Genomic DNA, 72,089 nt, shown 5'->3' with positions numbered 1-72,089 from the left:
TTGATAATAAGACTGGATACAAAATGTGTTGTTTGAATATTTAATTGGATACAATATCGAAAGATCGAATGCATCTATTCACCTCTTGGGTATGCCTTTATAACTAGTTGAAGGGTAAGTGAGCTTTCTTTAATAGTTTGAAGTTTTTAAATGATATAATTGGATACAATATCGGAAGGTGGAAGCATCTATCTCTATTAGAGGAATCACTTTCTTCTTTTCATCTCTTGGTCTTGGGTATGCCTTTATAACTAGTTGAAGAGTAAGTGAACTTTCTTTAATAGTTTGAAGTTTATTGATGAAATCACACACTTCAATATGATTTCACAGAAAGTAACCATTCATTATCAAAAAAAAATTCACGTACTTCATTTTTAAAAAAAAATCAACCCCGCATATAAGAGAACATGTTAAAAATATGTTCTCTATTTGGTTTAAATGTTTTTATCAAATGACCGCACCCTTTAACATATACTCCCTCCGTTTATTTTACTTTACTTGACACATTTTGACTTTTCACGCCCTTCAAGAAATAATAAATGAAGTACATAATTTACCATGATACTCATATTAATTGATGCATATTTTATTGGATTTGAGAAAATGATTTGAAATGAGTAATAAATATTTTGGGTATAACAGGAAAAAAAAAATTGTCTTCTCTTGATATGCGTAAAGAGACAAGTAAAAATAAAAATATATTTTTAGTATACATGACAGGTAAAAATGAACGGAGTTAGTATATAACAAGTGAGAAGTGATTTGGATATTGTATACTCCAGTATTATATACTCCTAACAAACTCGAACTCTGACAGTTAACTAACTAATAATATTAATTGTTGACTCTCAACTCTCTGTTCCACCATGATAATTAACAAGCTATAAAGAGTGGAGTAATAATTTCGTAATAAATGAATTGAGTGGACTACTTTAACTCGGACGGTTTAGTCGAATCTCTTCTTCTTCTTTTTTTTTTGGGGGGGGGGAGGGGGGGACTTTGTAAGCATCAGATGCCACGTCATGGATGATGAGCTCTGAACACCCAAAACCTACCTGAAAAGGAAGTCTACCAATTAGAAATAACGAGCTCGTCACGGTTGGTAGCAACCAATTGCGTACATTTACATTCCATTGAGAAGATAATATGATAAATTTTTCTAAATGCAAGTCATAGGTAGATAATTATGAGCAATAATTCTCTTTCAGAAAACATATGCCAGTCACTTTTCAGCAGCTAATATGAGTACAATTATTTTAACCATCTCATCACTTCTTGGTTAGGATTTAGAAGTTGCAATCCAGATCAAGGACTATAATATGAACTTCAAAAAGAAATAAAGCAATTAATTGTTGATCGAAAGGTAGTCGGAGAATTGAGAGTTGATTGGGGGTGGGGGTTGAGTCCATTGCTTATTTAAATTATTCTTATGGGGATATTAACTTGCTAGTTAATTATATTCCCCGGTGCATAATAAGTGATCATTTTACTTTTTTATTTTGATCCAAAATAAGTGTCCATTTACATAATCAAGAAGGAATTAATTTTATTTTTTCAAAATTTGTCCTTATTTACATATTCCAATGTGGCAAGGTAATAATTAATTAAGGTTAATTTAGTGAATATATTTTTTTTCTCTAACATTCGTATTTCCTTAATGGGTGTGCCAAAGTTAAAATTGTCACTTATTGTGGGCCGGATGGAGTATTATTTTAGAATCAATCAATTATCAATGGAGTTGAGATTCTAAAACCAGAATATTTCAAATTTGACTCTCTATTGGTGTACAAGAAGAGATTTTACTTTTTTTAAAAATACCTAAGTTGAGTTTGACATTTCTCTTTAGTTTTTTCTTTTTAATAAAATCTTGGAGTGATTAATATCAACTTTCAAAACGTTGAAATTTAAACATACACATGTTAAGAGCTAAAATGGCTCACAACTTCAAATACTTATAAAAGAATTAATTAATATTTTTAAGCTTTTATATGATGAGCTAATGTTTCTTGCGGTTTTTGACTTCGGACCTATTCTGAATAATATTAAATACTAGGGAAATGCAATTTTATTTTATTGCAACTTTCAACATCTATCATTGCAATTCTCAACTACTCTACTGGTCGATTTCTAGCTTAACCGTATTCTAATCATAATTGCGCAGCTAAGTTTTATTCTATGAAACTGAAATGCTTAAAACCCTAATGACTTTGTGAGAGGCTAGACCAAGTGTGTGAGAGATTTGGGAGGGGTGCTGAAGTTTTAGTTTATTATCACTTATACTTTTTTCTTTGTTTTGATATTTTGTGCATTACTTTTTTGCTTCTTTTTTTCCTCTTCGTTGAGACTTGTCCAGTTTCAATCCTATCAATAGTGTCACGGGGGCGTTTTCCGTCGGCCGAAAACCCACCCACTCATGTACGGCAGTCAAATCCCTACTTGACTCAGCCTTCACCCGTTTTCTTTTCAATTTCGAAGTTTAACACTTATAATAATTTCAAAGCAACAAAAAACATGTAAAACATACGCAGGATTACGGGAACCCCTCCCACCTTTTATAATAATGAGTTAGAAAGGAAAATCTCGAATTTGGCAAGGTACTGCCACCCTTAGCAGTCACCAACTCACAAAATCGCCAACACTTGCACAATCTGCCTTCTAAAAGGCCCCTGCCTAAGACATTTGAATGGGTAAAACCATTCAATATCCTTTAAATTTTACTGGATTCAGAGGCGTCCCTAAGCATCCCTGTGAATATAAACACCCTTTTTGGACCGTTGGGGTTATATTAGAACCAACCAATGCACGTTGTAACCTTTCATTACAAAGAAACACTACATAAGTTTTTCTTTAACGTATTTTCTTCTTTTTAAGGTAAAATGACAAGGGCAACATTTAAAATCATTAATATGTTGAACACTCACACCTTTATCTAATATTTTAAACAACTACTTTCTTGGACATGTGCGTTGCCCGTGTATTCCATACTAATCAATATAAATATTTTATAATGGTAGTAGAAACAATATTAGAATAGTTTAGCAATTTCGTTTTGGATAAGAAAACAAAAGAATTAATTAAATATGCTGAAATCTTCTAACAACACTAAGTAATGAGTGTGAACGATCCATGAAATGGCCTCTTATAATTAAAAGTAAAGAAAAAGGTAAAGGAGGATGACTGTATAATACTTCAAATTAATATTGTGCCACGATTTGTTCTCTCGAATAAGATCACTGCATAAGATAATATGAAGAATAATTTCACATTCCTACTCCATATTACATAGAATTGGCTAAAGATAAAAGGATGCTAACTTTGACGCTTACAAGAAATGAAAAGAAGATAAAGTTACTATTTCTTTTTAACTTTTCCTATAGAAGAAACAAGACTACAAAATTTTTGAAATAGTTCTGTTATTGTATCCCACCACTTTATCTCTTAGTGATTTGGTGAGTCTAAGAAGCTCAAAGGTTTTGCAAAAAATTCACCTAGCTCCTAGTGATTCCATTAAGTTTACAGATCGAGAAGGCTTTGATAAAGTTAAACCGGAAGATCAAAAACAACTTTTTTAATGGTAAGAGCATTACAAAATACTTATAGATGTTAGGTGATCATTGATCACAAGTAAATTACTCTTTAATGATTTTCTGCAACAGATGAAATAATTTTTCGCTATGTGCGTTTTCATTCTTTGGGATACAAAATACAGACTTTATGATGTAATAATAAATTTTGTGATCAAACCATTACTTTTATTTGATAAAGCAATTGAACTTACACGCGTGACTCTTTTACCTTTACTAATGAAATGTTTCATGTTTGATTTTTGACAAGAAAACTAAAATTCAAAATGACTGTAAGAGCTGGTCATGTAAATATATTTCTCATTTGTGGCCATCAACGGCTTCCCATGTTCTAATTTTCAGATTTTACTTTTACTTTTAGTTATTTATTTTTTAAAAAATTGTTATCTTTATAGAATATATATTAAGAATTCATTTAGAATGCATACAAAACTTAAAGGTCAGATAAGAGAAAATAAATAAGATAGAATATGGGGACGGTTAAAATTAGCTCTAACATATATATGTATTGCAGGTAATTGAAGAGACTCAACACCGTTATCATAGTGATTAATTATTACTACTATTTACTATTGAAAATCTTTACCTTTTTGTTATTTTATTAGAATGTAAGTTTATATTTTTGTACAAAGTTTTATATAGAGTTGTGATTGATTGAAGGACAAAACTGTCACCCAGTTTTTAATGGCCATTTTCGCAATCTAATTTTAATTTTAGAAGTTTCCACTCATAAGGGCCAACTTACTTAACCACTTGCTTTCATTTTTTAATTCAAGTATACGTTGTCTTTTATTTACAACAAAATACACATTGCTTTAATCTTGTTTGCTTGAATTAGCAAATTTTCAATTCTCTATTTTATATCATCAACTCCTCCTTAAAACCCCATAAGCCACAGGCAGAGAAGAGTCAAATTTTATCACAGACCAGAGTACTTTTGCATCCTCTGTATCTAAAAACCAAGAACATCAAAAAGTCTTCTGTCTACTTTGTCCTTTTCAACTACACACAAATTCGAACGAAGTACAGCATCTTTGTTTCTTTTTATCTGGGGTTTCGATTTGTTTACTTTGTATATTCATCGATTTCCTCAACAGGGTCAACCTCATATTCATCGAGATGCTGACCATTAGAAAGAAAATGTGGATGTTTTCTTACTAGTTTTTGTCTTCCCCATAATTTGTTTAAAACTGCACATTTTTATCTTTTTCCTTTACCTCTTCTATGGCAGTTATGTTCACAAGTATCACAAAAACCACCACTTTGTCTGCCGCCAAGATTTGCTCATATTTCAAGATTGCCCCTCGAATGATCTCTTTCTGGTTTGCTCCTACAACTCGACCTCCTGGAGCTGACCCTTAGATTTTTCTGCATTTTTATTTTGTGTCATTCAGTTGTCAAATTTGTTATTGAATCCTAGTGGTTAAAAATCTTTGCTTTAATAACTTATGGTTTGTTGAGTCTTGTTGTTTGATATGTGAAATATAGCGAAATAGTCAATAATAAACTACAAGAAAAGATATAAAGGGATTGTATTGGTGTGCATTAATTTGTTAGAATGAACTGTCAGATTTCTGGGAATTTAGGTGGATTTTATGAGAATGAGGCAAATGGGGTTCCACAAAATTTGGTGTTGGATAGTGAGAAAGGTGAGTTGGTGAAGGCTAGTGGAAGAGTTGGGAAGAAAACTGGAAAATCAGAGGGAAAAAGTATTGCTGCATTGAAGAGCCATAGCGAGGCAGAGAGACGGAGAAGGGAGAGGATCAATGCTCATTTGGCCACACTTCGCAATCTTGTGCCATCCTCTGACAAAGTAAGTTCTCCCTTTCTGTTGATAATGGAGAGTATAAGAATGATAGTAGTAACTGAGGTTTTAGATTACTTGTCTGGTGCATGAAATTTGGTTCTTATGTTGTTCCTTTTCTGATCATGGTATTGCACAGAAAATGTCTGTAGTATTTTAACATGTTGTATCAGTTAAGCTGTCATATTTTTCTGGTTATTAATCTCATGTTTTATGAACGTTAAATGCAGTTATCACTTAGGTGCTTGATAGTGTAAAAATTCCTTAAATTGTTCTTTAGTCGTGAATTGTTGAAAGATTAGTGTTGTATCACTTACTAAATCAAGTAAATTAAATGGTTAACCTTGTTTGAATTGTAACATAACAAGCTGTATTCCCAAGCGAGAAGAATTAGAAGCGAACTTCATTTTGGGTGCTTAAATAATCTTGAAGGCTTAAACCACATTACTCTGTTTTCTATTGACAAAAAGTTCCTAGTAACCAAAAGATAAATCGGCTTTTTTCCTACTTGTTTCATTTATGTGCCTGTGACTACCCTTTCAAGATTTATATAGATGTGTAGTTATTATTCATTTGTTTCTTTCTGTTTCCTTACCCCTTTGTTCGGCTATGTGAAGTTCAACATGTTTTGGTTGGATATGGTCCTTTCATCAATGTAAATGTTTCTGGAATAAAGGTCAAAGTTCTTTCGAAACTTGTATTGATATTATATATCTTAATTTGTATTAGAATTTTGAATTTTGAATTAAGGTTAACCAGTAGAGTGCAATGTCGGCTGCTGACCTCTATGTGTTGATCTATTATGCCAACACGTTTTGATTTGTTCAATTAGTTAGTTATATTATTGTAGTTAGGACTGTGTCTCTTGATCATCTTTTGACTTGGTTCGCCAATTAATTAGTTATACTATATTGCAGTTAGGACATTGGAGCAAAACTGACAAGATGACCTTAACAACCGTGAGCTAACCTTTTGACTTAAATACTTATTTTCTATTAATTAAGAAGATCATTTTCATGTCGTATTGTTCCAGAATAACTATTTCTGAACTGCAGTCCCATAACAATAAGCCAAAGTTCTAAGCAAATTTTATCCTAGCACTTTAATAAGCCAAGTGAAAATGATAAAGCTGTTGGAAAATTGAGGTAAACTGAAAAGCTAAAAAATTGTTAGGATTTGGAACTTACTTGTGCAGTAAATTGTGGATGATTTACTTCTTTTGAACTTCAACTGAAGATTGGAACTTTTACTTTAGATGGACAAAGCAGCACTGCTAGCTGAAGTAATATGCCAAGTGAAACAATTGAAAGAAACTGCAAGCCATGTTAGTGAAAGTTTCTTCATTCCATTGGACTCTGATGAAATAAGAGTTGAAACAATTGCTGAAAATGCAGGAGATGGAACATGTCTTTTCAAGGCATCCATTTGTTGTGAATACAGGCCTGAGCTTTTGTCAGATTTAAGACAAGTTATCAATTCCCTTAACGTAAATTTGGTGAAGTCAGAAATATCAACCTTAGGAAGTCGAGTAAAGAACATATTTGTCTTCACGAATGTGATCGATGGAGGACATGCCAATATCGAGGCTCGGGAAATTCTCTTAACCTCTGCTCGACAGGCTTTTAGTTCTGTCCTGGACAAAGTTTCTGCATTTCCAGAATATTCAACCTATTCGAACAAGAGACAGCGTATTTCTTGCTTTGATACTTCAAGCTTATTATGATCACGATTATACAGCTTGTATATTGTCTATGATGTTTCATAGTATGTTGTATCAAATAATGGTTGATTTGGATTGGAAGTTCATGTTATGTGTTACCTCAGTGGCCCGATGACTATGTCTATAGTTTGTTATTACTATGTCTTTGTACATGCATGAAAGGTGGATTTCTTAAACGGAGGATAATTGTGAATGATGAATAAAGTTTTATGCATAAAGATCATTTTATGAAATGTTGAATGAAGCACCTAATTTAGGAATTTTGTTATGGGTGACAAGAGTGTGTTGTTCTAGTGGTAAGCACCTTCCACTTCCAACCAAAATGTTGTGAGTTCGAGTCACCCCAAGAGCAAGATGGGGAGTTCTTGGAGGGAGGGAGCCGAGTTTCTATTGGAAACAGCCTCCTTACCTCAGGGTAGGGGTAAGGTCTGCGTACACACTACCTTCTCCAGACCCCACTAATGAGATTATACTAGTTTTTTGTTGTTGTTGTTGTTATGGGTCCTCAGGTTTCTTCGGCTTGGAGTTTACAAATAATGAAATAAGTACATGGGCCCTTGTCCAAAGAGAATTAAAGTTGGATCGTTCCAAATACTGTCCACAGTCCAGTCCAGAAAAATAAAGAATTCATACTTTTCAGCGATCTTATTCCTTTTTATCTTTTTGTCCCCCATCTTTTCTTTCTATTTTAGTGGACTCTCCATTTTTTGTTTAAAGTCGCCATCTTGATTAGCTCAGCTTGCCGTTTTGTTGGTTCTAAAATTAACAAGGACTGAAACTCGGACATCTGTCCAACTTTACGTAAATGTTTTGGATACCAACGTTAACTAAAGTTGTAGGAAAAGGAAAAGAATAACGAAACTTTTCGCCAAGATAAACAGCATAATACAACATAAAGTTTAAACGTCAAACGCAAATGTTTTTATGAGATTTTCTTAAAAGAAAAAGAAGAATTTTAACTTTAGCTAAGTCTCCTATATTTCTCTTTTATTAATAGTTCCCAGGATTTCTAACTCACCTTTGCCAAAAAACTACCCATAGATAAGCTTTTGTTCTAACGTGCATGTGATTTTAACCACCAAATTAACACCAAAAAATGACAGCTTCAAAGATGTTATGAATCTCGCAAACTGTCGCAAATGAGCCGACATATCCATTTATTGTTTACTTTTTTCTATTTTAGTTGAAATGTTAAAGTACATGTATATGCATGTTTATTGGCCCAAGTGAAGTTTGTTTTGATTATTGACAAAGGAACTTAAGCATGAACCAGGTACATACACAGTGTACACAGACATAGGCAGATTCAAGCACAAGGCATACACGTGAAAGAGATAAGCTTAAGTGGTTATATCCAGGGGCGTATACACCTTGTCCTATGCGGTGTCACGGGACACCGCTTCGCCGAAATTTTTTACTAGTTATGTATAAGAAAAATAAAAATATTAGGGATAAATATAGAAAATGACACCGCTTACATCTACAATAAGTTATTTATTTGCTCATTTCTTCAAATTGTGACACTGCTTATGAAAAATCTTACATACACCACTGGTTATATCCAATATCTCCTGAACGAAAAGGCTGCATAAGTGATAAGGAGAAGGACTCCTTACTCGAATAGAACTTTATCCTAGATAAGGGAGGAGCTAGAAGTTGAAGATTACTAGAACTCTTCCACCATGGAAGAGTATAGCACTAGAACTCTAGTTATTTCCTATTCTACTAACTCTATATATTTCAGGATGTTCTCATTTCACATGGACGTACAAACATTAAAGTTAAACGTGAGTTGAGAGCAAAATAGCAAGGCATTTTGCAAGCAATTTTTGTGTGATTCAAGTGTGCGAACCTGAAGCTACATGAACCAGATAGAAGAACAAGTTCCAAGTGTCTGTCTTTTACTCTAGTTTCATTGTAGTAGGTGTTTCAAATTGTACCTTTCAGCTTTATCTAGAAGTAATTGTACTAGGTACTCTGAATATTGTATTCAAGTTAGAGTTAACTTGAAGTTGTCGCAACAGTTAGAGGCTGGTTGCTACAAAGAGTTAGAGGTAATCCTTAGGTCTACAAAGAGTTTTGTAAATGTTATTTTTAGCTCAGTGATTTAGTGAAGTGTTGGAAAAACTCCTACTGGGTAGTAGGTCGTAATTTTTTTACCTTTTGAGCCAGGTGTTTTTCACATAAAAATACTTGTATTCTTTACTTTCCACATTTATTATTCCACTACAGTAGTATAAGGAACACATAGAAGAATCAGGTCCTTCTATAATCTGTGCACGCGAAAAATTGGACACCACACAAATCACCCCCCTCTTGTGTGGTATTGAAGTACAAAATATCAATTGATATCAGAACAGGTTATCCTTGAAGAGGCTTACACCTTAAGAGAAGATCAACATGAGTGCACTACCTGAAAACTGGGAAGGGCAATTTATTCCTAGGCCACCACTCTTTAATGGCCAGTACTATTCTTGGTGAAAAAACAGGATGAGAGATCACATTATAGGAAAGGACTATGAGCTATGGGACATTGTCACCGATGGTCCACTAACTACCTTGAAGAAAAATGCTGAAGGAGTAGATATGCCAAAGACAAGAGCGGATTGCACTAGGGGTGCTTATCGGGCAGATCGGGCGGATAATTACACTTAACGATTTGGCTTAACGGTTATGGGATTATAAATATAGTAATCCGCTAGCCACCCAATAAGACAACGGGTGGATTGATATCGGATTAACAATTATCGGGCGGCTTATCAGTTAAACCATATAAAAAAAATTTAACAATCATTCAATCAATACCAGGACTATACATACTGTCATTACACATATTAACCAAATTTGTAAAACAAGAAAAGCATATTCGTTCGGTAATCAGTCAAACTTTCAAAAGGACAGTCGTTCATAATCAATCAAAAGGCAAAAGCTTCAGCCTTCGCCCTCAAAGTTCTGACGCTTAACCTAGCTAGAAGTTGTAATTCGATTATGTAATATGCAAATAGATAAAGGTACAACATATGAGAAAAATCAATATTCATATAAAACTAGGCAGCCACTTGTAATTGAATCAACAAGTTGGAAAAAGAATAGTAATATACAAATAACAATGAAAATGAAAGACAGATAAACACTGGTACTTTATATACATAGGGGTAAAAGTATAAATATAAAAAATTTCAACGGGCTAACAGTTTACCCGATGAGAAAATTGAGTAATCCGCCCCCAAACCGTTAAGCCGTTAATTATAAAATCTCAATCTGTTCCCCATCCATTAGCCCGATAATCCGATACCAATAAGCCAATAAGCCATCGGTTCGGCTAACGATTTCGGTTCGATTTTGAACAGCCCAAGATTGCACTGTTGAGGACTTAAAGAAGTGGGAGAAGAATGCTAAAGCCAAGAAATGACTTGTTTGTGGACTTGGTCTAGATGAGTACAACAGAATCCAAAGATGTGTCACTGCTAAGAAAATTTGGGACACACTGCAAGTGGCTCACGAAGGAACACCTCAGGTGAAGAGATTCAGAGGAACTCTACTGTACTCTCAGTATGAGAACTTTGCTATGAAGGAAGGAGAAATTATTCAAGAAATGTACACAAGGTTCACTACACTGACAAATGAGCTAAAATCTCTTGGAAGGATTATTCCTGAAGAAGATAGAGTCGAGAAGATACTGATTAGGGTTTTGCCTATCACTTGGGAGAGCAAAATCACTGCCATCCTGGAATCAAAGAATATTACCACTCTCTCACTGAATGAATTAATTGGAAATCTCACTACCTATGAACATAGGAGAAAAACCATAAAGATGGATGTACCTAAAATGGAAAGGAGCTTGGCACTCAGAATCACTGAAGGTTCTGATTTGGAAGATGATGAAATGGCTATGATCATCAAGGACTTCAAGAAGTACCTTAGGAGAGGAAATGGTTCTTCAAAATGTGGAAGCTATAGCAAGTTAAAACCTCCTGAGAAGCAAACCAATGATGGATGCTACAAGTGTGGAAAGACTGACCACCACATCAAGAACTGTTCTTTGTGGGAAATTGAATGGAAGAAGAAAAGAGTCAAACGAAGGAACAGGAAGAAGGAATAGGTTCAACCCAAGAAAAGCAACAACAAAGGATCAACCAAGGCTATGGTCGCTGCTACGGGAGAAAGCTAAGATGGTGAGGATGAGGATGAACGAGCACTTATGGCCATTGGAGAATCTGATGAAGAAACTGAGGTAAATGTCCTTCATCTCAAAGATAAGATTAAATTTTTGTCTAAAGAAAGGTTATCTGAGTTACTACTGGAGCTAATTGATGAATTTTGAGGATGTAAATAACGAAAAGGAACAACTGTCTAAAGAATGTGTGATTTTGAAGTCCAAGTGCAAAAACCTGGAACTTAGGGTTAGTGATACTGTAAGTGAAAATATTGTGTTGAAGAATCAGGTTCATGCACTTGACTCAACTATCCTAAAGCTTAGATCTGAAAATCTAAAATTGAAACTAGGAACATGCAAAAATATAGTTGATCACACACAACTTACTTTGGAAGAAAATATAGGAAAAATAAAGGATGGTTGTACAAGAGAGATGAACAGGTAAGAATTCTAAAGGAGGATCTAAGCAAGGTCAAGCATGAGCTAGACAGAACCTGTAAATGGAACAGATCCTCCGATGCACTTTCATGGCTACAAGAAGACCATAGTAGCAACAGAAGAGGACTTGGCTTTGGGAACCGGTACCTAAGTGGGATCCCAAAAGCAAGTATCTTACACTTCCTGAGAACAAGATTTGCATACACTGTGGTAAAAAAAAGTCATTATAAAAGTGAATGGACTGCAAAAGAAATGGCAAGTCAAAAAAATAAAGAATTTGTTCAAGGGAAGAATAGGATACCAAGTTAGGCTAAAAAGAATATGATTCATCCTTTTGCCTATAGAAAGGGACCCAAAATAGTTTGGGTTCCTAAGACTAACCCCTGATTTCCTTTTACAGGTCCAAGTGAAGGGGAGTAGCAAAATATAGTATATGGATAATGGCTGCTCAAAGTACATGACAGGAAGCAAGAACCAGTTCCTTTCACTTGAATACCTTAATGGAGGTAATGTCTCCTTTGGAAATGGGAAGAAAGTTGAGATCATTGGGGGTTGGAAAGGTAGGTAAGATTGATTCTCACTCTATTAAGAATGTCTACTTGATAGATGGATTGAAGTACAGTTTAATAAGTGTATCATAATTATGTTATAGAGGTAACATGGTAGAATTCACCTATACAAAATGCTTTGTGATTAATCTTACCACTGACAAGATAGTTTTGCAAGAAAAAAAAGTGAACAACATATATGTTGTAGATCTGTACATACTTTCAGATAATGAACTCACTTGCTTAAGTGTGTTGGATAATAATCCCCTCTATTGGCACAAGAGACTTGGACATGCCAATCTAAGTCAACTCAACAAACTAGTCTCAAAGGACTTGGTAACAGTGCTGCCTAACATTAAGTTCAAAGAAGATAAAGTTTGTGAGGCTTATGTAAGGGGAAAGCAGGTAAGATCCTCTTTCAAAAGCAAGAAAGTGGTAAGCACCAACAGGACGATGGAACTGGGCCATATGAATCTTTGTAGACCAATGAGAACATTGAGCAGAGGTGGTAAGACATATATTATGGTGCTTGTTGATGATTACTCTAGGTTTACTTTGACATTGTTTTTAACATCTAAAGATGAAGCATTTGACATGTTCATTTCTTTTGTTAGAAAAACTCAGAAACAACTAGGTAATCAACTTGTATCAATTAGATCTGATCATGGTACTAAATTTGAGAATACTACATTTGCTGAATTTTGTGATGAGCATGGCATAAATCATAATGTTTCTGCTCCTAGGACTCCACAACAAAATGGAGTAGTTGAAAAAAAGAATAGGACATTGGAAGAACTGGCTAGGACTATGCTTCTTTCTAGTAAACTGCCCCATAGTTTTTGGACAGAAGCTGTGAACATTGCATGCTACATCATAAATAGGTGTATGGAGAGATCTCTTGTTGAGAAGACTCCCTATGAGTTACTTAAAGGGAGAGCCAAATATATCCCATCTTAGGGCATTTGGATGCAAGTTCTTTGTGCACAATAATGGTAAAGACTCCCTAGGTAAGTTTAATCCCAGAAGTGATGAGGGAGTATTCTTTCTCCTAAGATAACAAAAAAAAGGACATAGTCTGATGAATTTTCTACTAGGATCGAAATCTTAGTCTGATGAATCTTTCTCCTAGGATCAAAATCTTAGTCTGATGAATCTTTCTCCTAGGATCAAAATCTTAGTATGATGAATCTTTCTCCTAAGATATAAGACCTAGTCTGATAAACTCTCTCCTAGGATCAAAATCTTAGTCTGATAAACTCTCTCCTAGGATCAAAATCTTAGTCTGATGAATCTTTCTCCTAAGATACCAAAAAGAAAAAGAAAAGAAAAGAGACATAGTCTGATGAATTTTCTCCTAGGATCGAAATATTAGTCTGATGAATCTTTCTCCTAAGATAACAAAAAAAAAGGGACCTAGTATGATGAATTTTTTGCTAGGATCGAAATCTTAGTCTGATGAATCTTTCTCCTAAGATAGAAGACCTAGTCTGATGAACTTTCTCCTAGGATCAAAATCTTAGTCTGATAAATCTTTCTCCTAAGATACCAAAAAAAAACCTAGTCTGATGAACTTTCTCCTAGGATAAATAATCTTAGTCCGATGAATCTTTCTCCTAAGATAGCATACCTAGTCTGATGAATTTTTTCCTAGGATTCGATGTCTTAGTCTGATGAATTTTTCTCCTTAAGATTAAAAATCTAGTCCGATGAACTTTCTCCTAGGATTGAAGTCTTAGTCTGATGAATTTTTTTCTAGGAAAATAATTTTAAAAAAAAAGGGAAGTCTGGATTTTTTTTATTTTAAAAAGGTCAATTTTTAGTTTTCTTAAGTTATCAATCTTTAGTTTTCTTGAAATCAGGGGTCCCGCCTGGAGAATAGGGTCAGTTTTTAGTTTAGTCAAGCTTATTTTATAGTTTTTCGCAAGCTCAATCTCAAATCTAGGAGATGCACTTCCTAGTCTGGGTCTTTCAGAATATACTTTTAGGAGACGCACTTCCTAAATTGGGATTTCACCCCTAGGAGACGCACTTCCTAATTTGGTTCATTCAAGTTTCACCCCTAAGAGATACACTTCCTAGTTTGGGTCATTTAAGTTTTTTAGCAGACGTATTTGCTAGTCTAAATTTTCTTGGTTTTACTCACAGGAGACGCACATCCTAGTCGAGTCTTCAATTTTACTCTCATCATTACATCCTTCATCAATAGCCTAGGTGATTTATAGTTCTGCTAATAACTCACAAATCTTCATAGTGTAAACTGGGACAGAAAAAGTTTCTTTTATTGTTTCCGTTTTGCTGTAGTGGCAGGCGCCCACCTGGAGAACAAGGAAATTCATTTTAGTATTAAGTCAACATCAGGCACCCACCTGGAAAACGAGAGAATTCATTTCAAGTTTTAAATCAGCATGAGGCGCCCACCTGGAGAATGAGAGAATTCATTTCAAGTGTAAGTCATCAGGCGCCCACTTGGAGAACGAGAGAATTTATTTCATGTGTTAAGTCAGCATCAGGTGCTCACCTGGAGAATGAGGGAATTCGTTTCAAGTATAAAGTCAACAGCAGGAACCCACCTGGAAAACGAGGGAATTTATTTCAAGTTTTAAGTCAGCAGGCGCCCACCTGGAGAATGAGGGAATTTATTTTAAGTTTTAAGTCAACATCAGGCGCCCACCTGGAGAATGAGGGAATTCATTTCAGGTTTTAAGTCAGCATCAAATGCCCACCTGGAGAACGGGGGAATTCATTTCAGGTTTTAAGTCAGCATCAGGCGCCCACCTGGAGAACGAGGGAATTCATTTCAAGTTTCAAGTCAGTTGCAGGCGCCCACCTGAAGAACGAGGGAAGTCATTTCAGAATTCAATTCAAGTTAGAAGTAGCAGAAGCTCGCCTCAAGAATACGAGTCGACAGTCCGAGATGACAAAAGGAAGAAGTCTCAATCTAGAATAAAAGAAAGAAAAAAGAAGTGAATCCAAAATGCAGAAGCCGATGAAAGATGTGAACTGCTCAAGACATGGCTGAGGTCACAAGCTTTGCATATATCGTCTTGATCCGAAAAGCTGAAGAAGAATGAACTAGCACCTGCAAGTAGCAAGCATGAAGGTTCAAATCAAAAGTCTGCATGAAGAACCATTCAAGACTCAAGATCAAGCTTCAGAAGACTCATAGAAAGGAATCTTGTGACTCGTAGTTGATAGGTTTAGTTAGTCTTTTTCATTTTGACTTTGGTGTAATAAGGAGCTCAGCAAGCAGCAATAGCAGCAACAACAGTGAAATCACAGCTTCTCGATAGTCCCAGCTATCAAAACTTCCAGTACTACAGTGACCTAATTCCTTTATAGCCAAGGATATGTAGGAAACCTCTAAAGCAAGGTTCGGTCAAACTTTTTTAAAAGGCTTCCCATAGAGTATCAAACGGGCAAAAATTATTCATAATTGCTCACTTTATCTTTGCCCGAAAAATCTTCATGTTTCCGAGCTAAGAGGGGCAGCTGTGAGCACCTAAATTTTGCCCTACATAGGAAATTACTCCTAAAATAGTCCAAAAATAATATTAATGGTTATTATGAATTTTAGGAGTTTCTTTATTTGGTTTTGCATTTAGTTTCATATTTAACATCTTAAAATCATGGAAAAACCCCCCAAAAATGTTCAATGTTGCTTTGCATAGCATTTTAGATTTTAATTGCATTTAGAACCTAATTACATGAATTGATTGCATTATTAAACAAAAATCACAAAAATACCATGGGATTTTATATTTTTAGCTTTTAGTCTTAAATTAGTAATTTCATCTCATTAGTTTTAGGTAAATTAATTATTTAAATGTTAGAAATAGATAATTAGGTTTTGCAAATTAGATTTGATTTAGGAATTAATTTAGATTTTTAATTAATTTGATTAGGATTTAAAATCAAAGAAAAAGCACAATCCCAGCAGCACAATTACCCCAAATTCTGCCCAAACCCAACCCTTCTTTTACCTTATCCAAAGCCCAAGCCCACACCCCAATTCTATATACCTAACATCCATTCCCCTCCCCTTTCTGGAACACACATAACAGACCCTCCCCATTGGAAAAAAATAAAAAGAGTCCTTCTTCTTCACTGAGCCGCCGATTCAGAACCCATTCCCCTCTCTAACGGAAAACATACCCCAACCAGTCGCAGACTCCCTTAGCTCCATCTCCTTGAAGAAGGCGAATCTGATCCCTCCCTTTTTCTTCACAACAGAGAACAGATCAGAGCATTCCCCTTTAGAAGACCTAGGAGCCGCTTTCCCCATTTTGGGGATCATCTCTGAACAAACACACAAAAATTCTGACACACTCTTCATACACACAAAACTTCATTCTCACTCACACAATTCTTCCCTTCCCTTTTGGACCCATGAATATACACCCATAGATACACATTGATGGACGTCAAAGTTTCCTACACACTAAAAGCATCCAAAAGAAGATCTGAAATCACAAAGAAAGAAGAAGCAAAAATGAAAGAAAACTGGGATTTCGAAGAAGCTTTGGAGAGTAATTGATTGCTGAATTTTTGAACTCTTCCCTGGATCTGTAAAAGCCTGTTGAGTCTCGAATTTATGGATGTTTGTTGCGGATAGTTACTGATTCTCCCTCAAAAGTCAGAGATCCGTTTCCTCCCATTTGTTTGTTGTGACCAGGTACTAATTTTTAATTGAATGATATACACCTTCGATTTATTTGAATGAGAATAATACAAATTTATTCATACTTTGTGTTGTTTCATTGGTTGATACTCACCACGCTTTGTCTTGTTTGATTAAAGTTTGCTGCATTTGTTATGTCAGCAAATGGTTTTAAATTTGTTTGTTTTCCATTTAGTAATGTGGTTTTATAGAAGATGGGAATTAGGTGAAAGCATGACGAAATCAGATCTGGGGAAAACGTGGGGAAGTAATGAAAAATCTGAGCCATAAAAGATAATGTTCTTTAATGAATCTGGTGTGATAAGAATTTGGTAAGCAGAGGCCAACGTTCATGGGTTATCCAGTGAGGCACTATTTTATCTTGCTTTAATTTCATCCCAATTTCTTTGTTAGTTTCGTGATCAATCTGATTTTATCTCTTTAGTTCATTAGTATTATAGAATCCAATTTCCATAGTAAATGTTGATTAGTAGCATTCAAAACAAAAGGTTGGATTCATGAGCTATTCTGAATGTTTGGTAGTACTGGTTTCCTAAGAACTTAAACTCCATTTCTTTAGCAGATTTTTATAATTTCGTGTTAATTAATTCACATCACCTCTCCCACAACAATCTTCCATAACTTAGTCTCGCAATAATCTCAAAGTAGTTTAAATAAATAACTTGAACATCGTCGCTTGCTTTAGGCGCTATTAATAATAAATTATCGTGGCCATGGGTACGGTTCCTGTGGCATGGTCATGATGCATAATTCCCAATTCGAGTGTGCGTTTCACGTGACTCGACCATAACTTCAATAATTTAAATAAATATGTTGTGAATCACGGGTACGTTTCACGTGGCGTGATTTGCGATGTGTACAAGAATAACAAGTGTGCGACACCGCGACTTGCTTAAACAAACTCCATAATTATTTAAAAATTATTAAAAGCGATATAGAAGCGGTAATGCACAATAGGTTCTAAAACATGTAATAAATCAGACAATTAGGCCAATTATTACAGTTGAGCGAGCGTGCTAAAATTACGGAACCCAAAAATGCCTAACACCTTCTCTCGGATTAATAAAATTCTTTATCCGGTCTTCTAGTTTTCGCAGACCTTAAACGGAGTCAAATTTCTTCGATTTGGGATTTAAAATAAATCGGTGACTTAGGATACCATAAATCATTCCAAGTGGCGACTCTGAAATAAATAAATAATAGCATTTCGATTATTGTCACTTAAATTGAAAAAACTCCCTTATCCCCTATCCCCTCGGAAAAAGGGAGGTGTGACAGCTCTGGCGACTCTGCTGGGGAAACAAACCTAGAACTTCTGGTCCAGGGTTCAGAATTCGAGCTTAGAATGACGGTTATAGTTGGCTTTTGTTTGTTATCTGATTTTTCACGTGTTTGATCCTAATGTACTAAATGCCGCTTTTTACCGCTTTGATATTGCTTGAACTGTATATAAAATCGTTACGAAACCCTTCTTCTCTCTGAGTCTTCTAAATCTTCTGGGAAGTGCACGCTGGCGTGACTTCTTTTCTGTTAGTGTCATACCCTAATTTAGAACAAGGATCGTATCAGTTACAAAGGCGGATGATCTTTTGGTTCCCGGTACGTTGCCCCCCTCGGCTCGAGTTGTCCGCTCGGGTAAGCCAGGTCTAGAAAAACACACCCAGAATTTAAACTTAGAATAACATAACCTCATGCTAGATCCTAGTAGGTACGTTTGCTTGCATCATGTGCATTTGACTTTGGGGACTCAACACAGGGGTTGGGTCCGTCTAGGACATGTGTACCTAAATTAAAAGACCATCCTGATGCATCTTTTGTGCTACTTGTGTGTTTGTTTGTTCGGCTTGCTTGTTGACTGCCTTCTAGAATAGGGAAAGAAAATCAAGAAAAATAGGAGAGAGAAATTGACCCGGTTCCTGAAAATCCCGGTATTTGAAAAAAAAAAGATCCTGAAACTCTGCTGAATTTTTAGAAGGTTGTCACAAATGAGTCCGAATTTTCAAAAAATGATATTTTCCCCCGGTGCTAAAAAACTGACCGAACTACACGGGTCTGATTCTCACCGGATGTGAAATACATAGGCAAACCTCATCGGTTCCGGCCCACAATTTTCAAAAAATCCAAAAATATTTTCCTTTACTTCCTTCTTTAGAAAGTCTTTCTTTTAGACCCCATTTTTTTAAAAAATACAAAAATATTTTCTTTTTAATTTCTTCTCAAAATACAAAAATATTTTCATTCTTCTTTCGAAAATTGAAAAGAAAATTCAAGATTCAAAAATATTTTCTTTTTATTTAGAAATATTTCTTTCATAAATTCAAAATAAAAGTCCAAAAATCCAAAAATATTTCCTTTCTTCTTTAGAAGTTTTTCTGTCGAAATTTTTAAAAAAATGAAATTTAATTTTTTTTTCTTCTTTAGAAGTCTTTCTTTTCAACAATTCTCAGGAAAAAAAAATAAGCAAATCGAAATCCAAAAATATTTTCTTTCATCTTTATAAGTCTTTTTTTCGAAAATTAAAAAAAAAAATCAAAATCCAAAAAAAAAAGACAGTGTGTATTTCCTTTATTCCTGATCTTCCCGAACTACGCAAGATTTGATTCATGTTCTCACATGATACATAGGCAACCCACATCAGATTCGATTGAATGATTTTGAAAAAGAAAAAGAAAAAAAAGAGTGAAAAAAAAAATAGTGTTCATTCTAACGTGCTTGTTGTTTTGAAATAAAACCTGGTTTAAGGTAGTCAGTTTGTTGGTTTGCAATGGCGAGTTCAGGATCGCTCAAAAATAAAAGCATTTTCTCAACCGAAGGGACAAGTACCACTATTGTGGATCCAACTAAAGTCACGGAAAGGCAATCAGACAAGTTCGTGGTAAAAAAGGAGGCAAATGTTGGTTGACTTTACCAGATTTGAGCGATAGGACATGCCCTTCTCGGGATGATTTGCTGATAGGGAGACATGAGAATTCGTCCAAGTCTTTTGGCAAATTAGTTACTGTGAAAGATTCCCATGTTGTCAATCCTGAAATCCAACAAGCAATATGGGGAACAGTTTGACCAAAAGTCAAAATTTGAGTCCTGAATCCATAGCAATAAAAATGATTGAATGCCGTAGTAATATTGATGTGCAAATTTGTGGCTAAGATGTCGCTTGGTAACTGAAAAGCCACTCCTCTTTAGCCAGGGAGGAGTCTTAGTAGCTTATTTTGTCATCTTTTCTGTTATCTGGGTTATCCAGGGTTGTAACCCAGATTTCAGTTTATTTGTCTTGTCGTCAAATCCTTCTATCCGTTATTCAATGAAATACAATGTCCTTTTGTGTCATTCTATGCTTAGTTCTTTCGCCTCTAGTTCTAGTGACATGACATGCATGCGGAATTTTTGGCCAGATCTTAGAAAATTGATTTAATCTTGAATTGGATAACTGATAAAAAGACATTTTTGACGATGAATAAAGAGTCGAAACACTTCGGAATTAAGCTCGAGTAAAATTCACCTTCAAATCATTGTGAAGATCAGGTTTGAGAAAGAACCAATTGAAGTTTGGCAGAAAGTTTGAGATTAATGAACGGAAAGTGATCTTCGACCACGACATACAAACAGGCATGCTCATCAATGCTGTGATCACAAAAGGATACTATGATTAGCATTCTCGAGGCTGGGAGGCCCTTTTTTTGCTATCCAAACACTTTATACCCTTCTCTACCCCTTTGAGCTGGTGTCATTTTCTTTAACCCTCTCTTGGAATCAAGTCTAGAGCAAAAAAAAATGAATGAAAAAATAAAAAGAAAAGCCCATTCTCCCAGAGTACTAATTGGGGTAATTCTTAGAAAGTTCAAGAAAAAAAAAAAGAACAGTCAAAGGTCCATGCCCCCAGGAAATAGAAGTTGGGCAACTTGTTTTGAAAAAAAAAACAAATAAAAAAAGGAAGAAAAGGAAAAGGAAGATAAAGAAAAAGAAAGAAAGATGAAAAAAAATAGTTAGGTCAGTGTTTGAACTACATTTGACTTGATTCCTTTAAAAAAGGATACGTAGGCAGCCTTACACGGTTCGGTCCAACCAAATAAGAATTCAAAAAAAAAATCCAAAAATCCCCAGTATCTAAAACTGGGGCATGAGTTTGTTTTAGTTTTTTTAGGGTCGATTCCAAGAGTTGTAAGTCTACAACCCATCATATTGAGTCTACTTGGAGCTTTCATGCCATCCTTTCTTTCCAACCTTATCCAAAAACCTTCCTAATAAGACCTCCCGATAAGCCTTCAAGAATGTCAAGAGAAGCATGCAATGAGCAATGGTTGTCACGCGACATAAGACACTGTCAGTTGCTCACATAAGAAAGCAAAAGAAAAAAAAAATGAAGAAGAAAAAATGAGAGTCTTACTAGTAAAAATTCTTACGGGCACTGTAAGGCGACGGTAAGCAGAGATGAATAAATGAGAGAGACTTGTTGGTGAAAACCCCTTGGGACACCACTAGTCGAAGGTGAGTTGTGAGCTGATGCAAAGAATTGGCACAAACAAGCCCGACTTCCAAGGTCATAAGAATGGTGAAAGGGAAGATTGGATTAGTTTGATTGATCAGGCCGTTAAGTCCAAAATGCATGTCATGATCATTAAGGCTAGTTATTAAAGAAAAAACTCTTCCTTTTATCCTTCACGACATGGGCATTTCTTGTTAATATTGTTTCTTTGCATCATTGTGTCCTTCACTCTGAGTTCGTCCTTGTCAAAACAAGCAAGAAAAGATTTCAAAATCTGCTACCAGCTTTTCAGCTGTACAAAGTAAATTTGGCCACCACACTCAGTTGTTACTGTTAACATGTCTTGCAAATTCATGCAAAAGATCCCCCCAAAAGACTCTTGTCAGCCTACTTGGCGCAAGCAAAGATAACTTGTGATTCTCTCTAACAGACAAATTGTTCAAAAAGCAGGAAGTCATTCAAGATATCAGAAAAGGTAACCTAAGCAAAGATCTCCAGTTGGGATAAGGCTGATTGAGTCATAAAACAACAATGGCATTGGGACCGAAACAATCAGGATAGATATAGAAAGTAAAGGTCCCTTGAAAGCAACAACAGAGTCTCTTAGCAGTGCAACCAACTACCAATGTAGTTGGCTTTCTAAAAGAGAATGGACACAAAGCCAAGCTGCCAAAGACATCAAGGCCACTAACCGACCACCACTTTCAAAACTGACAAAATTTTCTTTGTTTGAAACAGGAACAAAGCAGTGTAAGGATAGTGGTTCAAAAAAAATAAAAAATAAAAAAAATAAAAAATAAAAAGAGAAGAGAAGAGCTGACAAAGGAAAATTTCTCAAATCTTTGCCTTTATTTGTCTTTCTAATATGCATAAAATTATGTCATTTCTCTTCACATTTTCCTCCTAGGGTAATGCATCCTAGTCTGATGTATTTTTCCTCCCAATAAAAATCTTATCTGATAAATTTTTCTCCTAAGATAAGAAAACCTAGTCTGATAAATTTTTTCCTAGGATAAACGTCTTAGTCTGATGAATCTTTCTCCTAAAATAAAACAACCTAGTATGATGAATTTTCTCCTAGGATACAAAGTCTTAGTGTGATGAACTTTTCTCCTAAGATAAGAAAACCTAGTCCGATGAATCTTTCTCCTAGGATCGAAATCTTAGTTTGATGAATCTTTCTCCTAAGATTAAAAAAAGGACCTAGTCTGATGAATTTTCTCCTAGGATCGAAACCTTAGTCTGATGAATCTTTCTCCTAAGATTAAAAAAAAGGACCTAGTCTGATAAATTTTCTCCTAGGATCGAAATCTTAGTCTGATGAATCTTTCTCCTAAGATAACAAAAAAAAGGACCAAGTCTGATAAATTTTCTCCCACGGTCGAAATCTTAGTCTGATGAATCTTTCTCCTAGGATCAAAATATTAGTCTGGTGAATCTTTCTCCTAGGATCAAAATCTTAGTCTGATGAATCTTTCTCCTAAGATATAAGACCTAGTCTGATGAATCTTTCTCCAAGGATCAAAATATTAGTCTAATGAATCTTTCTCCTAGGATCAAAATCTTAGTCTGATGAATCTTTCTCCTAAGATATAAGACCTAGTCTGATAAACTCTCTTCTAGGATCAAAATCTTAGTCTGATAAACTCTCTCCTAGGATCAAAATCTTAGTCTGATGAATCTTTCTCATAAGATACCAAAAAAAGAAAAAGAAAAGAGACCTAGTCTGATGAATTTTCTCCTAGGATCGAAATATTAGTCTGATGAATCTTTCTCCTAAGATAACAAAAAAAAGGGAGCTAGTTATTCCTGGGAGTCATTCCTGTTTTGTACTGGGAGTCATTCCTGTTGCTTTGTTTGGTTAAGAGCTGAGCTCCTAATTATAGTTACTGATTCTCCCTCAAAAGTCAGAGATCCGTTTCCTCCCATTTGTTTGTTGTGACCAGGTACTAATTTTTAATTGAATGATATACACCTTCGATTTATTTGAATGAGAATAATACAAATTTGTTCATACTTTGTGTTGTTTCATTGGTTGATACTCACCACGCTTTGTCTTGTTTGATTAAAGTTTGCTGCATTTGTTATGTCAGCAAATGGTTTTAAATTTGTTTGTTTTCCATTTAGTAATGTGGTTTTATAGAAGATGGGAATTAGGTGAAAGCATGACGAAATCAGATCTGGGGAAAACGTGGGGAAGTAATGAAAAATCTGAGCCATAAAAGATAATGTTCTTTAATGAATCTGGTGTGATAAGAATTTGGTAAGCAGAGGCCAACGTTCATGGGTTATCCAGTGAGGCGCTATTTTATCTTGCTTTAATTTCATCCCAATGTCTTTGTTAGTTTCGTGATCAATCTGATTTTATCTCTTTAGTTCATTAGTATTATAGAATCCAATTTCCATAGTAAATGTTGATTAGTAGCATTCAAAACAAAAGGTTGGATTCATGAGCTATTCTGAATGTTTGGTAGTACTGGTTTCCTAAGAACTTAAACTCCATTTCTTTAGCAGATTTTTATAATTTCGTGTTAATTAATTCACATCACCTCTCCCACAACAATCTTCCATAACTTAGTCTCGCAATAATCTCAAAGTAGTTTAAATAAATAACTTGAACATCGTCGCTTGCTTTAGGCGCTATTAATAATAAATTATCGTGGCCATGAATACGGTTCCCGTGGCATGGTCATGATGCATAATCCCCAATTCGAGTGTGCGTTTCACGTGACTCAACCATAACTTCAATAATTTAAATAAACATGTTGTGAATCACAGGTACGTTTCACGTGGCGTGATTTGCGATGCGTACAAGAATAACAAGTGTGCGACACCGCGACTTGCTTAAACAAACTCCATAATTGTTTAAAAATCATTAAAAGCGATATAGAAGCGGTAATGCACAATAGGTTCTAAAACATGTAATAAATCAGATAATTAGGCCAATTATTTCAGTTTAGCGACCGTGCTAGAACCACAGAACCCGAGAATGCCTAACACCTTCTCTCGGGTTAACAGAATTCCTTATCCGGTCTTCTGGTTTTTGGAGACTTTACACGGAGTCAAATTTCCTCGATTTGGGATTTAAAATAAACCGGTGACTTGGGACACCATAAATTATTCCAAGTGGCGACTCTAAAATAAATAAATAAATAATCTCATTTCGATTATTGTCACTTAAATTGGAAAAACTCTCATATCCCCTCGGAAAAAAGGTGGTGTGACAGCCACCCCATAAAGTGTTGTTTGAATTTGTTAACAAGGTTGTGCTGCCCAGGCAGGAAAAAAGGCACATTTTCACATTCATGGACCTGGTCCTTATGGAATGCCTGAATAGTGGGAGGGAGATTAATTGGCCTGGGTTTATTATCCAGCTCCTTGATAGTGTTCTAAATGGCACCAAAACTCACGCCATACCCTATGGTTTCATTCTCACCACCATATTAGATCACTTCAAGGTCCCCTTAAAGAAATGGGATATTAGTACCAACAAGGTTACTTTGGAGCAAACACCTTGACTGCTTGTGACTATGAAATCCATGCTGCTGTTAAAGAACCTGGTTCATCCAAGAAGGTGCATGTGAACAGCAACGTGAGAGTCTTGGTACAAGAGAGTGGGGCTAAGGATGCTGAGATTGAGAGGCTGAAGAAGAGGATGACTGAAGTAGAAACTGAGAGGGATGCTCTCAGGGTTGAGCTTGCAAAGGAGAAGGAGAAGAATGATGTCATTCTTCATGATATGCTGAAGCTACTTCAGGCCAGAAACCAAGAACATAGTCCTTCCCAGCCTTGAAACCTTTCTAGCCTAGTTAGACAAACCAGTGACCCGGATGGGATTTTTTTTTGTTCTTTTTGCTCATGATCTAGTATCTTTATTTTTCTTTATGCTTTGTATATGACTAGTATCAATGTTAATCAGTTGTTTTTGTGCTTTAACTGTTTATTGATGCTTCTTAGATAGCTAATATCATTAGATTGATATATGATGCTTGACTCCATAATTGCATTTGAAGTAGCCCTAGTGGCCATGAGTAATATCTATTAAAATATGTTTATCTAACATACTTATGCAACTTTTCGATGATGCCAAAAGGGAGAAGATAGGTTGTGCTTTTTTCTTGGACCGTGATGTTTATAACCCAATGAACCTGGTCCTTAATGATTTGTGACTTTAAAATGGAAAGTGTTCTAACATTGTGTCGATGTTGAGCTGAGTTGAAATAGGGCTTATGTTTATGAAAAGCACAGAGTTTGTTATCATCAAAAATGGGGAATTTGTTGGCCTAAGTGAAGTTTGTTTTGATGATTGACAAAGGAACTCAAGCATGAACCAGGTCCATATACAATATGCATAGACACAGGCAGATTCAGCACAAGACATGCACGTGAAGGAGATAATCTTAAGTGGTTATATTTGATATCTCCTGAATGAAAAGATTGCATAAGTGATAAGGAGAAAGACTCCTTACTCGAAGAGAACTCTATCCTAGATAAGGGAGGAGTTAGAAGTTGAAGATAACTAGAACTCTTCCACCATGGAAGAGTATAGCATTAGAACTCTAGTTATTTCCTATTCTACTAACTCTATATATTTTAGGATGTTCTCATTTCACAGGAACGCAAACACGCTGAAGTTAAACGTGAGTTGAGAGCAAAATAGCAAGGCATTTTGCAAGCAATTCTTATGTGATTCAAGTATGTGAATCTGAAGCTACATGAACCAGATAGAAGAACCAGTTCTAAGTGTCTGTCTTTTACTCTAGTTTCATTGTAGTAGGTGTTTCAAATTGTAACTTTCAGCTTTATCTAGAAGCAATTGTACTAGATACTCTGAGTGTCGTATTCAAGTTAGAGTTAATTTGAAGTTATCACAACAGCTAGAGGTTGGTTGCCACAAAGGGTTAGAGGTAATTCTTAGGTTTACAAAGAGTTTTGTAAATATTGTTTTTGGCTCAGTGATTTAGTGAAGTGTTGGAAAAAATCCTACTGGATAGTAGGTCGTGATATTTTCACCTTTTGAGTCAGGTGTTTTCCACGTAAAAATATTTGTGTTCTTTACTTTTCGCATTTATTATTCCGCTACAGTAGTATAAGGAACACATAGAAGAACCATGTCTTCTATAATTTCTGCACGCAAAAAATTAGATACCACACAAATCACCCCTATGGTGTGGTATTAAAGTTCAAAACATCAATGTTATTGTTGTATCCTTGAGTTATAAATTGTTAATTACTTATGCCTAGACTTCGCTCACATTTCACAACGAGTTGTCTGCTCATACATCATTTAGTAATAAATAAACTCTATGCTTAATGTTAGTACTACATCGTGCGACTTTTTTTTAATTTATTCTTAATTTTAAATCTTTTACAATATTAATTCCTTTTGGTTTGTGCAGCTTAGGAAGTGAAGAGAGATGATAATTTAATCTGAAAAAGGATAGTGTTATGGAACTAGCTAGTGCTAATACATAAATTTTTCGTAAATTAATTTAAAGTTCAAAGTGAAAAAATAATATTAATTATCAACAGATTATGTTCAACATTTTTTAAAACGGCATAAGTGGAACAAGCTAATCCAAAAAAGCTCCGAAGCAATTTTGCAGATACAATAAGAAAGTTCACAAAATGTTAAAGGAGTTACGTATCTTCATTTCATATGATATAGTCTTAAAGCTCTATTATTTTCTTGAAGATTTCATTTTCCTGAAGAGATACAATCAAGTGGATTCTTGAAAAATATTTCCTCTCAGCTCTAAAATATGAAGCCCTTTTTCTCCTTAGTGTCTGTATTGAAGAAAGACAACTCATAAAAGTTTAGCATTGAGTTTGTTATGCTTGGGATATAATTTTAAGCAATACACACACAAAATATAAACGTATGAATCACTTACCTTTTCAAACAATAATTAATAGGGCATTTAAATTGTTCAAATTAGGAAAACAAGTAAATGGCAGTCATTCTTTGATCACACTGGGGCTTCACCATTATATCGAACTAAGACAAGGAGTTGTTTCTTTTTATGATTAGTATGGTTGGTGGAACACCTCATATTACCACCAACTTAATTCTCTTCTACCACCAAGAAGGAGGGGAGGAAAAAGAGAGGGAAAACAAGGTGCACCAGATGATGCATTATTTGATCTCAAAGCCTAATTTTGCACATGTGGTACAATTAATTTGAATTTGATGCCGACTATATATTCATATCGATACCAACATCTTTTGGTGGAATCTAACGTGGGAATGCCACCCCAAACACAACACTACTCTCTATAATGCAAATTCCACGACCTAATTTATAAAATTGAGAAGAGAGTTATCTTTTTCTTGATTATCTAAAAATTCTTGAGGACTAGCTAACGTATAGTTCTAAATTCGATGAATAGTGGGTTTGTTCATTTATCCTTCTTTTTGTTCGTGACATAATTCAAATTCGTGACATATATTTAACCCATACATTGTGCGCTCTTGCCACTAACCAAAACCCCAGTGGTATTTCTCTTCTTCCTTCGTCTTACTCGTTTTTCTTTTCACCTTTTCTAACTTTATTTTACCTCCCTTTTCTCGATTCCCCTTTACCATTCGAAGGGAAAATATTTAAACAAATATATGTTGGGATTTTAAGCTTGTGTAGTTTAAAGAGGGTGAATGAGAAATGAAGGGAAAATGAAATATTTGAGTTTTCCTTGGCAAAGGGACATTGTCCCATATCGGAGGAAGAAAAGGCTTTTGATGGGTATATATATAATTGCTCTTCTTCTAGCTCTTAAAGAGTTAAGAAAAAGGCAAGCCTCGCGTCGCCGTCGCTCGGCTCGGCTTCAGATTGATTAATCTTTTTGGACAAAATTCCTTTCAATTATTTAATTAACAAAAAATTCAATCTGAAATAACCCATGACCCGCGACCCGGTTCGGTCAGGCTCGTTTTCTTTCCCGAATTATTTTAAATATATTTTCCCGCAATATTTCAAACAACCCTGTTCCAACAGCCATGACTGTTTCTGAAAGGTTGCAAACCTTTTCAGAAACAATGCCAGCAACTCTATAAATACAGTTTGAATCCCAGAATCTTTCCTTACGAAATTTTCTAAGCTTCTTCTTCTTCTTCTTCTACACAATAAATTCCAGTGTGTTTTACAGCCTTCGAGTAGCTCGCTGTTCACCGGCATTTTGGTACCAATACTCCGGTGAGTTAAATCGTTCTATCCTGGGAGGATATATTCCAGCACCTCGGGTACTGGAAATAATTTCTTTAAGATACACTGTGTATTCCGTGGGCTCGATTTATTCCTATACTATTTTTTGTTTTTCAGAATCTATTTCGTTAAACAAGTATTACAAACTTTTTATTTTATTTTTTCAGAAAGTTTAATTATTTATTACAGCAATACAGAATTATAACATTCTTAAGAAAATTAATTTTTTATATTCTGTATTTTGTTTGTGGAGATTAAAACCTGTGTGGTTTTCTATTCCTTCTGAATTTTACTATTCTGATTTGAAGATATAAAAACTTCATCATAGTATTGAAATTCGTAAAACAATTTGAAGAACATAAAAACTTCATCATTTTTCTGTGAAACAGTATATAAAAATTTCGGTTTTATTTATTATACATACTGTTTTTGTTAATAACAGTATTGTTTACTGTTCTGATTTTGCCATTAATTGAACTCTTCTGTTGTTTACAGTAAGAAATGGCAATTGATAACGGAAATTCTTCTGCGACTATTGCAGCAACGACGATAGCCTCATCAAGCCGGACTGTTGTTCCACCGACAGATAAACCGGGGAAATTTTCCGGAGCCAACTTCAAAGGATGGCAGCAAAGGGTGTTCTTCTGGCTTACCATACTTGGTATGCAGAAATTCTCTAGTGAAAAACCTCCAGTGCCTGCTGCGGACATGCCGGACAACGAAAAATTCATGATTGTTGAGGCGTGGAAGCAGGCAGATTTTCTTTGCAAAGGCTATATCTTAAGCGCTTTAGAGGATGACTTGTACAATGTGTACCGTGCGATGAATACTTCGAAAGAATTATGGGACGCACTTGAGAAGAAGTACAAGACTGAAGATGCATGCTTGAAGAAGTTTGTAGTTGCCAAGTTTCTAGACTATAAAATGATAGACAGTAAAACTATTGGAACCCAAGTTCAGGAGCTTCAACTTATTTTTCATGACCTTATTGTTGAAGGTATGGTCGTGAATGAAGCATTTCAAGTGGCTACAATGATTGAAAAATTGCCTCCTTCGTGGAGAGATTTCAAGAACTATCTTAAGTACAAGCGCAAAGAAATGAAGTTGGAAGATCTTGTGATTCGTCTCAAGATTGAGGAAGACAACAAAACAGCCGAGAAGAAGTCTCGTGGAAATTCAACGATCATGGGAGCTAATATCGTTGAGGAGACTGCTCCAAAAAGTAAGAAGAGAAAGAGGTCTTCTGGACAGACTAAGGAGCAAAACAAAAAGAAATTCAAGGGCAGCTGCTAATATTATGGAAAAATCGGTCACAAAGCCCCTGATTGTCGTCTCCCGAAAAAGTATAAGAAGAAGGGACAGGCCAATATAGTGGAGAAGAATGATGACATTGATGATCTATGTGCAATGCTTTCGGAATGCAACCTAGTTGGAAATCCGAAGGAGTGGTGGATTGACTCTGGAGCCACTCGACATGTTTGTGCTGTCAAGGAAGCATTTGCGACTTACTCTACTGCTGGTCCCGAAGAAGAGCTTTCCATGGAAAATACTGCAACACCCAAGATTGAAGGTTATGGGAAGATATTCCTGAAGATGACTTCCGGCAAGGTGTTAACGCTCAACAACGTTCTTCATGTTCCTGCTATTAGGAAGAATTTAGTTTCTACTTCTTTGCTTGTTAAGAATGTATTCAAATGTGTATTTGTTTCTGATAAAGTTGTTGTAAGCAAGAATGAAATGTATGTTGGAAAGGGCTACCTCATAGAGGGCCTCTTCAAACTAAATATAATGGTTGTTGACAGTATGAATAAAATTGCAGCTTCTTCTTATTTATTGGAGTCAAATGATTTATGGCATATTCGTTTAGGACATGTCAATTACAAAACCTTACGGAAGTTAATTAATTTAGAAGTGTTGCCTAAATTCGAGTGTAATAAATCAAAATGTCAAATATGTGTTGAGTCTAAGTTTGTAAAACATCCTTATAAGTCTATTGAAAGGAATTCAAATCCTTTAGACTTAATTTATACTGACATTTGTGATATGAAGTTGACACCATCTCGGGGTGAAAAAAAGTATTTTATTACTTTTATTAACGACTGCACTCGATATTGTTATGTTTATTTGCTTAATAGTAAGGATGAAACAATTGAAGCATTTAAGCAAATACAAGAATGAAGTGGAGAATCAACTGAATAAAAAGATCAAAATGATTAGAAGTGATAGGGGTGGAGAATATGAATTTCCATTTGCAGAAATATGTTCGGAATATGGAATTATCCATCAAACTACTTCACCTTACACACCTCAATCCAATAGAATTGCGGAAAGAAAAAATCGAACATTAAAGAAAATGATGAATTCTTTATTAATAAGTTCTGGATTACCGCAGAGTTTGTGGGGCGAAGCTATCCTTACAGCTAACCGAATACTCAACAGAGTACCCCACAGCAAAACGCAATCTATTCCATATGAAAAATGGAAAGGAAGAAAACCCAACTTGAAATATTTCAAAGTGTGGGAGTGTCTAGCAAAGGTACAAGTTCCTTTACCTAAAAGGGTTAAAATCAGACCAAAAACTATTGATTGCGTTTTCATTGGATATGCTACAAACAGTAAAGCATGCCGGTTTTTGGTTCATAAATCCGATAATCCCGAAATTCACATTAATACGGTAATGGAATCAGATAATGCTGAATTCTTTGAAAGTATCTATCCGTATAAAACTGAATGTGAGTCGTTAAGTGAAAGACCTAAACGACCTTGGGAAGAACCAAAGAAAAATACTCCAAGTATAGAAGATCCAAGGCGTAGCAAACGTCAAAGAACATCTACTTCCTTTGGACCAGATTTTGTGACATTCTTGCTTGAAAATGAGCCTCAAACTTTTAAAGCAGCTGTGTCATCTTCTGATTCAGCGTTTTGGAAAGAGGCAGTCAATAGTGAGATTCAATCAATTTTGGATAACCATATATGGGAATTGGTAGATCTTCCTCCGGGAAATAAGCCTTTAGATTCGAAATGGATCTTTAAATGGAAAGTGAAAGCTGATGGCACTATTGACAAATATAAGGCAAGACTTGTTGTCAAAGGTTATAGAAAAAAGGAAGGCCTTGATTGTTTTGACACTTACTCGCCAGTAACGAGGATAACATCTATTAGGGTGTTAGTGGCACTAGCGGCCGTGCATGGTCTTGAAATCCATCAAATGGATATTAAACAGCTTTCTTAAATGGAGAATTAGAGGAAGAGATTTACATGGAATAACATGAGGGTTTTGTGGTAACTGGTAAAGAAAAGAAAGTGTGCAAACTTGTTAAGTTGCTTTATGGACTTAAACAAGCACCCAAACAATGGCACGCCAAATTTGACCAAACAATGTTGGCAAGTAGGTTTAAAATCAATGAGTGCGACAAATGTATTTACATTAAAACCACTCCAGGTCATGAAGTCATTATTTATTTATATGTTGATGACATGTTGATAATGAGCAAAAAGATGGCAGATATAAATGCTACTAAGCGCATGTTGGCTAGCAAATTCGATATGAAAGACTTAGGAGTTGCTGATGTGATCTTAGGAATCAGAATTCACAAGACTCCACAAGGTCTAGCATTATCACAGTCTCACTAGATTGAAAATGTACTTGACAAGTTCAAGTATTTGGATTTCAAAATTGCCAAGACTTCAATTGACGTGAGTTATGCACTTCAAAAGAATGAAGGTGAAAGTGACTCACAATTGGATTATGCAAGAGTATTGGGAAGTTTGATGTATATCATGAATTGTACAGGACCAGATATAGCATGTGCTATTAGTAAACTGAGTCGGTTTACAAGTAATCATAATCACATACATTGGATGGCAATGAAACGAGTTTTGGGGTATCTCAAACATACCCAAAATTACGCTTTGCATTATAACAAATATACCTCCGTGATCGAGGGATATAGTGATGCAAATTGGATCACTGGATCATCTGAAGTTAAATCCACGAGTGGATATATTTTCACAATTGAGGGTGGAGCAGTGTCTTGGAAATCATCCAAACAAACGTGCATCGCCCGTTCTACAATGGAATCTGAATTCATAGCTTTAGATAAGGCCGGTGAAGAAGCTGAATGGCTCCGAAATTTCTTGGACGATATTCCATTTTGGCCCAAACCTTTGGCACTTATTTGTATACATTGTGATAGTCAAGTAGAAATAGGCAGGGCAGGGAACGTTATGTATAACGGAAAATCTCATCATATACGACGGAGACACAATACCGTTTGACAACTACTCTCTAGTGGTGTTATCACAATTGACTACATAAAGGCAAGAGATAACGTGTCGGATCCACTTACAAAAGGCCTATCTAGAGAGGCAGTTGAAAGATCATCAAAGGGAATGGGGTTAAAGTTTAGGACAAGTCATCATGACGGTAACTCTACCTAGCAGACTGGAGATCCCACGAGCTAAGTTCAAAGAGATCAAACAAAGTTATGAATGACGGTTCAACATTGTCAAATAACTCAACACATTCTCGTGATAAAGACAATGTTCAGAAATCGAGGTAAAGCATTAAGGTTTTTTGATGAGTCAACAAAACTTAAAGGTTTTTTAATGATTTGCTAAGTCTGGCAGGATATGACCAGATAGTGTGTCTATAGGATTACACGTTTAGAAATCACCTATGTGAGTGTGAAGTGTAAGCCGCTTCAAGGGGAATGAAAGTAAAGGTCCATTCTCTAAGCACTCATGAAACCAAGCAGTGTTCATGGCTGAAACGAACACAACCGTGAGAACCATAGATGGTTAAGGATTGATTGTGTGACTTATGTTGTCTAGGTATACAACAAAGCTGGACGGTTCAAAGATATCAAATCTACCGATTGACCGAGTATATCCGATATAAGTTCACTACGGAAAGTTCAAAGGGAAACCTACTTATCCAGATGCAATTAATTCTTATATGTAAAACACACACGCATCCGTGCATTCCTTTATTTTATAGCCATTCCCCATTTATGTGGGGGATTGTTGGAATTTTAAGCTTGTGTAGCTTAAAGAGGGTGAATGAGAAATGGAGAGAAAATAAAATATTTGAGTTTCCCTTGGCAAAGGGACATTGTTTCATATCGGAGGAAAAAAAGACTTTTGATGGGTATATATATAATTACCCTTCTTCTAGCTCTTAAAGAGTTAAGAAGAAGGCAAGCCTCGCGTCGTCGTTGTCGTCGCTCGGCTCTGCTTCGGCTTCGGCTTCGGATTCGGATTCGGATTTGGATTTGGATTTGGTCAAAGATCGATTGATTGATTAATCTTTTTGGACAAAATTTCTTTCAATTATTTAATTAATTAATTAAATAATTAACGAAAAATTCAATCCGGAATAACCCATGACCCGTGACCCGGTTCGGTCACGCCAGTTTTCTTTTCCGGATTATTTTAAATATATTTTTCCGCAATCTTTCAAACAACCCTGTTCCAACAGCCATGGCTGTTTCTGAAAGGTTGCAATCCTTTTCAGAAATAATGCCAGCAACTCTATAAATAGAGTTTGAATCCCAGAATCTCTCCTTACGATTTTTTCTGAGTTTCTTCTTCTTCTTCTTCTTCTTCTTCTTCTTCTGCACAATAAATTTCAGTGTGTTTTACAGCCTTCGAGTGGCTCGCTGTTCACCGGCGTTTTGGTACCAACACTCCGGTGAGTTAAATCGTTCTATCCTGGAAGGATATATTCCAGCACCTCGGGTACTTGAGGGGAATAATTTCCTTAAGGACACACTGTGTATTCAGAGGGCTCGATTTATTCTATACTGTTTTTTGTTTTTCAGAATCTATTTCGTTAAACAAGTATTACTAACTTTCTGTTTTATTTTTTCAGAAAGTTTAATTGTTTATTACAACAATACAGAATTATAACAATATAATACTCGTATTGTTCCTTCTTGTTTCCACGCAAAAACAAAGGAATAAAATAAAATGATTTATGTTCCATCTTTCCCGTCCCTTTGTTTCCCTATTCTCCAAGCAAGCTAAATAATTCCTTTCTTCTAAGAAGTAAGAACGCCATTCAAATGCAAAACCTAGTGCTTTAATATATCAAAACAATAAAAACTTATCATAATTTCTCAATGATTTCTTTCCTAACCTGCAATTAATGGCATGATTACCAAAATACCAAACCAAAACTTATAATGAAAGTAAGCATATTAGGTGGCCAGTAGAAGTACGGATAATTGAGTATATTCAGAGAAGTTTATTACATAACCCAACACATATATATCAATAAGCTTGAGTCAGCTCATCTACTTTGATTTTGAAGCTCGTTCTGATTTCTATATAAAGCTATAGTATCTATTTTATAAGTATAGTTATATGAGTACTTTATCCTTAAGTAGATCCTATATTCAATACCTTTATACTTTCAGCTGAAGATTTACTCTAGAATTAGTTAGCTTTTCGCAAATCCCTCCCCTCCCCCCCCCCCCCCCCGCGGGTGCCGGACAAGTTTCAATAATATACAAAAGAAAAATTATGTTTTTCTAGGATTTAATAAAAGTTTACCTTCAATGACTCTCCGACCCCCAAAATATTTATATATATAAAAAAAAGCATAAGGTAACCTAAGAACAACAAGAGACAAGATCGACAAAAATAAATCCAGACACTTTCGTTTCCTTTAAAGCATCCGCGCAAAAAAAACCTTTGTTAGTACATGTAATTAAAGTTATGCCGGAGAAAGGCACATAAATGTAAATCGAACTTTCTGACGTAATTCACAGTAAATGACGATTTACAACTCCTTATGATTCTAGAACTATCTAATTTCCAAATTCCTGAATATCTCCACATATATTTCTTTTAAAAACAATATTTCCCAAAATAAATAAACCTATATCATATTCTATTTTTCAGGTCAATATTATTTTAATTATAATAAATTTCTTTCAATTAATTATCAATAAATAATTTAAGTAACTTATGAAAGCTGGCATTAAGTTGGTTTTGACAGCGTAAAACTCGGGCTCATGCTTGATAAACTGAAACTAATGAGGGTACATTGGACTCACACGTGTGTTCCGGTTTACACTCTATTTTTGTCTAACTTTAAATCTATGATCTAATTAAACACAACATTGATTGTTACTTTAATGACATTAATAATGATGCAATAGCTGGATTGTAGTAAGCCCCTGTGACATCCAAGAATGATAGCAAGTGAACCCTGCGCACATGAGAAGATCAATATTGTTATAAATGCGTTCTTTTAATATTCCAACTTCTTCTCTATGCAAAATGAATATAATTTCCTTTCTTGACTTTGCACTAAGAAGATTAAATTTCATAATGCAACAGAAGATTAGTTGAGTACATTAGGTTTAGCAGTCTTAAATAAAAAACAAATCTGAAAAAATAATTAAACAAGTTTTTAGCCTTTTAAAATTAGAAAATTTTAAATTTTCAGAGAAATAAAGAATTCTATCATGATTTGGGATTGGTTGATAAATCTTTGATCACATCCAAGGGCCTCAAGAATTAGCCCTTTTTCCTTCTGTCTTTGAGGTCTTAAATTATTATTTTCACTGCTTGAAATTGCATATTCCTTTTATAAATTCTAGCATATATTCAACATCCCACATAGCAAAATAAGTAAAACAAATTTCATGTACGAAGCTATAATCGTGTCGCATTTTAAGGATAGCTTTGTTCGCGTGAAATTAATTATCTCGTGGCTTGTTAAATAATGTTACGGTTGGTCGGTTAAATAATGTTATAAAGTTGAACTATAATTGAATGTGTAATACTTAGGAAAAGTATTAACCCGATTTAGGGAAACATGGGGCATGGTGCACCCTGACTCATACGTCAAACAATTAATGACTTTCATCAAAATCAATGGATCTAAATGCAAAATCAATGAAGATCTAAAGGTAAAAGTCTATGATCTGTGAAACAACCCTCTGTGAGGTGTCTTAAAATAATAAAGGATTGCATTGACAAGATTCAACTGAATTAGCATGCAATTAATATCTGGCACTGGTGGTAATATAAGTGGTAAAAATTAAGACTTCCAAAATTTTAAAAGTACTGTTAGGCGCGCGTTGACATAAATTTACTTTTCCCTTTGTGCTGCTTGCAAATTTCTCAAAACCCATAAAGATTAGGCCCCTTTACTACTAATATTCTTGTCAAGCAGCCTTGATTTGACATTTGACTTGTTAACAAATCCTTTCTTCTATAAGGTGAAGTATCGTATGTGTGTCAGTCTAAATCAATTGGATCAAATAAAAATAGAAAATATATAGCAGTGCTCTCTTTTATATTTCACGGCAGACTACTTTTGTCGTAACAGACTTCATTGCCTAAATTTGTGTATATTCTGGTCATCCGTCACTAATTTGGTGCTCAATATCTTATTTTAGAGTAAAATAAAATCTTAAAAACCAGAGGCATGCATTTTCTTATTCCTTCTTGGGGTGAGTCTTTTAAGAACTGCATGTATACCCTTCAAGTTTTGATAATTCAAACAAGCAACCTAAACTATATATGAGATCGGTCTATATGTATATGAAACCCTATTAATAAATACAATTTTCTTAGTCAAGCTTATTGGGAAAATACGACTATTCATCACTATTTGTTTTAATTTGGACACTTGAAATACTTTATCTATTGTACAACGTTAACGTGACTTGCTTGGGAGCAGTTGGCTAAGCTAGTTAGGAGAATAGTAGTGAAACTTAATTAAAGTAACACACATGCCAAAACTTTGAAAGAGTGATTAATTTTGAAGACTTGAGGGGGTTTCCACAATTATAAGAAACCGCAAGGGTCAAAGTGGATATGTGCCTAACATGTTTTGTTCTATATAGTGTATGTAACAGCGAATCAGAGAAAACTTCAATTCTTCCTTCCTATGTAACTGACATATCGTGAATCTGCATGTGCTTTCTGCTATTCTTGTTTTGTTGCCCACAAAGTCTTCTTCTCTCTTTGTCTGCTTCTTTTCCAATTAATTCTTTCTTTCACCAAAAGTCAGAGATAAACACACTTAATTTAAAACCTTTGAGAATTTCAATTAAACCACCTCTACCCCTAGCCCTACCCCTATCCCTATCCCACCCGGCCACCCCCAACCACGGCCCCTACAAAACCGTTCTTCTTCTTCTTCTTCTTCTTCTTCTTCTTCTTATTATATCTCCTCTTCACGAGTAGTATATATCGAAACATGCCTAATACTTCAACAACTAGTACAACTAGTAATTGGTATTTGACCTGCATAAAGCTTAGGTTTTTCACAAAAGTCCGTCGGTTCCTTCAGCTAAAGGCAGCATCTAAAAAGCCATTGAAACCGTCTGATCAGCCAAGAGAAAATTCAGATACTTTGATTGTGATTGAAGAAGGTGAAAAGGGTATAATGGGAAAAGAGAGTGATATTAAAGATAATGGATGGATGGTTTTGCAAAAATCTGTGAAGAAACTTCACTTTGGCAGTTCGGAAGAAAAAGAGGTGGCTGCCAAAGAGATAAAGAAGTTGGCTAAAGAAGACTTAAAGAGGAGGAAACTGATGGCGGAGCTGGGCGTGATTCCGCCGCTTGTGGCCATGATTGGTGGTTCTGAGGTGGTGGTGCGGCGGCAGAGATTGGCGGTTCAAGCATTAGTTGAGCTTTCCAGTGGTTCTTTCACGTAAGTTCATTTACTTATTTTATGAATCATGAATAATAATATTAACTCTTTTATTGTTAATTGATTTTTTTATCAACTATCCTAGCTTTCTTAAGTGCCAAGTTTGATATGCTCCACTAATATATATGTATATAAATTCGTAAAAAACGATAAGAACAAGAATCGTGAATTTATAACAGCTTGTAATTTTATTTTAATGTGAGATATTTTTTCATCACATAGAATGAGCAATTTCAGAAGGTGCAAATCAAATTTCATCCCATATTCATGGATTGGGAAACTGATTTTACAAGTTAAATAGCATTATCCATTTCGGAACAGCAAATGGCATATTTTTCTGTTTCATGATTTCTTTCGGAACATCTTTTATTACCAAAATAGAACGGTGAATTTTTATTTTTATCTAAATGTATAGTATGAAAACTGAAGTGATAATCCTGATATGAAGGTTCGAATCTAATAAAGGTAATAGATGAATTATATTTGGTAATCTAGTCAAGATGCAGGTAAAAATACTTGAACATTACATTGACTAACTTGTAGAATATAATATGATTTCTTACTTGAGCTGAAATTTTGGGTTGAGATTTTGATAGTACACTACGAGGGGTTCCGTAGTACAAACTTCATCCCACTAAGCTAGTTGGATCATAGTGCGGTGGTATGACGTGGCAATTGATTATTGGATGTGTAACTAACTACATACAGGGAATTGGGAAATGTACCCAGACGTGGAGCCCACTGACCACTTTCAGTGGCCAATATTTGACTTTAACACACTGTACGGCACGTGAGATTGATTTAGAGAATAATACCGTTTCTTGGCTCTATAATAGACAGCCATAAAAATAAAATATCCCTAGTGACTTTTTATCCAAAAAAATTTCAAATATGTTCCAATTACATCTTCTAATGTTCAGAATTTTTACAGTTTAACAAAGTAATGTACAATTGGAAAGTTTGAGCTTTAAACGATTTAAACATCAACCATTTTCTCATTTTTCTTTTTGGAAAAACGATTGCTGAGATTTTCTTCCTAAAACATGCATGACTTTTGTTGTTGCTTATTTTTAACCATACATATGATACTTCGAAAATTGGTGTGAATCTTTTCTTTCATTCGAATGCATTAAAAAGGTAACCCTGTATGACTAGGAAAGCAACTAGCAAATGGATTTTATCACTTGACTTTCTAGCCATAGCATTTTGACAGCCTTAGAATGGCAAGGATAGCTAGGTTAGTTGAGTCAACTTGACTTTCTACCCATAACATTTTGACTATGTGGTATGACCACATTCTTTTGGTAATTATGAAGAGATTTGAACTGATTATATAAATATCTCTTCAAGGACAAAACAACATATAAGTTTCACCCAATCTTATCTCTTTACTTTTATTAATTTCATGACAAAAGTTTTCTCGTATGAGAGTAAAAAGATGATCTAGAAATTATATTGTTCATTAATATATTTGCCATAAAATTAAATGCGTTCACTGTCTAGTATAACTAAGGTGGAACAAAGAGCGGGTTGTTATTTTTATATGCAGGTTGTTCTTACTTGTCTTTATTAATATTCGTCGTCGAAGTAATCAAAGTGGAGTGGTTCACGTAATAATTATATTAAGAAATATGAAAAAATCGACTTTGTTGACCTTCAGTTCTTGCACTGATCTGCTTAGCAGAATCCTATTGACTTCTTTCACTCTCAATAATGTTTATAATTTCTCTGGTTATTTATTTGGGGACCCCTACATGATTGGGCGACCCCCGCAACTTCCTACCCATTTTTCTATATAGTAATTATTAAGTTGTTGACCAATAAATATATAACTAATGGAAGTCATAAAATTGGGTCCCTAATGCTTGGTTATTCCATTATTCTTTTTGGCCATATTAATGGAGTAATTCATTTGTTTAACATAGTTATTTTTTCTTGGTTCCCATTTTCAGGAACAAGGCTCTGATGGTAGAAGCAGGAATCTTATCAAGATTACCCCCAAAACCAGACAATTTAGATGGAAACACAAGGCAAGAATTTGCAGAATTGATCTTGTCTATATCATCCCTAGCCAACACTCAATTCAATATGGATTCCTCAAGAATTATTCCATTTGTAGTCAGCATTCTTGATTCATCAAACTCAAGCGTTGAAACTAAAAGTACATGTCTAGGGACATTGTACAATCTGTCCTCAGTTCTGGAAAATGCTGCCATTTTGGCAAATAATGGAACAGTGACTACTCTCTTGAGATTGTCTTCATTGAAGGAAGTATCAGAGAAAGCATTAGCCACATTGGGAAATCTAGTGGTTACCTTAATGGGGAAGAAGGCAATGGAAGAAAATCCTATGGTGCCCGAGAGCTTAATCGAAATAATGACATGGGAAGAGAAGCCAAAATGTCAAGAATTATCGGTATACATTTTGATGATATTGGCTCACCAAAGTTCAATTCAAAGGGAGAAAATGGCTAAGTCTGGTATAGTTCCAGTACTTCTTGAAGTGGCATTGTTGGGTAGTTCTTTGGCTCAAAAAAGAGCATTGAAATTATTACAATGGTTTAAGGATGAAAGGCAGAGCAAAATGGGACCTCACTCAGGGCCACAAGTAGGAAGAATGGCAATTGATTCACCACCAGTGAGTCCAAGAGCTGTTGATGAAAGCAAGAAACTGATGAAGAAAATTGTGAAACAAAGCCTTCATAAAAATATGGAAACAATTACTAGTAGAGCTAATGGTGCTAGTGATTGTTCAAGGCTTAAGTCCCTAGTTGTTAGCTCAAGTTCTAAGAGTTTGCCTTACTAAGATTGATCTTTTAATTAACAGCATTTTATAAAACCTCATCTTGCACTACTTGTGCAATCTTCTGCATGAATTTTTTGTATCATATGAAAATATTTGTCCTTCAAAAAAAAACGAGTGATAGAAACCAAATAAAAACAGTCTAATGATTCGTTCCAATGTTAAGAAGTACACTTTATTCCTTCAGCTCAAGACAAAACATGCTTTTGTGGTTAATTACTTTTTTTTTCCCTTCCCCTTTAATTTGTTCCTATCTCCCGTGTCATGTGACATTTGGGCTTTCCAAAGATAGAAATTGATTAGATTACAATTGGTAACTCGGGGAAGGAGATATTACACATTTGTAAGTTTGAAGTGGCTTACCTAATTATTCTAATTCTTTTATAGTCGATAGGTGTGTAGTTAAAATTTGAAAATAGGTTTAGTGGTTTTGGGCAAGTTCTAGAAGCTGTAAAAATTTTGATTCAATAAGCATGAATTATTGTACAATTTAATTTTGTTTATTATTAAGCTACAAGTTATTCTTTTTCTCTTTACATTTTTAGTGCAAATTTACACCGCTATTACATTTCATTGAGTGAATATTCAGCGCCTATATCCTTTTACTCCAAAAAGTTAAAAAAAATTAGAAGTTGACCAAATATTTTATGGGTTTTATGCATGTTTTAGGTAAAAGGTAATTAAGCGTGCAACGGACGCAAAAAAATATTTGTGGTGTTCATTCTTCATAATCATCTATTCTGTCAAACAACCAAAGGTCATATAAATATTTTGAATTCTATATTCTTTTTTACATTTATTCTCTGACTCTCATTTCAAATTAAAATATAATGAATGTTAGTAAATATATTTAAGATATTCTATTTGTGTGTGACTTTGCACTATTAATTTCAGAGGCGGATCCTGGATTCGAAGGTTGCGAGTGCCACTATGTTATGTATACAGTATACATGTCAGTAGCTACAAAGACAGATTAGGAATAATGGGTCGGTTCGCTTAGTTTTTGGTTAATTTGAATAGGTCTTTCATTCACAAAGCAAATAAGTTATTTTAGTTCAAATTTTTAACGCTTAATTTAAACACATTCTAAATAAAAATACAAAAGAAAAATAACATTTCATGAAAAAGCACCCCCAATATAAATATTTGCTTAAAGAGTAGCTTAACAATACTATATATTCTTTGTTTGACTAGATTTATTTACTTGTATTGTTCTTTGTTTATTTTTCTATCTTAATTGTTGAGTTATATGACAATTATTTTCAAAGAAAAACCTTCAACATTCAACCTATGATATTTGACTCAAAACGACTATCAATCAAGCCATTTAATTTTTTTCAAAACCCAATAGAAGATATTGCTCAAATTATATTCTAATATATAAATTAATATCGTTTCATTAAAAAAAAAAATTATATGCTAATTAAAATCAATTCAAATTACCTATAGAAAATAATTGTTCATAAAGTAAGATATAATGATAGAAACAAAATGAGGACTGAAAGTTAAAAAAAATGAAGAAGAGAGACTTAGCAAGTAATAAAAGGAAGATAAGGAGGGAAAGAACCGAAAAAGAAGGAAAAGAGGTGAGGCCCCTGCTCCAAATAGGGAATCGAACTTGCATTCATGAGGCCAAAGAAAGCCTTCAAAGGGAAGGCTGAACCAATGACATCCGCTTCCACTTTGCGACTTCTGGGTGTCACTCTATTCATATATACGTTTCTTCACAGAGATATTATGTACGTAGTAGGAATTTTAGCGAAGCGAACGGATGCCGTGGTACCCTACCTCATAAGGTAGATCCTCCCCTGATTAATTTCATTGAGCCTAACCAAATCTCAAAATTAATACTCCTACAAAAGAAAATAATTTGTTTCCAAAAGATATTTGAAAACTCAAAACCCTTACGAATTTTCAGTTTCAAAAGAAGAAATAGTAGCCTCTTTTTGTTTTTTTGTTTTTAAAGTTAACACTATTTGTGAGTAAAAATTGAAATGGTAGGACCCATAGACGGTGGGCCCTGTCACCTCGTACTTTTCGTACACAAACTAGGAGCATGGAAACATAATAGTCCTGCACCTACTAGATTTCTACTGCATGACTTCCTACTCCTATTAGGCTACTGAACTACTTCCTCTTCTTTTCTCTCCCAATTTGCTTCAGTTTCTTACTTCCTTTCTTCTCTCATTATGTATCCACCCTTTTATGTGAACCTTTTGTCCTTAAGGTGATTTGGGTTTTCTCTATAAACTTTTGCATCCTGTCTCCAACTTGTAAGTTATGAACGTTAATTCAAGAATGATGATCAATTTGTTTTTGTTGTTAATCATCTGCCCTTTAACTGAATGTTGATACTTTTATCATTGTTTTATGAGAATTATTATGACTCTTAAGTATTTGTAGACTGTTTCGTTCTTGCTAAATTGATTGCTAATTTGGGAAAGTCAGAAACAATTTGTTTGGTTTTGATGTATTGGGTTAAAATAGAATTTTTTTGGGCTTTCATTAGTTGCATGAAGTGAAAAAAGAAAACTTGGTAAGAGCCTAAGATGTGTTTTGTTTCTTTCCACTAATTCGTGATCAACATTGAGAATCCTGTTGTTCCAGTTTTATCTGTACTTGGTGTTTTGTTTTGGGAGTTTAAGTTCTTCTGTGTTTATTGAATTGGGTTAAAGTTCCATTGGCCTTTTGCAAGCTTTAATCATACTTCGGAATGTTACATAAGATTTTTAGGTATTTTGCTCGAAACTTGTTGTTCTGTGGGGACTAATTCAATCTTCATAGTGTAATTCTGTTTATTAGGGTTCCCAGGGATGTTTTGATTAGTCTCAATGCACATGTTTTTCAAGAAATTGATATGTGTTCTTTTAATCAAATGCTTTCCATATGTGATTGTAGATTATTACACTAGTTTATGGAAAATCTAACTTTGATGCCACACATTGCCTTGTGGTAACAAAAACAGTGATCACATTAATTAAAAAATAAACTTTTATGTATAAGAAAGTGCATTCAACAAAGAGTAAATACCAACAAAAAGAAAAAGGCTCAAAAGCAGAAAAACATTCAAGGGAGTCTGGATAAATGGAGAAGAAGACTCACGTCATACTGAATTAGACTCACGTCCTGCTATATATCTAAGGAGTGAACGTTTGAAGAAGGAAAAAACATTCTTTTTTGTTGGATCACTTATGATATTTGTTGGACATTTGTCAAACACAGTACACATAAATTCACCTTAATAATGGTGTCAGCTGTTTAAAATTATACTCTGTATCCTTTGTTTGCATTCGCTTATCTTGAATTTATTTTCCAATATCAGATGATTCTCATCTTTCAGTTCTTCTTTTGTTTTGAGGAACTAAGAGATGCATCCTTTTTGTCAAATGCAACTACGTGTTAGTGACAGAAAATTGAAACTGAAATGTAATCCAACACCACATTGCTAACTTTCTGTTTCTCTATTAACTGGTTTGTGCCTTGGGGAGTGGAAACACACCAAGCACTTTATTCATCCACATATGCACTTCTAATTCATATGAAAATTGCTTAGCATGTTCTCAATGTGGTTCAATTATACAAAGAGTTGTCTTATTTTGCATCCGTTATATCACAATTATTCATGCTTGTTGTTGAAGATTAGAGTTCTTTTTGGCATCTTTGAGCAGGAATTGTGTTCGTGTACCAGCTATTCTAAGAGTTAAACTATTTATGTTCGTAATGGACTTCACAAGTAAAGGCATAGCCTGGATTGAAAAGGTTGGGGCTAAGTTGGAAAATCTGTGTTCTGAAGTTGACGCCAGATCTCAGGTATCATTAGTCGGCTTACGATATATCTCAAGTGCCATCTGTTAATTGTTTTAGCTTTCCTTCTTGTTTGTTTTTATTTTTTTTCCTTTGCTTGTTATCAAATTTGAATCCCAGAGCGCTTCATGTTGTAGGACATTACAATTGGTGCTCTCGTGAACGTATATGCACAAATATATTTCATACAAATTATCAGCTCTTTGGTTTTCTTATAGGTCTTCTCTTCCTGTGATAATAACATATACATGGAATAGGGTAGACTGCAGCTGTCATTAATTGATGTTATCATGTTTCTGAGTTCTGGAAAGTGAAATTAGATTTTCTGCCTGCTTTTGATGTTCCTTGATATGCTTTAATTAGTTGATTAATTGTGTGTTGGCAGGAACAACTAGATTATGTCGAAAGCCAATTGCAGATAGCTGGTGCAAATCTGAAACAATTTTGTTCAGAGTTTATTCAAGAAATATTCCCTGCATCTTTGTCAGAAGCCAAGGAAGACGAGACCAGTAATTTATCTTTAGAAAAAAATATAAAGAAACAGCTTCTAGCTTCTGAGCTGTCAAACATCATCGTGGAAGAGGATAATAAGAAGGAACTTTCCCATTCAAACTCGTCCTCCATCGTGTTCCCTGCGGAAACTGCTGAAGGAGTGCATATTGATTCTTCACTTCAGCCACAAGCAGATATGGTGATGAAGATGTCTGTTGAGGATACTTCCGAAAAGGCTTTTACTGAGGGAACTCTAAACATGACATCACTACCTTACGAGGGTGTTAACGGAGTTGAAGGTTCTGCCAAATCTTCGACAATTGCATCAGTCGAATGCCAAAAATCTGACCCTTCTATGCAAGTGGGGAAAACCATAGATGTCACGGATCTTGAAGCTAACATTTCAAATGTCCCATCTTTAACTTGTTCACTTTACTCTACTGAATCACAAGAGTCTGCTTTTCCCGATTTTGACGAAATAAACTCTTGTGCAGCACTTCCAGCTATATCAAGTGGTATGCTTTTTTTTGTCTTAGCTCTGCTATTCGATTGACTCATTTGGAGTCAATGAAAGAGTCAGCATTCAAGTTGTCTCCAGTGCATCCAGTTGAACTTCCTCTTGCTTTTTGCTTTCGACTTCTTTTTGTTGTTTGTGTTGAATATTGATTTTTCATTTGAGCCAATAACCTAGTTTAAGGAGGAAAGGTAGGAGGTAAAAGGGGATCTATTTAACAGGGCTTTAAGCAGACAACTTAACAGTTAACACTGGCCTAGAGTAGAAGACTTTCTTCATATTTTGAAAGAATTCCCCCACCTAAAACTTCTTTTAAGGCAGTCCTCGTTGATGTTTGTCTCTCCTCTTAGACCTAGCTGCAATCCCTGCTAATTTTTTGACTCTCCTCTTTATTGTTGCATGTGTTTTACTTGAGTACTTTTTTCATTGAGCTTAATCTGTCTAATAATTAGCATTCCTGGTTTCACATGCCTAAAATGAATTTGTAAGATTGAGAAAATTATTGATATTTTGTTATTTCCCTTATGGTTTATTTTTCTAATGGATAGACAATGCAGGAGAGTCTGTGGATCATCATGTAAACGAACCAAGCGTCGACTCAGGTCCTGAAGTGGAGTTTGATGGAAACTGTGTTCTGGTGTATAAGTATGATTTGTCTTCGTGCTCAGAATTCTATGGAGCTCATATCTCTCACAAGGTCTTGCCTCCTTCTTTCCTCCGAGTTTATCTTTTTGCCTGAAATTCCACTTTTCATTTTCCACTAATCTGTTTGGGTTTCTTCCTGTCACTTTCTTTTTGTCTTATTTGTTTGTATGCATAGCCATTTATTCATTTTTCTGGTTGGAGATCAAGGTTGAGGATGTAATTGGGGCTCATTGAATATGAAACATTGGATGTATAGTGGCTTTCTTTTGATTTTTTTTTTGAGTCTGACATATGTTTTGCTTTCAGAAAAACATGACAAAGCTAGAGGTAAAGCCTGGAAATCAGAGAAACAAGGACACAGCCATTTATGAGGATCTCAGTGTAGAATCAGAGCAATCAAATGCAGAGAGCAAGCCAAAATCTTCTCCAAATGAGAAGCTTGAATTGTCAGAAGTCTTTTGTGACTCAGATTGGGAGATAATCTAGACATTCTAGCTCCAAATAATACTCCAGTAATGGTATGGACAATCATCTAGATAAATAAGCTTCAAATGTAACTCCAGCAACTGTTTACAGAGATTTAGTAAATAAGCTCCGAACGAAACTCTGGTAACTCTTAACATTCCTTAGGCAAACAAGGTTAATCTATTTTTTTTTCAGATTTCTCATTGACTATAGTTTGAGATGGATGTTTTTATTTATTTATTGATGAGTATAGTAATTTTGGCCTCAGTTATTATATCTGTTAGTTATGGTAAATTGAGTCCTTGTGATCAGGAATTGAAAATACTCATCATATAATAACGGCAGAATACCTAACCCCCCCCCCCCCCCCAAACTTGGCACGGATTATTTGTTATAGCCCTAAACTATTCGTGGTCTTAATTACCTCCTCAACTTGGCCTTTTGAGAGCCATTACCCCCTTGGACGCTGATGTAGCAAAGAGCGCGTGCGTGAAGAAAAATCAGCTTCCAAATAGGTTATTTTTTAACTTTTAATTGTCATATATAATGATTTATTTGTTACAACTATGTATTTCTTCTTGCTTCATCTTAACATACACTGTGGACTTTACTCTAACTTTTATTATTTTTAATTTCTTCTAAGATATAATGTCTATTTGTTCCAACTGCATATTTCTTTTTTTGTTTTGGCCGAATTTGTAAAACGTTTGGTAGGAACTCCATCATTTTAAACAAATAAATTTTTTTATAGCAAAAATAATGGAGTACCAGTTGTATATATTTCTTGTTTTTTTTTAAATATATAATGTCTATTTATTTTAATTGTGTATTTTTATTTTCGAGTCAAACCAATAAAAACAAAATTGGCCATAGCTCCATTATTTTTTACCAAATAAAAAAAGTATAGCCAAAAAAATAAACTTGCAATTGTACGCTCCTTTTGTTTCTTCTTTTGATGCAATGACTATTTATTTCAATGGTGTATTTTTACCTTTTCAGGTAAAATCTGTAAAAAAAAAAAAAAAAAAAAAATGATTTTTAGAGTACCATAATTTAGAGCTATATAAAAAATTATAGCCAAAATAATAAATTTCAAACTATGTATTTTTTATAACTTTTTAGATGTCTTGACTATTTATTTTAATTGTATAAATCTTTATTTTCATGTCAAATACAAAAAAGAATAACTAAAACATTATTATTTTTAGCCAAATAAAAAATATTAGCTCAAATAATGTTGTTGTAGCCAAGTTTTATTATAAATTTTATTCGAAAAAAATTTATCTAAAAAAGAAACATACTTAAAAAGGTAAAAATATATTTTATTTTTCAAAAGAATGCCACATAGACAGAAAAATCCACGTGGCGGACGAGTCCATGCTACTTTCCTGGGATGAGATCGTCCAAGGGGATAACATCTATCTAATAACTAAGTATATGGGGTAATTAAGACCATAGATAATTCAAGAATGTAACTAATAATGCGTATCAAATTTAGGGGGGTTTTAAAGTATTTTTCCTATAATAACTCATGTTACTATGCGCATGAAGTTTGAACTTCTGAATAGAACTAGTTCTGTTGAGTTGGCCACATCATTTTCCTATGGTTCCTTTTGGGTTTTCCAAAAGACTGCTAAGTTAAAATGTTAGGATATCTTCATATTTTTACGTGAAAAATGTTACTTGATCAATAAATTATAGAATCCAGTGAATTTAATGTTGTACCAGATTACTTCATTGCTAGACTGTTTTGATAACTATACTAGCAGAAGAAAGAGTTAAATTCAAACGTGTCACTAAGGTTAAGTATTTGGAAAAAAAATACTTTTAGTGTTTCCGCGAGCATTCTAATTGAAAAAAGAACTGAAAAGAACGAACTAAAATCATGAATTATTGGAAGAATAAGATTTAATGGAATCTTGCAATATAAATTCAAGTTTATTTTGTGAACTTATTTTACCTTTTTGACTTTATGAGAGTTTATCTCAGAAAAGGGTAAACAAATTACATCTTAGTCAAATATCTCAGGCCAATATTTTGGCTAATGGAATTCATTTCACATAAGCATAATCATCTTTGTAAAGTGTAGACTTTGTTGGCAATATTTTTGGTTGTTGGCAATATTCTTTGGGACCCAAAAATATTGCATTGTGTGGTGGACATCATTTGCACAAGTTGTATCTCATTCTTTTACACCTAAGATGCCAAGACTTTTTTGCCTATAAAAGAGAATGCCATTAGTTCATTTTAAACACACCAACAAGACATGGGTCTTCATTTCTTGTTTCTTCCTTTCCTCCTTTATTAAAAGTGTTTTGTATGAGAGTTAGTATTGGGAAGCACTTGTGTGAACCCTTTCTTTGGAGTGATCTTGTGAGGTTATTCTCTTAGAGTATTTGGGATTAATTAGAGTGTTTACTCTAATTTTGTACTCTCTTTTGTACTCTTATTGTTATAGTAAAATTGCTCCTCTCCGCTTGTGGACGTAGGTCACTTTGACCGAACCACGTTAAATTGGTGTCTTATTTATATACTTTAATTGCAGTTATTATCAACTTGCATTATATTTGTTATTGTCATTATAACATTATTTGGCTAAATTTCGCACTACCCGAGTTCACGATCCTAACAAATTGGTATCAGAGCCGGATCTAACCGGGTTAGTTTCAATAGCCAAAATGACTCTAACAAAGACCTATGTTGAGAAATTTGACCGAAGTGCAAACTTCGGAATGTGCCAATTAAAGATGGAAGTTATCTTAATTCAGGATGTCTTAGACTTGGCGTTGTAAGAAAAGGAGAAGAAGCCGGATAAAATGACGGATAAAAAGTTTGTCGTCATAAACAAAAGGGCAAAAGCATGTATCATTTTAAATCTCTCAAATGAGGTTTTACGTGAAGTTTCTGTAGAAACCACAACCAAAGGCATGTGGGAAAAATTGAAAACCTTATATATGAAGAGGACGATGGAAAATAGACTTTACCTGAAGCAGAAGCTTTATACAATTAGTATGAGTGAAGGTACCTCTATTCTCTCTCATCTTGACACCTTTGATTCCATTCTTATGGATTTGAGTAATATAGATGCTGAAATTAAAGATGAGGATCAAGCCGTGTTAACGCTTTGTTCTCTACCCCCATCTTTTAAGCATATAAGAGATACTATGCTTTATGCAAAGAATAATATCTCTTATAAGGATATTAAATCTATCTTAAAATTAAAAGAACAGATAGATATTGATATTACTAGGGAAGCTAGTGGAACTCAAGCGGAAGTTGGCTTGTTTGTTAGGGGAAAATCCGACTCCATATCCAGATACAATAATTTAGAGTGTCGCTATTGTCATAAGAAAGGTCGCATTATCTCTGAATGCTATAAACTGAAAAATAAAGAAAATCATAAAGAAAGAAAAAATGAATACAAAAATACTGACACCGCTGAAGCAAGTGTAGCAACTGATCAGATTGAGGGAACTATATTTTTAGCAACTGAAACTAGTTTCAGATTAGACAATAAGTGGATTTTAGATTCTGGTTGTTCATATCATATGTGTCCTAACAGGGACTTGTTTTCTACATATGATTTAGTTGCAGGTGGAGTTGTCCAACTGGGTAACAATGTTACTTGTAACGTTATTAAAAAAAATATAATTCGGATCAGAATGCACGATGGTGTGGTGAGAACTCTCACCGATGTTAGATATGTTCCTGAGTTGAAGAAAAATCTCATCTTTTTGGGCCCTTTAGAATCCCTTGGGTGCAAATTCACTGGTGAAGATGGAGTTCTAAAAAGTTTTCGAGGTGCTCTTGTGATCATGAAAGCACACAGATCTGATTCGTTGTATACTCTTTTGGACTCCAATGTTATAAGCCCTACTACAGTTTCGGTATCAGACAACTTGTCTGATTTTGATGGCATTAAATTTTAACATATGCCCATTAGGGATTTTGCGGAGAAGGTGGAACAAACTTACTATATCAGCCAAAATTAGGTCAAGGTGGAGATTTATAATTATGGCTAATATTTTGGCTAATGGAGTCCATCTCACATAAGCATAAGCATATTTGTAAGGTGTAGACTTTGTTGGTAATATTCTTTGGGACCTAAAAATATTGCATTGTGTGGTGGTCATCATTTGCACAAGTTGTATCTCTTCTTTTACACCTAAGAGGCCAAGACTTTTTTGCCTATAAAAGGGAAGGCCATTAGTTCATTTTAAACACAACAACAAGACATGAGTCTTCATTTCTTGTTTCTTCCTTTCCTCCTTTATTAAAAGTGTTTTGTATGAGAGTTAGTGTTGGGAAGCACTTGTGTGAACCCTTTCTTTGGAGTGATCTTGTGAGGTTATTCTCTTAGGGTATTTGGGATTAATTAGAGTGTTTACTCTAATTTTGTACTCTCTTTTGTACTCTTATTGTTATAGTGAAATTGCTCCTCTCCGCTCGTGGACGTAGATCGCTTTGACCGAACCACGTTAAATTAGTGTCTTATTTATATACTTTAATTTCCATTATTATCAACTTGCATCGTATTTGTTATTGTCATTATAACATTGTTTGGCTAAATTCCTGCACTACTCAAGTTCCTGATCCTAACAAATTGGTATCAGAGCCGGATCTAACTGGGTTAGTTTCAATAGCCAAAATGACTCTAACAAAGACTTATGTTGAGAAATTTGACCGAAGTACAAACTTCGGAATGTGCCAATTAAAGATGAAAGTTATCTTAATTCAGGATGGCTTAGACTTGGCATTGTAAGGAAAGGAGAAGAAGCCGGATAAAATGGCGGATGGGGAGTTTGCCATCATAAACAAAAGGGCAAAAGCATGTATCATTTTAAATCTCTCAAATGAGGTTTTACGTGAAGTTTCTGTAGAAACCACAACCAAAGGCATGTGGAAAAAATTCAAAACCTTATATATGAAGAGGACGATGGAAAATAGACTTTACCTGAAGCAGAAGCTTTATACAATTCGTATGAGTGAAGGTACCTCTATTCTCTCTCATCTTGACATCTTTGATTCCATTCTTATGGATTTGAGTAATATAGATGCTGAAATTAAAGATGAGGATCAAGCCGTGTTAATGCTTTGTTCTCTACCCCCATCTTTTAAGCATATAAGAGATATTATGCTCTATGCAAAGGATAATTGTAACGACCCGGCCGGTCGTTTTGAATATTATAACCTCGTTCCTATATTTACTGCTCAATTTATTTCTTGTAATTGATTTATGACTTATTGGGTTAGTTGGTTCGGGTCCGGAAGGAATTCAGAATGAAATGAGACACTTAGTCTCATAATTGAAAATTTAACTTAGAAAAGTGAACCAGATATGGACCTATGTGTAAACGACTTCGGATTCGAATTCTGATAATTCCAATAGCTCCATATGGTAATTTTGGACTTAGGAGCGTGTCGGGAAGAATTTTTGGAGGTCCATAGAGGAATTAGACTTGCAATGCCGAAAGTTGAATTCTTGGAAAGTTTGACCGAGGGGTTGACTTTTTAATAGCGAGGTCGAAATCCGATTCTGAAAATTTTAATAGGTATATTATGTCATTTATGACTTGTGTGCAAAATTTGAGGTCAATCGGACGTGATTTGATAGGTTTCGGCATTATTTGTAGAAACTTGAAATTTCAAAGTTCAATAGGCTTGAATTGGGGCGTAATTCATGGTTTTAGGGTTGTTTGAGGTGATTTGAGGATTCGACTAAGTTCATATGATATTTTAGGACCTGTTGGTATATTTGGTTGAGGTCCCGAGGGCCTCGGGTGAATTTTGGATGGTTAACAGATCAAAATATTGAACTACAGCAGCTGCTGCAATTTCCTTCTGTTGGAAATTTCTTTTGCCAGATTCGAGCCCAGAAATCTCTCAGAATCGAGTCCAGAACCTGCCAGAATCGAGTCCAAATCGAGCCCAGGGTCGAGGGCCACGATCGAAGCCATGATCGAGCCTAGGGTCGAGGGTCACGGTCGAAGGCAGGGTCGAAACCATGATCGAGGCCCAGGATCGAGGACCTCGATCGAAGGCCAAGATCGAAGCAGAACCGAGATTGTCTGGGCAGAATTATAAAAATAGGGACTTCGTCTCATTCGCCATTTTTGACAAATTGGAGCTTGAAGAGAGGCGATTTTTGATATATTTTCAAGGAAAACTTGAGGTAAGTCCCTTATATTCATTTCTACTCCATAATATTAAATTATCATCGAATAATCCGACTAGATTACATGAATTTGAGGTGTAAATCGGAGATTGGAACTTAGAAGTTTGGAAATAGGATTTGTAGATTTGAGGGTCGAGTTGAGGTCAGAATTTGGTAAAATTGGTATGGGTAGACTCGTGGTTGAATGGGCTTTTGGATTTTATAACTTTTGTCAAGTTCTGAGACGTGGGCCCCACGGGCGATTTTTGAGCTAAAATTCAGATTTTTATGGAAAATTAGTATTTTCTTATGGAATTAATTCCAATAAATTTTATTGACTGAAACGAATTATTTGTGACTAAATTCGAGACATTCGGAGGCCGATTTGCGAGGCAAAGACATAGTAGAGTAAAGAATTTCATGCTCTGAGGTAAGTAACAATTTTAAATCTGGTCCTGAGGGTATTAAACCCCGAATTTTAGTATCATGTGATTATTTGGAGGTGACGCACATGCTAGGCGACGGGCGTGTGAGTGTGCACCGAGGGGATTGTGATTTGGTTCGTCCTGGTAAAACTGTAAAGTTGAATAATTTGTTGTTAGCTATATGCTCTCTATGTGTTGATAAGATTTGACTGTAAATCATGTTAGAAATCATGATTAGGCTATGTGATAGTACTGTTGGGACCCACAGAGGTCGCGTACTTGTAGAATTGCCTGCTAAATGCTATATGTACTCAGTCTCAGGTTTTACTTGCACATTTTATCTCAGTCTCTGTTATTATAATTGATACATCATATCATTGTTGTTTGGGCTGATTTCATAATTAATGAGAGCCCGAGAGACTGGAGACATTTATCACTGAGAGAGGCCGACGGCCTGATTGGGATATATTGATGTCATAGAACGTGAGTTGGCCGTGCATATCCTTATATTATACTATAGCACGTGAGTTGGCCGTGCAGCACGTGAGTTGGCCGTGCGGATCCTTATATTATACTATAGCACGTGAGCTGGCCGTGCAACATGTGAGTTGGCCGTGCAGATCCAGATATTTATACTATGGCACGTGAGTTGTCCGTGCAGATTATAACGCTTGGGCTGTAGGAGCCCCTCCGGAGTCTGTACACCCCTAGTGAGCGCGGGTACCCATTGAGAGTGAGTGATGAGGGCTGGGAGCCCAGTGAGTGATTGTTGTCCTCAGAGGTTGTACTTGATTTCCATTTGTTGTTGTACTTAGTTGCTATCTGTCATTGCTGTGAAATCTCTGAAAGATTTTTTTCTACGGATTACATGAACAGGAATTGTATAAAAATTGATTTGACATTAAACCGCCAGATTTGATAGCATGTCTATTCTTTGCTGGAATTACTAGAAATGAACCATAACCGTGTAACTCGTTTCTATCTTCAGTTCCTTATTTATTATTGTTACTTCTTGAGTTGGTTGTACTCATACTACATCCTGCACTTCGTGTGCAGATCCAGGTGTTCCCGGACATAGCAGGTGTTGATCCTTTTGCGCAGTTAATTTTCAGGAAATTTTGAGGCAGCTGACGTGTTCCGCAGACCTTATCTCTCCTTATCTATCTCCTTGTTTACTGTATTTGGTCTCAGACTATTATAGATCATATTTTCCAGATTTTTATTCATATTAGATGCTCATGTACTCAGTGACACCGAGTTTTGGGAGTATTTATATTTGTACATGTGAGATTTTCTTCCGCTGAAATTAATCATTATGTTTTCGTATTTAAAAGATATGTGGTTTATTGAGATTGTCGGCTTGCCTAGTATTGAGATAGGCGCCGTCATGATGGGCTAGGTGTTGGGTCGTGACAAGTTGGTATCAGACCCTAGGTTACGTAGGTCTCACGAGTCATGAGCAGGTTTAGTAGAGTCTTGTGGATCAGTACGGAGACGTCTGTACTTATCTTTGAGAAGTTGCGGAACCCTTAGGAAAATTTCATTTTCTTTGTATTTTGTCGTGCGAATTTGTTGATTCTGGAAACTAAATTTCTGCTATTCTATTCTCTCACAGATGGTGAGGACACGTACTATCGCATCGGACGGTCAGCCACTAGTGCCACCAGTTAGGGCCGCGAGAGGTCGGGGCCGTGGTAGAGGCCAGGGCCGAGGTCGAGGTCGAGGTTGAGGTGTAGCTCGTACCACAGTTGGAACATCACCTGTAGTACCACCAGTTATTCCAGCTCAGGAGCAGATTCTAGATATAGTTGAGCCGACAGGATCAACTCAGGCACCAGTTATGCCCATTGAGATTGCAGGCATTCAGGAGACTTTGGCCCAGATATTGGCAGCCTGCACTGGTCTTGCTCCGGTGGTTTCGTATTAGGCCGCACCTGCCACTTCTCAGGATGGGAGAGGTACTCATACCCCTATTACCCATACTCCAGACTAGGTAGTACAGGGACTTCAGATACCGGGAGCGCTACCAGCCCAGCCAGTTGCAACTACTCAGGCCCCGGTAGTTCTTGTTATGGCAGACGATAAGCAGAGGAGACTTGATAGATTTGAGAGGCTTCGGCCTCCACCATTTAGCGGTACTGAGTCAGAGGATGCTCAAGATTTTCTAGATAGGTGCCAACGGATGCTTCGGACAGCAGGTATTCTGGTGACCAGTGGGTTCTCATTCACTACTTTTCAGTTTTCTGGGGCTGCACTCAGATGGTGGGAGACTTACGAGAGGCGTAGGCCTATTGGCGCAGCACCCCTTACTTGGAATCAGTTCTCCGTGGTCTTTTTGGAGTAGTTCGTACCTCAGTCCCACAGAGAAGAGCTATACAGATAGTTTGAGCAGCTTCGCCAGGGTGATATGTCCGTGACGCGGTACGAGATGAGATTTTCTGAGTTGGCTCGTCACGCAGTCTGGTTGGTTCCCACTGATAGGGAGAGGATTAGGAGATTTATTGATGGCCTCACATATCAGCTGTGATTACTTATGACTAGGGAGAGAGTATCTGGTGCTACTTTTGATAAGGTGGTGGACATTGCTCGGCAGATAGAGATGGTTCGTAGCCAGGAAAGTGGAGAGAGAGAGAGAGAGAGGCTAAGAGGCCTCGTGGTCCGGGTGATTACAACGGTGTTCCTTTAGGGGATCAGTTTCATCGTGGTAGGGGTCATTCTTACAGACACGCTCAGACGGGTCGTCCAGCTCATCATGGTACATCATCTAGCCATGGTTCTTACAATGCTCACTCAGGCCAGTCTTCATTCAGTGCACTACCAGCGCAGAGTTCTTATCATACCTCGTCCACACAGGCTTCTACAGGTCATTCCTCGGGTTATCAGGAGCAGCAGTTCCGTCAAAGGAGGGGTTGTTTCGAGTGCGGAGAATTTGGTCATTTCAAGAGAGAGTGTCCTAGGCTGTTGAGTGGGGTTTCACATCAGAGTTCTCGACCGACAGCACCAACACCATCAATTACACCACACACCCTGCCATCCTGGGGTATGGGTCAGGCAGCTAGGGGTCACCCAAGAGGGGGAGGCCGATCAGGAGGCGGGCATGATCGATTCTATGCTTTTCCTGCCAAGCCAGATGTTGCCTCAGACGTAGTGATCACAGGTATTGTTTCAGTGTGCCATAGTGAGGCTTCTATATTATTTGACCTTGGTTCCACTTATTCATATATATCATCATATTTTTCTCATTATCTAGATATGCCATGTCAGTCCTTAGTTTCACCTGTTTGTGTATCTACACCGGTGGGCGATATTATTACTGTGGATCGTGTGTATCGGTTATGTGTGGTAACTATTGAGGAACTGGAGACTAGCGTTGATCTCTTATTACTCGGTATGGTTTATTTTGATATAATCCTGTATATGGATTGGTTGTCTCCATGTCATGCTATTCTGGAATGTCACGCAAAAATCGTGACGTTGACGATGTCGGGTTGCCAAAGGTTGAATGGAGGGGTTCTCTAGATCTTGTTCCTAGCAGGGTAATTTCTTATTTGAAGGCCCAACGTATGTTTAGAAAGGGATGCTTGTCATATTTGGCCTTTGTGAGAGATGTTGATGCAGATGCTCCTATTATTGATTCAGTACCGGTCGTGCGAGACTTTTCAGATGTATTTACTGCAGACCTGCCGGGTATGCCACCCGATAGGGATATTGATTTTGGTATTGACTTGGTTCAGGTCACTCAGCCCATTTCTATTCCTCTGTATCGTATGGCACCAGCTGAGTTAAAAAAATTGAAAGTGCAACTTCAAGAACTTCTTGAAAAGGGGTTTATTAGGCCTAGTGTGTCACTTTGGGGTGCACCGATTCTGTTTGTGAAAAAGAAAGATGGTACTATACGAATGTGCATTGATTATAGGCAGTTGAACAAAGTTACAATCAAGAATAAATATCCATTGCCGCGTATTGATGAATTACTTGACCAGCTTCAGGGAGTGAGGGTGTTCTCCAAAATTGATTTGAGGTCTGGGTATCACCAGTTGAAAATTCGGGATTCGGATATTCTAAAGACGGCATTCAAGACTCGTTATGCCCACTATGAATTTCTTATGATGTCTTTTGGGGCTAACAAATGCCTCAGCAGTATTTATGCATTTGATGAATAGTGTATTTCAGCCATATCTTGATTTATTTGTCGTGGTATTTATTGATGATATTTTGGTGTACTCATGTAGCTAGAAGGAGCATGCACAACACTTGGGTATTGTATTACAGAGGCTGAGATATGAGAGACTTTATGCTAAATTCTCTAAGTGTGAGTTCTGGCTTAGTTCGGTGGCATTCTTGGGACATATAGTGTCCAGTGAAGGAATTAAGGTGGATCCAAAGAAAATAGAAGCAGTTTAGAATTGGCCAGACCATCCTCAGTTACTGAGATTTAGTGTTTTCTCGGCTTGGCTGGTTATTATCGTCACTTCGTGGAGGGATTCTCGTCTATTGCATCGCCTATGACTAAATTGACCCAAAAAGGTGCTCCGTTCAGGTGGTCGGATGAATGTGAAGAGAGCTTTCAAAAGCTCAAGACAGCTTTGACTACAGCTCCAGTATTGGTATTGCCTACAGGTTCAGAGTCTTATACTGTGTATTGTAACGCGTCGCGGATTGGTCTCGGCGCAGTACTTATGCAAGACGGTAGGGTGATTGCCTATGCGTCTAGACAGTTAAAGGTACATGAGAATAATTATTCAGTCCATGACCTTGAGTTAGCAGCTATTGTTCATGCCTTAAAAATCTAGCGGCATTACTTGTACGGTGTCCAGTATGAGGTATATACAGATCATCGGAGTCTACAATATTTGTTTAAACAGAAGGATCTTAATTTGCGGCAGCGAAGGTGGTTAGAGTTGATTAAGGATTATGATATCACTATTCTCCATCATCCCGGAAAGGCCAATGTGGTGGCCGATGCCTTGAGTCGTAAGGCAGAGAGTTTGGGCAGCTTAGCATACTTACGGGTAGCAGAGAGGCCTTTAGCCTTGGAGGTTCAGGCTTTGGCTAATCAGTTTGTTAGATTGGATGTTTCCGAGCCGAATCGAGTTTTGGCCTGTGTGGTTTCTCGGTCTTCTTTATATGATCGCATCAGAGAGCGCCAGCATGATGATCCACATCTGCTTGTCCTTAAGGACATGGTTCAGCACGGTGATACCAAGGAAATCACTATTGGAGATGACGGTGTATTACGGATGCAGGGTAGGCTATGTGTACCTAATGTAGATGGTTTGCGTGAGCTGATTCTTCAGGAAGCTCACAGTTTGCGCTACTCTATTCATCCAGGCGCCGCGAAGATGTATAAGGATTTGAGACAACACTATTGGTGAAGGCGGATGAAGAAAGATATAGTTGGGTTTGTATCTCGGTGTTTAAATTGTCAACAGGTAAAGTATGAGCATCTGAGAGCGGGCGAATTGCTACAGAGACTTGAAATTTCGGAGTGGAAGTGGGAGCGTATTACCATGGACTTCGTAGTTGGACTCCCATGGACTTTGAGAAAGTTTGATGCTGTTTGGGTGATAGTAGATCGGTTGACCAAATTTGCGCATTTTATTCCAGTCGGTACTAATTATTCTTCAGAGCGGTTGGATGGGATTTATATTCGCGAGATTGTTCGCCTACACGGTGTGCCGGTGTCCATTATTTCAGATCGATGAACGTAGTTTACCTCACAGTTTTGGAGGGCAGTGTAACGAGAATTGGGCACACAGGTTCAGTTGAGTACAACATTTCACCCTCAGACGGACGGACAGTCCGAGCGCACTATTCAGATATTGGAGGATATGCTACGCGCTTGTGTCATTGATTTTGGGGGTTCTTGGGATAAATTTCTGCCACTCGCAGAGTTTGCTTACAATAATAGCTATCGGTTAAGCATTCAGATGTCTTCGTATGAAGCTTTATATGGGAGACAGTGTCGGTCTCCGGTGGGTTGGTTTGAGCCTGGTGAGGTTAGACTATTGGGTACTGACTTGGTTCAGGATGCTTTAGAGAAGTTCAAAATAATTCAGGAACGGCTTCGCACGGCACAGTCTAGACAGAAGAGTTATGCCGATAGGAAGGTTCGTGATGTTGTTCACATGGTTGGGGAGAAGAATCTGCTCAAGATTTCACCCATGAAGGGTGTGTTAAGGTTCGGGAAAAGGGGCAAGTTGAGCCTTCGGTATATTGGGCCTTTTGAGATACTTGAGAAAATTGGGGAGGTGGCTTATGAACCTTCTTTGCCACCTAGTCTATCAGGTGTTCATCTAGTATTCCATGTATCCATGCTCCGAAAGTATGTCGGGGATCCGTCTCACATTATGGAATTCAGTACAGTACAGCTGGACGGTAATTTGACTTATGATGTGGAGCTGGTGGCTATTTTAGACCGGTAGGTTCGAAAGCTGAGGTCAAAGAACATAGCATAAGTGAAGGTGCAGTGGAGGGGCCAGCCAGTCAGAGAAGCTACTTGGGAGATTGAGCAGGAGATGCAAAACAAATATCCACACTTATTTGAGACTCCAGGTATTATTCTAAACCAGTTCGAGGACGAACGTTTGTTTAAAAGGGGGAGAATGCAATGACCCGGCTGGTCATTTTGAATATTATAACCCCGTTCTCCCATTTACTGCTCAATTTATGTCTTGTAATTGATTTATGACTTATCGGGTTAGTTGGTTCGAGTCCGGAAGTAATTCGGAATGAAATGAGACACTTAGTCTCATAATTGAAAATTTAAGTTAGAAAAGTGGACCGGATATGGACCTATATGTAAACGACCTTGGATTCGAATTCTGATAATTCCAATAGCTCCGTATGGTGACTTTGGACTTAGGAGCGTGTCCGGAAGAATTTTTGGAGGTCCATAGAGGAATTAGACTTGAAATGCCGAAAGTTGAATTCTTGGAAAGTTTGACCAAAGGGTTGACTTTTTGATAGCGGGGTCAAATCCGATTCTTAAAGTTTAATAGGTATGTTATGTCATTTATGACTTGTGTGCAAAATCTGAGGTCAATCGGACGTGATTTGATAGGTTTCGACGTTATTTGTAGAAACTAGATATTTCAAAGTTCAATAGGCTTGAATTGGGGCGTAATTCATGGTTTTAGCATTTTTTTAGGTGATTTGAGGATTCGACTAAGTTCGTATGATGTTTTAGGATTTGTTGGTATATTTGGTTAAGGTCCCGAGGGCCTAGGGTAAATTTCGGATGGTTAACGGATCAAAGATTTGAACTACATCAGCTGCTGCAATTTCCTTATGTTGGAAATTTCTTTTGTCAGATTCGAGCTTAGAAATCTCTCAGAATCGAGCCCAGAACCTGCCAGTATCGAGCCCAGGGTCGAGGGCCACGATCGAAGCCATGATCGAGCCCAGGGTCGAGGGCCATGGTCGAAGGCAGGGTCGAAGCCAGGATCAAGGCCTAGGATCGAGGACCTCGATAGAAGGCCAAGATCGAGGCAGAACCGAGGTTGTCTAGGCAGAATTATAAAAATAAGGACTTCGTACCATTCGCCATTTTTTACAAATTGGAGCTTGAGGAGAGGCGATTTTTGATATATTTTCAAGAAAAACTTGAGGTAAGTCCCTTGTGATCATTTCTACTCCATAATATTGAATTATTATCGAATAATCCGACTAGATTACATGATTTTGAGGTGTAAATCGGAGATTGAAACTTAAAAATTTGGAAATAAGATTTGTAGATTTGAGGGTCGAGTTGAGGTAAGAATTTGATAAAATTGGTATGGGTAGACTCGTGGTTGAATGGGCTTTCGGATTTTATAACTTTTGTCGAGTTCCGAGATATGGGCCCCACGAGCGATATTTGAGCTAAAATTCAGATTTTTATGGAAAATTAGCATTTTCTTATGGAATTAATTCCAATAAATTTTATTGACTGAAATGAATTATTTGTGACTAGATTCGAGGTATTCGGAGGCCGATTTGTAAGGCAAAGGCATAGCAGAGTAAAGAATTGCACGCTCTGAGGTAAGTAACCGTTTTTAATATGGTCCTAAGGGTATTAAACCCCGGATTTTGGTATCATGTGATTATTTTGGAGGTGACGCACATGCTAGATAACGGGCGTGTGGGCGTGTACCGAGAGGATTGTGACTTGGTCCGTCCTGGAAAAACTGTAAAGTTGAATAATTTGTTGCTAGCTATATTCTCTCTATGTGTTGATAAGATTTGACTGTAAATCATGTTAGAAATCATGCTTAGACTATGTGATAGTACTGTTGGGACCCACAGAGGTCACGTACTTGTTGAATTGCCTGCTAAATGCTATATGTACTCAGTCTCAATTTTTACTTGCATATTTTATCTCAGTCTATGTTATTATTATTGATACATCATATCATTGTTGTTTGGGCTGATTTCATGATTAATGAGAGCCCGAGAGACTGGGGAGATTTATGACTGAGAGAGGCCGAGGGCCTGATTGTGAGATATTTATATCATAGCACATGAGTTGTCCGTGCAGCACGTGAGTTGGCCGTGCAGATCCTTATATTATACTATAGCATATGAGTTGGTCGTGTATCACGTGAGTTGGCCGTGCGGATCGTTATATTATACTATAGCACCTGAGTTGGCCGTGCAGCATGTGAGTTGGCCGTGCGGATACAGATATTTATATTATGGTACATGAGTTGTCCGTGTAGATTATAGCGCTTGGGCTGTAGGAGCCCCTCCGGAGTCTGTACACCCCCAGTGAGCGCGGGTACCCATTGAGAGTGAGTGATGAGGGCTGGGAGCCCAGTGAGTGATGAGGGCTGGGAGCCCAATGAGTGATTATTGTCCTTAAAGGTTGTACTTGATTTCCATTTGTTGTTGCACTTAGTTTCTATCTGTCATTGTTGTGAAATCTCTGAAAGATTTTTATCTACGGATTACATGAACAGGAACTGTATAAAAATTGATTTGACATTAAACTGCCAGATTTGATAGCATGTCTATTCTTTGCTGGAATTACTGGAAATGAACCATAACTGTGTAACTCGTTTCTATCTTCAGTTCCTTATTTATTATTGTTACTTGCTGAGTTGGTTGTACTCATACTACACCCTGCACTTCGTGTGCAGATCCATGTATTCCTGGACATAGCGGGTGTTGATCCTTTCGCGCAGTTGATTTTCAAAAGATTTTGAGGTAGCTTCCGTGTTTCGCAGACCTTGTCTCTCCTTCTCTATCTCCTTGTATACTGTATTTGGTCTCAGACTATTATAGATCATAATTTTTAAACTTGTATTTATATTAGATGCTCATGTACTTAGTGACACTGGGTTTTGAGAGTATTTATATTTGTACGTGTGAGATTTTCTTCCGCTGAAATTAATCATTATGTTTTCGTATTTAAAAGATATGTGGTTTATTGAGATTGTCGGCTTGCCTAGTATTGATATAGGCGTCGTCACGATGGGCTAGGTTTTGGGTCGTGACAATAATATCTCTTATAAGGATATTAAATCTATTTTAAAATTAAAAGAACAGATATATAGTGATATTACTAGGAAAACTAGTGGAGCTCAAGCGGAAGTTGGCTTGTTTGTTAGTGGCAAATCCGACTCCATATCCAGATACAATAATTTAGAGTGTCGCTATTGTCATAAGAAAGGTCACATTATCTCTGAATGCTATAAACTGAAAAATAAAGAAAAGCATAAAGAAAGAAAAAATGAGGACAAAAATACTTACATCGCCGAAGCAACTGTAGCAACTGATGAGATTGAGGGAACTATATTTTTAGCAACTGAAACTAATTTCAGATTAGACAATGAGTGGATTTTAGATTCCGGTTGTTCATATCATATGTGTCCTAGCAAAAACTTATTTTCTACATATGATTTAGTTGCAGGTGGAGTTGTCCAACTGGGTAACAATGTTACTTGTAACATTATTGGCAAAGGTACAATTCAGATCCAAATGCACGATGGTGTGGTGAGAACTCTCACCGATGCTAGATATGTTCCCGAGTTGAAGAAAATCTCATCTCTTTGGGCACTTTAGAATCCCTTAGGTGCAAATTCACTGGTGAAGGTGGAGTTCTAAAAACAATTCAAGGTGCTCTTGTGATCATGAAAGTACATAGATCTGGTTCGTTGTATACTTTATTGGGATCCACTGTTATAGACCCTACTACAGATTCGGTATCATACAACTGGTCTGATTTTGATGGCATTAAATTTTGACATATGCCCATTGGGGCTTTTGCGGAGAAGGTGGAACAAACTTACTATATCAGCCAAAATTAGGTCAAGGTAGAGATTTGTAATTATGGCCAATATTTTGGCTAATAGAGTCCATCTCACATAAGCATAAGTATCTTTGCAAAGTGTAGATTTTGTTGGCAATATTCTTTGAGACCCAAAAATATTGCATTATGTGCTGGACATCATTTGCACAAGTTGTATCTCTTCTTTTACACCTAAGAGGCCAAGAATGTTTTGCCTATAAAAAGGAAGGCCATTAGTTCATTTTAAATACACCAACAAGACTTGAGTCTTCATTTCTTGTTTCTTCCTTTCATCCTTTATTAAGAGTATTTTGTATGAGAGTTAGTGTTGAGAAACACTTGTGTGAACCCTTTCTTTGGAGTGATCTTGTGAGGTTATTCTCTTAGAGTATTTGGGATTAATTAGAGTGTTTACTCTAATTTTGTACTCTCTTTTGTACTCTTATTGTTATAGTGAAATTGCTCATCTCCGCTTGTGGACGTAGGTCACTTTGACCGAACCACGTTAAATTGGTGTCTTATTTATATACTTTAATTGCAGTTATTATCAACTTGCATTATATTTGTTATTGTCATTATAACATTGTTTGGCTAAATTTCGCACTACCCGAGTTCACGATCCTAACAAATTGGTATCAGAGCCGGATCTAACCGGGTTAGTTTCAATAGCCAAAATGACTCTAACAAAGACCTATGTTGAGAAATTTGACCGAAGTGCAAACTTCGGAATGTGCCAATTAAAGATGGAAGTTATCTTAATTCAGGATGGCTTAGACTTGGCGTTGTAAGGAAAGGAGAAGAAGCCGGATAAAATGACGGATAAAAAGTTTGTCGTCATAAACAAAAGGGCAAAAGCATGTATCATTTTAAATCTCTCAAATGAGGTTTTACGTGAAGTTTCTGTAGAAACCACAACCAAAGGCATGTGGAAAAAATTGAAAACCTTATATATGAAGAGGACGATGGAAAATAGACTTTACCTGAAGCAGAAGCTTTATACAATTAGTATGAGTGAAGGTACCTCTATTCTCTCTCATCTTGACACCTTTGATTCCAATCTTATGGATTTGAGTAATATAGATGCTGAAATTAAAGATGAGGATCAAGCCGTGTTAATGCTTTGTTCTCTACCCCCATCTTTTAAGCATATAAGAGATACTATGCTTTATGCAAAGAATAATATCTCTTATAAGGATATTAAATCTATCTTAAAATTAAAAGAACAGATAGATATTGATATTACTGGGGAAGCTAGTGGAACTCAAGCGGAAGTTGGCTTGTTTGTTAGGGAAAAATCCCACTCCATATCCAGATACAATAATTTAGAGTGTCGCTATTGTCATAAGAAAGGTCGCATTATCTCTGAATGCTATAAACTGAAAAATAAAGAAAATCATAAAGAAAGAAAAAATGAATACAAAAATACTGACACCGCTGAAGCAAGTGTATCAACTGATCAGATTGAGGGAACTATATTTTTAGCAACTGAAACTAGTTTCAGATTAGACAATAAGTGGATTTTAGATTCTGGTTGTTCATATCATATGTGTCCTAACAGGGACTTGTTTTCTACATATGATTTAGTTGCAGGTGGAGTTGTCCAACTGGGTAACAATGTTACTTGTAACGTTATTAAAAAAGGTACAATTCGGATCAGAATGCACGATGGTGTGGTGAGAACTCTCACCGATGTTAGATATGTTCCTGAGTTGAAGAAAAATCTCATCTTTTTGGGCCCTTTAGAATCCTTTGGGTGCAAATTCACTGGTGAAGATGGAGTTCTAAAAAGTTTTCGAGGTGCTCTTGTGATCATGAAAGCACACAGATCTGATTCGTTGTATACTCTTTTGGACTCCAATGTTATAAGCCCTACTACAGTTTCGGTATCAGACAACTTGTCTGATTTTGATGGCATTAAATTTTGACATATGCCCATTAGGGATTTTGCGGAGAAGGTGGAACAAACTTACTATATCAGCCAAAATTAGGTCAAGGTGGAGATTTATAATTATGGCCAATATTTTGGCTAATGGAGTCCATCTGACATAAGCATAAGCATATTTGCAAAGTGTAGACTTTGTTGGTAATATTCTTTGGGACCTAAAAATATTGCATTGTGTGGTGGTCATCATTTGCACAAGTTGTATCTCTTCTTTTACACCTAAGAGGCCAAGACTTTTTTGCCTATAAAAGGGAAGGCCATTAGTTCATTTTAAACACACCAACAAGACATGAGTCTTCATTTCTTGTTTCTTCCTTTCCTCCTTTATTAAAAGTGTTTTGTATGAGAGTTAGTGTTGAGAAGCACTTGTGTGAACCCTTTCTTTGGAGTGATCTTGTGAGGTTATTCTCTTAGGGTATTTGGGATTAATTAGAGTGTTTACTCTAATTTTGTACTCTCTTTTGTACTCTTATTGTTATAGTGAAATTGCTCCTCTCCGCTTGTGGACGTAGATCGCTTTGACCGAACCACGTTAAATTGGTGTCTTATTTATATACTTTAATTGCCATTATTATCAACTTGCATCGTATTTGTTATTGTCATTATAACATTGTTTGGCTAAATTCCTGCACTACTCAAGTTCCTGATCCTAACAATTTTCATGATATATCTAATGTAAAAAGTTACAAATTGACCCATTTTGCAAAGTCAAAGGAGCTGTTGATATTCAAAATTAATATTGAAGACCAAAATACATTAACTCCTATGCTTAAAGACTATTGTGCTTTTTTTCTCGGCTAATATTCAAATTTAAGGATGAGGACTGCCACTACAAAAAGCATGTGGAGTGGAAGCTTAACTAACTAGTAACATTTCTACCACCAAATGCTGGTAAATATCTTTCGATTCATGACCAAAGGTGTCAAGTCCAATAGTCTAACCCTGAAAATAGAATCGACTTTACTCTTAGAATGAGATTTTCATTGAAAGGTTTATATAAAGAAATTAATTATTGTAAATTTTATATACCAAAGTAGCAAATGTGTGACACTGTCACTATTGAGTCTTAAAAGTGAAACATTCGCCGTGCCTTTAATTGGTTCAGTTTTTCATATCTAAAATTTATTCCTAATATTTGAATGGCATGAAAATATAATAATTAGATGAAATATAGATTCAATGACGCCTCATATTAAATTACAAAAAAGAACTTCTTTATACGCCATATTTTTTAACTTCATTTTTATTTATCCATTATAGCCATAAACCAAAATTTTTAACCCCTTTTTACTTTCGTAAAAGAGCAACACCAAAATTTCATGTATAAATACTGATTTCTTCGAAATTATTTCACATGAACAATGATTTGCCTAACTTTTGTTATATGTCATGGCAAAAGATATAACGATTGGAAATTGTTTTCGCTAAATTCTCGCATTAGATGGAGTCAACATCATTCTTAGGATAAAATTGTCACGACCCAAAATTCCGCCACAGGTGTCGTGATGGCACCTAGTCTCTAAGACTAGATAAGCCAATTTAAATTATATTTTGAAGCCATTATTTTTTTTGAATAAGAGATAAATAGGTAATTATAACCAACATCGGAACAAATATGAATATACAACCTCCCAAGACTGTGTCACGAACTCTAACTGAATACATGGAATGATCACGATGACCGAATATACAATACTGTTTGATTAAAAATTAACAGTACAATGAAATGAAAAGACTCCAAGGGACTGCGACGACCAAGCAGCTCTACCTTGAATCCTTACGAACCCGCTTTAACTCTGCTCAAGTTCGATATCTCCAATACCTGGCTCTGCACAAAAATATGCAGAAGTGTAGTATGAGTACACCACGGTCGGTACCCAGTAAGTATCAAGACTAACCTCAGTGGAGTAGAGACGAGGTACAGTCAAGACACTCACTAGTTTAATAGCATGTGCAATATAATATACAAAATAATAAGAAAGAGATAATAATAAGGGCATCATAAAACAACCAGTGATATGCACATCAAGACAACAAGAACACCATTAATAAATACAATTACACCCAATTAAACCAAGTCTTTCAAATAAAATATCTTTCGCATAAAATTCTTACGAATAAAACTCCTTTTCAAATATAATTTTCTCAAATAAACATCTTTCGAATATAAATTTTTTCACTAAATCTCTTCAAATATAATTTCTTTCATATAATTCTTTTTGAATAAAAATCTTTCCAAATAAATATTTTGAATATAATTCTTTTAATTAAAAAGTCACCATGTGACACCTCATTTCAAAATCATAAAAATACGGGTCTCAATCCATTTTTATATTTTTTGTAAACACGGGTCTCAGCCCATAATTAAATCATCATATTTTTCCGGCACCTCAAGCCCACTTTTCATATCACAGCTGCACGGACAGTTCACGTGCCAATATTATTATCAATTAATCACATCACCCCGTGCCCACATTTCATATCACAACTGCACGGACAATTTACGTACCAATATCTTCATTATTTACTCACGGCACCTCGTGCCCACATTTCATTTTATAATCCGCCTGGCAATAGCCATAGACTCTCAATTTCAACATAAATCAGATTGTTATCAATTTACCAACAACAAGACAAATTACACAAGGTATAAAATAAACACAAGAAAATCACAACATCACATGAAAATCACCAACACCACAACTCCACATCATCACATATCGTCCTTGACAATAGCCACCCTTATCGCTCATATTGCCGCCCTTATCTCTCCTATAGCCACTCTTATCGCTCCACCCAGACAATATCAATAGCCACCCTTATCGCTCCAATTGCCATCCTTATCGCTCATATAACCACCCTTATCGTCCCACCCAAACAATATTCCAACAAACACAACAACAGTGAAATGCCACCCTTATTCCCACATAATATCAACGGTGAAATGCCGCCCTTATCTCCCCAAAATAATAACTCACACAACACAATAATTTACATGAAAAATTATCATGGCATCATAACAAAATTAATTCATATCACAATTTGCCCAATGGCCACAATCAAAGTTCCAAAGATGCAACCAAATAAATCAATTTCACAACAAATAGCCGAAGGCTCCATACAATGTGTATATCACTACAAAAATAATCAACCGAGATAGAAGTTATTCAACATAAAGGAAAGCCTTCATTAATCTAAATTTAGATAATTATATTAACACATCTTCTTAAGCTTGCTTAATTTATTATTTGCAGAGAAAAAATCCATAATGAAAATAAATCCCAAGAAATATCAAATCATCAAATTCATGGAATCCACATGTTTATACAAGTAATAATCATCTCAAATTGTCATACAAAAATAAACTCAATAAATGCGAATTGAAGCATGGCAAACAAATGATTAAATAAATGCCGACCAATATTCAATTTACTACACAATATACCTAAGAATTTAACCCAATATATTTTGCACATATAAGCCCGAGTACATACTCGTCACCTCGCGTACATGGCTTTTCACATTTCACAAATGGCACATAAGACCCAATGCCTAAGGGGTAATTCTCCCACTCGAGGTTAAGCAAGACACTTACCTTTTTGAAGTTAGGCCGATATTCTAAAATAGCCCTCTTGCTTGAATTGACCTCTTGACAGCTCAAATCTATCCAAATTAATTGTACAACTTCATTAAAATTCATCGGAAATAATTCCGGATAATAATACGTCGACTTAAAATTTTATTCCAAAAGGTCAACAAAAGTCAACGCGGGTCCCGCCCCTCGGAACCCGACATAATTTTCATGAATCCAAACACCCATTCCGATACGAGTTTAACCATACCAATTTTATCTAATTCTAATAACAACTCGACCTCTAAATCTTAAATTTTCGTTTTTGGAAGATTTTACAAAACTTTTGATTTTCCTCCATTTATTCGAATTAAATGATGGATTCAAAGGCATAATCATGGAAATTAATCAAAACCGGATAAGAATCACTTACCCCAAACACCCACGCTAGAATCTCTCCAATAATCGCCTTCTACCGAGCTCCCAATTTGATTTTTTGTGTTATGAACTCAAACCCCCATTTTGGGGACTTTTAATCCTGCCCAGGCGTCAAAGCATCGCAATCGCGGAACATCAAACGCGATCGCGAAGAAGGAAAAGAGTGTTGCCCAACTTGTGCTTCGCGAACGCGACAACACGCTCGCAAACGCGGAGAAGAAAAGTCTGATGGCTCACGACTGGCCTACGCGAACGCGGGAAATAGTACGCGAATGCGAAGAATGGGATGTCATACCTTCGCGAACGTGGAATGAAGGACGCGAACGCGAAGAGGAAGTAGTCACCAGTGCCCAGCTCCTATTTTCTTCTATGTGAACGCGAAGAGATAGCTGCGAACGCGAAGAAAGGAAAGGCAGAAGTACGCGATCGCGGAAGTAAGCTCGCGAACGCGAAGAACAAATAATTCCCCTTCCAAAATAACACTACGCGAATGCGGATTGGGGGACGCAAACGCGATGAAGGAAATGTTACTGCCATCCAAATGCACTACGCGTTCGCGACACTTGCCACGCTAACGCGATGAATGATTGAAGCACCAGATACCATCAGAATACAATAGTGAAAAATGAAGGGAAAATGGTCCGAAATCAATCCGAAACATGCTCGATCCCCTTGGGACCTCAACCAAACCTACCAACAAGTCTTAATACATCATACGAACTTAGTCGAATTCTCAAATCACATCAAACCACATCAAAACAACGAATCGCACCTCAAATCAAAATCTAAGAACTTTGAACTTTCAGTTTCTATATCTTGTGCCGAAACACATCAAATCAATCCGAAATGACTTCAAATTTTGCACACAAGTCATAAATGACATAACAGAGGTATTCAAATTTTCAGAATCGGATTCCGACCCCGATATCAAAAAGTCAACCCCCTGTCAAACTTCCTAAAAATTCATCTTTCGCCATTTCAGGCCAAATTCCTTTACAGACCTCCAAATAATTTTCCAGACACACTCCTAAGTCTAAAATCACCATACGGAGCTATTGACATCATCAAAATTCCATTCCGGAGTCGTTTTTTCAAAAGTCAACTCTCCGGTCAACTTTTTCCATTTAAGCTTCTAAATAAGGATTGTTCTTTTAATTTAATTCCGAATCTTCAGTAAATCAAACTCGACCATACCCGCGTGTCATAATACATATTGCGAAGCTGCTCGAGACCTTAAGTCACTGAACGTGGCGTTAATTCTTAAAACGACAAGTCGGGTCGTTACATTTTTCACCTCTTAAACAAACGTTCGTCCTCGAACGTGCTAAGAATTATTCTGAGGTTACCAAATTGATGATTTTTACGTTTACACATATACTCGCGGTTGATCCCACCTTACCGCATTCGAGATAAGTCCGACAACACCATCTCATTTGAGATTATTTCTTTTATCCATATTTGTAAACTTTAAGACTAATTTCTTACACTCCAAATATTTTCAAAAGGCCTGATTTTCACAACAACGCACGGTATTAGTCTCAACTGGCTATAGCAACTCGTGCCTACGTACACATAAACTTTCTTGATAGTGTGGAAGTACTTCAAAAAATTTCTGGGGTGTTACATTCTTCCCCGCTTAGGATCATTCACCCTCAAACACATAAGATAATTTATCTCTTCTTTCGCACATATCAATCTCCAAAAAAATTTCTAACTCCCAAATTTTTCAGAAATTTTGGTAGATTTTCTCCTGTAATTGGGCCTAACCACCTTCCATAGTAACACCAAAATAACTCTTAACAACACATCCACAACCCAATAAAATACCACAAGGTATATATCAATAACACTAATCTCAGCATTACAAGTATTGCATTAGTACAATGATATCAGGACATGCAACACATCATATGTATGCTCATCACCACATTTCTGGTCTTAAAAGCTATTCATAATTAATTCCAGCATCGTCAATTAATCTCATATTAACCAACACCTCGTTTTGAATTTTCACAACACTGACGACAGAATGTGAGTCATGGAGACCTCATAACTTTTTAAAATGGCTGAATATGAACAGAAAATATACAAAAATTATCAAATAAGCCTAACAGGCATGACTCCTTATTGATATTATTGTACAAATTAAATTTCACAAAGGGAGAATTTTAAACTCATAAATATTTCACCACAAGGACCTCGTCCTTATATAACTTCCACCGCAGCTTGTAGCCCGGTTTAAATATTTCACCTCATATAAAAATGCGAGGATCTCGTCC

General features: G+C 36.0%; 3 protein-coding genes across 6 annotated transcripts; all 3 read left to right on the top strand.

Annotated features, from left to right (window-relative positions):
• Window positions 1–4,408: 4,408 nt before the first annotated feature.
• LOC104115323 (transcription factor bHLH30-like) lies at window positions 4,409–7,341 on the top strand. The gene is made up of 2 exons (XM_009625919.4): window positions 4,409–5,397; window positions 6,644–7,341. The coding sequence occupies exons 1-2, from the start codon at window positions 5,143–5,145 to the stop codon at window positions 7,109–7,111; spliced, it is 723 nt and encodes a 240-aa protein (XP_009624214.1). The 5' UTR covers window positions 4,409–5,142; the 3' UTR covers window positions 7,112–7,341.
• Window positions 7,342–37,498: 30,157 nt separating this feature from the next.
• On the top strand, window positions 37,499–41,249 carry LOC104107396 (U-box domain-containing protein 45). The gene is made up of 2 exons (XM_009616191.3): window positions 37,499–38,288; window positions 40,241–41,249. Exons 1-2 carry the CDS (start codon window positions 37,831–37,833, stop codon window positions 41,091–41,093), a joined length of 1,311 nt encoding a protein of 436 aa, XP_009614486.1. The 5' UTR covers window positions 37,499–37,830; the 3' UTR covers window positions 41,094–41,249.
• Window positions 41,250–43,185: 1,936 nt separating this feature from the next.
• LOC104107395 (uncharacterized) lies at window positions 43,186–47,281 on the top strand. Of its 4 annotated transcripts, none has more exons than XM_070195496.1 (5): window positions 43,186–43,363; window positions 44,759–44,900; window positions 45,280–45,901; window positions 46,458–46,597; window positions 46,852–47,281. In XM_070195496.1, exons 2-5 carry the CDS (start codon window positions 44,802–44,804, stop codon window positions 47,029–47,031), a joined length of 1,041 nt encoding a protein of 346 aa, XP_070051597.1. In that variant the 5' UTR covers window positions 43,186–43,363; window positions 44,759–44,801; the 3' UTR covers window positions 47,032–47,281. The 4 variants fall into 4 exon arrangements, with proteins under 4 accessions (XP_070051597.1, XP_009614483.1, XP_009614484.1 ...); XM_009616188.3 differs by having other exon boundaries at window positions 43,205–43,317; window positions 46,449–46,597; XM_009616189.3 differs by having other exon boundaries at window positions 43,209–43,317.
• The last annotated feature ends 24,808 nt before the right edge of the window (window positions 47,282–72,089 follow it).

This window comes from Nicotiana tomentosiformis, chromosome 2 (genome assembly GCF_000390325.3).
Source record: "Nicotiana tomentosiformis chromosome 2, ASM39032v3, whole genome shotgun sequence".
NCBI lineage: Eukaryota > Viridiplantae > Streptophyta > Magnoliopsida > Solanales > Solanaceae > Nicotiana > Nicotiana tomentosiformis.
This window is presented reverse-complemented; position numbering and strand designations above follow the sequence as displayed.

Excerpts from the sequence above, each read along its gene's own strand:
- LOC104115323 (XM_009625919.4), top strand. The coding sequence starts at position 5,143 with ATGAACTGTCAGATTTCTGGGAATTTAGGTGGATTTTATGAGAATGAG. Across the intron at positions 5,398-6,643 it reads TTGTGCCATCCTCTGACAAA|ATGGACAAAGCAGCACTGCT; the intron begins GTAAGTTCTCCC and ends CTTTTACTTTAG.
- LOC104107396 (XM_009616191.3), top strand. The coding sequence starts at position 37,831 with ATGCCTAATACTTCAACAACTAGTACAACTAGTAATTGGTATTTGACC. Across the intron at positions 38,289-40,240 it reads CTTTCCAGTGGTTCTTTCAC|GAACAAGGCTCTGATGGTAG; the intron begins GTAAGTTCATTT and ends TCCCATTTTCAG.
- LOC104107395 (XM_009616188.3), top strand. The coding sequence starts at position 43,280 with ATGTATCCACCCTTTTATGTGAACCTTTTGTCCTTAAG. Across the intron at positions 43,318-44,758 it reads GTGAACCTTTTGTCCTTAAG|GAATTGTGTTCGTGTACCAG; the intron begins GTGATTTGGGTT and ends ATCTTTGAGCAG. Across the intron at positions 45,902-46,448 it reads ACTTCCAGCTATATCAAGTG|ACAATGCAGGAGAGTCTGTG; the intron begins GTATGCTTTTTT and ends TCTAATGGATAG.